The sequence below is a fragment of the Malus domestica genome, chromosome 12, assembly GCF_042453785.1.
Source record: "Malus domestica chromosome 12, GDT2T_hap1".
NCBI lineage: Eukaryota > Viridiplantae > Streptophyta > Magnoliopsida > Rosales > Rosaceae > Malus > Malus domestica.
This window is the reverse complement of record NC_091672.1, coordinates 16,331,025-16,400,867: the sequence shown is the minus strand read 5'-3', so window position 1 is coordinate 16,400,867 and position 69,843 is coordinate 16,331,025. Positions and strand designations below refer to the sequence as shown.

The 69,843-nt window shown below is 38.6% G+C and overlaps 1 protein-coding gene across 1 annotated transcript; it reads left to right on the top strand.

Moving 5' to 3' along the window:
* Nucleotides 1–10,972: 10,972 nt before the first annotated feature.
* Nucleotides 10,973–59,826, top strand: LOC103450022 (alpha carbonic anhydrase 4-like). The gene is made up of 9 exons (XM_070809779.1): nucleotides 10,973–11,419; nucleotides 11,508–11,614; nucleotides 12,006–12,067; nucleotides 57,603–57,823; nucleotides 58,444–58,550; nucleotides 58,645–58,750; nucleotides 58,835–58,996; nucleotides 59,104–59,157; nucleotides 59,440–59,826. The coding sequence occupies exons 6-9, from the start codon at nucleotides 58,664–58,666 to the stop codon at nucleotides 59,581–59,583; spliced, it is 447 nt and encodes a 148-aa protein (XP_070665880.1). The 5' UTR covers nucleotides 10,973–11,419; nucleotides 11,508–11,614; nucleotides 12,006–12,067; nucleotides 57,603–57,823; nucleotides 58,444–58,550; nucleotides 58,645–58,663; the 3' UTR covers nucleotides 59,584–59,826.
* Nucleotides 59,827–69,843: the final 10,017 nt, after the last annotated feature.

Here is a 69,843-nt window from a genome sequence, read left to right as displayed (position 1 = left end):
TTAGCTTGTCAATCTCAGCTTCAATTTATGGGATGAGCTCCGATCGATATCGCCTTTGAGTTTGCTTTATCGGTCGCATTCCAGGCTTGATTGCAAGATGATGCACAGCGTTGATAGGGTCAAGGCTGGGCATTTCCTAGTAGGTCCAAGCAAAGACGTCTTTGTACTCTAGTAGTAGTTGGTAATACTCTTCTGTCTCATCCGCACTTAGCAGCGCACTTACAAAGATAGGCTTCGACTCCCCTTTTGTGCCTAAGTTGAGCTCATTGAGATCATCAACCGTGGCTTGCCCCCCATCCTCCAGTTGTGGTGGTGCAGCAGTGACATCTTCCTTAGGGATTTCATCTTCTTTGCCTTCTTGGATCGTGATGTGGAAGACATCTTGGACTTCCTCTTCAGTGCCGTCTTTCCAGGCTTGTTGGCATAAAGATTGGCCGGTGTGAATGATGGTGCGCCTTCTCACTTTCGGTAATCCAATTGTGTCAACCTCCAAGATTGCTTGGCGTTTCATCCTTGAAGGAATAGAGTTTCGAACATCATCTTTTCTTGCCAGTCCGTCGAGCTTTTCTTCCTTTGGCATCATTTCCCTCTTTCTAGAAGGCTTCTTGTTGTCTTCAAGTTATTCTAAAGCTGACCATCGCGGAAGAGAGCTAGCCGTGTTGCTTCGTTGCTTGGGTTTTGACAACCTTTCAAAAACAGAGCTTTGGGATGTTGGTGTGTTAAGCCTCTTGACAACGGAGGTTTGGTCTTGACCACCAATACGATCAAGTGCCGAAATTTTAGGCCTTGAACGATTAATCCTATCGAAAACTGACGTCCGATGAGCGGACTTAGGCTTATCTTGATTTTGTTTAACGCTCACGCTGATGTGTTGAGTACCAGCATTTTTTGCTTTGCTTGAAATCTTCATGAGTGCATTTGGTGTGAAGCCGAGCCCAGCTTTGTTATTGTCAACTTCGTAATCATGCTCTTTCAACTTCTTTTGAGTCTTGGTGAGGTTATGTTCTTTGTCGTTAACGATGTTTGAAACCTTCTTTCCAGGATTCGAAGAGGAAGCGGAGTCATACCCAGCTTTCAACATGAGCTTGTAGGCGTTTGGATCAAAACCTTCTTCTGTTCTTTTGGTTGGAAGAAAGCTTGGTTCCACCCCCTTTGAAGCTTTGTGGTAGTCTTGTAACCTTAGCACCGCCTAGATGTGTCAGAGGCAAAACTGCATTCGTCTTGAGCAACTTCACATTATCTTTGTGCCACTGTGTGTTAGTTTTGCTTGCTTCGATTTCGAACGGGGATTGACCATTTTTTCTTATTGACATCGGGATGTATCGGAATATGGGTTTGTTCGATCCTTCTGAAGGCGCCCTACTCCCTTTGGTTGTTATAGGTTTAATAGGCTCGTCATCGTTTATGCCTAAAAATGGCACGGCTTGCCATTCTTGCTTTTTAGGTGCTGTTTTGCCTGTGGATTTGATCTCTTATGGAAGAGCCTCAGGCACTATATCTTCATCCATGTAGAACTTGGCGTTTGCAAAGTGTGATTCTGCTTCGGTGAATGGCTTGGTATCACCTTGGATCACTTTTACCCATTCCCGGTAGAATTTTAAGCATTGGTGGAGGGTGGATGACACTACTCCATTCCCGTGGATCCGAGGCCTTCCTAGGAGCAGGCTGTAGGAAGTTCTTGCATCAATCACATGGAATATCGTGCTTGATTTAAGTTCACCAATGGTCATCTCTACTCGAATCATGACAATCACTCTTTGTCCTCCTTGATTAAAACCTTGGATTAGTAGACAGCTTAGGGATAATTCATCCACCCTGATGCCAATTGTGGTTATTGTTGACTTCGGCATGATGTTTATGGCTGATCCACAATCCATATGCATGCAGTTGACTTTATGCTCCCTTACATACCCAGAGACAAAGAGAGGATGATTGTGAGTCTTAGATCCTAGCAGCAAGTCTTCATCGGTGAAGTGGATTGTGTCTTGGGTAACACAACAAGTGGCATACTTATGTGGTTGAAGTTTCAAGCCTTCGTCCTTGCTTTCTTGCACTTCATGGTCGTCGGGACTTGCCAAGACCGCTGCTAGTGCTCTTCGCATCTTCTTTGGCAATCGTAGCATTTCCTCGATGCTAAAGTGTGTCGGTAGACCTCCTTTGGGTGTGAGGGTAATTTCTCCCTCAATGGCATGACTTTGCCTTTTGAAAGTTCTTCAATTTTTATTTCGACCATTTGACATGCTGCGATAGTGCACTGTTGGAAGAAGTCCTTTGGGAAGTACTCGTTCAAGGAAACAAGAATACGTGGCTCTTGCTCCACAGGTTCCCCAACGTACGTTGGCTTAGCGGCTTTTACGTTTGTTTTGGGCTTCCTACTATTGCAGCGACAGTGCTTTCTCCCTTGTTCCACCTTTAGCCTTGTGCCTTGTGGTTTTGGTTTCCTTGTCTTTTTGTAGGTCACCAATGTCCATTCTTCTTCGTCATCGATATGTGCATCTTGGTCGCTTGCCTCTAGTGATGGTTGTGCAGAAGGTGTTGTGCAGCTTGAGCATTGACGGGAATGGTCGGGTGTTACTTAGAGGGGCACAGGATCGAAGGATCCAAAAGCAATTGTAGTACTATGTGTTGCGGTCGTTTCTTCAAGGTCGAGCTCGATTTGCCCTTGTTGTGCTAGCTTCATGATGAGTTCTTTGAAGATGAAGCATTTGCCAACAGGATGGCTCACGATACGATGGTACTTACAGTACTTAGGATCGTTTACGCGATTCATCTCTTCAGGGCGCTTGCATTCCGGTAACTCGATCACCTTCTTTTCCAGCAAGTCGTCTAACATTGCATACATGTCTGAGTTAGGAAAAAGGTATGTTTTTTGCTCCAGCTCCCTCAAGGTGTTTTTGTACTTGTCTTGGGTGCGAGGAGGCTCACTTCTCTTTATCTCCTTTGCTTTAGTCTTGAAGGAGATCTTGATAGGCACGGATGAGGTCTTGATGGGCACGGGGGATGTCTTGATGGGTGCGGTGTTGACAGTAAAAGCTTCATTTGAAGGCTTTTTTCCAGTCCTGTCTACATTTGGGGAAAACACTTTATCTTTCTTGAAGTCGGTGATCGGCTTATCCTTCCTATGATTGGCAATGCTTAGCTCCATGTCGTGGGATCGAGTTGCTAGCTTCTTAAATGTTCTCGGTTTTATACCTTGGAGGATGTAATTGAACGCACATCTCAATGACAGATGTTTCAGAAAGCCGATCTTTGCAATCCATACTTAATGAGTGCCATCTATTAATGTAGTCGACGGCAGGTTCATCATTCCACTGTTTCGTACTAGTTAGCTCCAACATGCTTACGGTGCAGTGAGTGTTATAGAAGCGGTTGAGGAATTCCCTTTCTAATAGATCTCAACTGTTGACAGACTTGGGCTCGAGGTCGGTGTACTAGTCAAAGGCGTTGCCTTTTAGCGAGCGTACGAACTGCTTGACGAGGTAGTCTCTCTCCGTTCCAGCATTGTTGCAGGTTTCAATGAAATAGGCAACATGTTGCTTTGGGTTTCCCTTTCCATCGAACTGCATGAACTTTGGCGGCTGATAACTTATCAGCATCTTCAAAGCGTCAATCTTCTTGGAGTAGGGTTTTGAGTATAGTATGGAATCATGCGAGCTTCCTTCGTACTACGCCTTGATGGTGATGGCGATCATCTCCTGCAGCTGCTGGATAGAAAGAGATCCCATGAATGGCATTGCTTGGTTTGGCTCCGGCTTTTCTTCGACTTTTTTCGCTAGAGGCTCATTTTCTTCATCGACTTCTTTCTTTAATGAATTAACCATTGGGTCGACTTTCACATTAGGCTTTGCATCTAGTTGGTTGACAAGTGCGGCGATTTGCAAGTCCTTTTCCTCCACAGTTCGTGTGAGTTTTGCGATCGCTTCATTCATTTGAGCCAGCTGTTCCTCAATTGAAGTTGCTCCAATAGCCATGACTTGCATGGCTGTGTTGTTGCTCGAGTCGGCATCGGAAAGTAAGGACTCGGAGTACTTCCTTGGGCTTTCCTCCCTTGGTGCCTTTAGAAAGGCCAATGTGATCACGGGCTCGTGCCTCGGGTGCTTTTGTTCCTTTGGCAAAGTTGATGCAGGGGTGGAAGAGATGGCAGAAAGAGCTCTTGCCTTGCTTCGAGTTGTGATGCCCGAAGTGACATCGCCTGCGGTAAGGACGCCCTTGTTCTTCGCGTTGGTTACGGGAACAGCTTGAGCTTTCCTTGATGCCATTTGTGCTTTTTATGGATTTGCAGATAGAGATGAGAGGTAGAGATTGTCCCACTGGGCGAGCCAAATTTGTAAACACTGAAATTCCTGCAATGAATGAGACAAGAACACGTGTACAAATAATATTTGTATTAATAATTTAGGGGTTACAATCTCTTCTACAAATTTAGCCACTGATTCGATCTTTGTAATGTGTAGATTTATGGATTGTGTTGTTGATCCAATGGCTGTTGGGGCTTGATCTTGAAGGTTGACGAACAGATTTTCAAGGGGCTTTTGGGCTTGATCTTGAAGAAATGGTTGTGCGGATTTCTTCAAGGGGCTTTTGGGCTTAATCTTGAAGGTTGATGGGTGAACAGATCTTCAAGGGCTTTTGGGCTTGATCTTGAAGAACGGTTGGATGTATGGATTTGTTGATGTTGTTGATCCAAAAGGCCGTTGGGGCTTGATCTTAGGATTAATGGACGATGAACGATGAACACTTTCTTCGAGGGGCCGTCGGGGCTTGATCTTGAATTGGTGGAAGTTCTTCAAGGGGCGTCGGGGCTTGATCTCGAAGGAGGATTTGATGAAGAACGAAGACAGCTTTCTTGATCGTTCGGGATTCGCTTGGGAGCTTTAAAGTTTCAAAGCTTCAAGGTTTTGGAGTAATGTGAATTGGTTATGAATTGGTCCTCCCAAAATGAATGAAATGGCCTTGTATTTTGTATAATTTTTCAAGGCCTAATTTTGAATATAATATTCAGCTGAAATAAATCATTTCTGCCAGGTGTTGACACGTGTCCTTATTTGATGACTTTTCTAATTTATTTTGATTTTTTCGTTTAGTCACACGCTACTGTAAAATTTATTTGACATGTGAGCGTTGAAATTGTAATTATTGGTCAACATTTATTTCACCGAAATTTCGATATCTAGAGATGGGTTTGCTTTGATTCTTCATTTTTCACACGTAAACGATGCAGAAGGTGTGGTAAGTGATCACATATCAGATAAAACGCGCAATTCTTTGTGATACGCTGTTCTTACAAAGGATTTTTTTATTGGTATATATAGACACATTGCAAATTTTATGGATAGTATTGGCATGAGACGTCTCAGTCTCCTGATACGAATAAAGAATGCCCTATAAACTTACATGGATGATTCACAATATTGAATTATTCACAACATCAGATCGCACACAATCAGTTCAGTTTTCTACCAAAACAACATTGAATTAATGACTCTTGTATTGCTGAATGAGGAAAAACCAGTATACAACATGATAAGTTGGGTAGAGTTTGGGATGATTTAGGTCTAAACCTCATCAAGCCACAAAGAGAAGAAAATGCATGTGGAAGATGTATATATGGTTGATTACACATGGAAAAGGAAAACTTTCACAAACTAATGACTCATTTTTGTTGTCACTTAGGCCATTTTTACACATCCGCAATTGGAATGAAAATAGGGAGTCCGATTTTGATTATGTTTCATTCTTATGTATACTAAGATATGGAGAAATTAAGACTGTGTGGGGCCCACAAGAAAAATGGAACTCAACTCCTCCTTGTGGAGGAATTGGATTCCTTGGTGGGAGGTGAGAATTGAATTCCAAGAGTTGGGGGTAATCTGGAATGCATGATTTTTATCCATTATACCCCACATATTTCATAAAAAGCCATGTTTGCCCAAGGTGTATATATAGTAGTTTGGAGAAATGCTTAATTAAGAGCAAGATTGCAACGCAAAAAAAAAAAAGGTTTTAAAGAGCTGGAAAAATGGTAAAAAGAATTATGGATGATATTATAAAGAGGTAGAAAGTTTCTAAAATTTATAAGTATATGTTGTTTTCGAAATTGAAGTCATAATCTAGCGCATATATAAATTTATTAAGAACATGGGCAGTTTAGTAATTATACTGGCTTTGATTCCAATTCAAGGGTAATTGGTAAACAACTTTTATGGAATCATAATCATTCTTACTCTGATTCTAGACAATTTAGTAAATAACTTCCATATGAATTTGATTATGATTCCTCCTCAATTCAACTCCTCATAAATTCAATTCCTCTTAACTTGATTACGACGCACATGTGAAGTTGTGAGTAATCGCAAGAAACACGCCGTAAAACTGTCAATGTTTTGCAATGAGTGTCTTGTGTTTTTATGTGGGATAATATTTTGCATCTGCAAAACTGTGTCAAATATTAATTTTCTGCAGACCTACTACTAAAAATGGACAATAATGAAATGTGATGATATCTATTGCATTTTGTTTTTTTATCCTATTACCAAAATCTGGGCTACAAGAGGTTGCATCTAAGCATAATTTGATAACATTTATATTTGAAATGGATATGAATTTAATGTAAGAAATAGGAGAGATATGAAGTAGAGATAATTCAACTTTTCCAGAGAGCAAAACGTTGCTGCTCCTCTTTGTATAGTCATTCATCAAAATCTGATTACTGATATTCACCTACCCTTCTCTAAGAAGAAGATAAGGTTGAAATGCCTCTAAGGCATGCACCTAAGACAAAGCCATCTAGGCCTTACACCTTACATCTAATCTTAGCTGTCCATCTGTCTAACTTAACTAACCTTCTATCTAGCCGTTGCACTCAAATAGCAACTAGTCTTTATATTCAAAACTCAGGTTTTTTTGGTAATGATTCAAAACTCAGTTTTTTTTGGTAATGATTCAAAACTCAATTAATTATCAAAACTGTAGAACAAAAACTGATAGAGAACAACATATGTTCCATCACTCCCCTTTAAGTGGTTTTCTGCTTTGACACCAAGTAATTCCATGAGATAGACATCATGTCCTTTGGCAATACTTTGGTAAAGATGTTTGCAATTAGTTTTGCATTATAATATATTCTTTGACTTGGAATACTGGTCCAAATTGAAAATTAGACACATTGCTGATCCCATGCATATTGAGAAGAAGTTTGCAATAACGTGGTGGGAACAACTCTGCCTATCAAGGGAAAATTGAAGGACACCATGAAAATTCGGATTGGCATGCAAGAAATGGAGATAAGGCCCAACCTGTGGCTGTAATTTGTTAATGGTAAATACAAGAAGAGACCTGCCAATAATACCTTTAAGCCGGATAGCAAGAAATGATTCTTGAAGTGGGATGCAAAGTGTGGAATTTTCAGACGGATAAGCTAGCAATATATTAAGACACGTTAAAATGGACAGTGGGACATTGTTGGGTTTGAAGAGTCATGACTACCATGTTTTACTGCAGCGGCTCCATCTGGTTGGTATTTAGCCCTACTTGGACGACGAAGTTGTTGAGACGATTATATATTTGTCTCGATTCTTCCAGCAACTATGTGCTAAAGCATTGCAAAAGTCGGATGTAGATGACATGATTGAAGATATTGTGTACATCCTATGCATGCTAGAGAAAATATATGTTGAAAAATATTAGTATTTATGGTTATTTGATTATTTGAGTTTGCTTGTTAGTTTAGTATATGGGCTTAGTCCATCCGAATTAGGGTTTCTAGGTTTTGCTCTCTATAAATATATCTTATAGTTTAGTATGAAGTTAAGTAAGTTAGTCACAATGTAGCCTATTGGGATTTTGTAGTCATTTCGGCATTCTCGTTTGTTTAATAATATTCTTATTATTTTGTAGCCTTGTTTGTCACACACTTTGATATTCAACTATATATCCACCAGCATTTTTTAGAAGTATGGTTCACGTAATGATACATCTGCCGAATGAGGCAAAGCTTGCAGGGCTAGTGTATAATCGTTGGATGACCCAATTGAGAGGTAATCCTGACAGTACATTTGTTAATATTCTTTATTTAGCAATTGAAAAGAAAAGTTCATAATATTGATATTTTTCAAACTGTTGGGCAGTAATAAACAGTTCTTTCGCAACAGGGCACGACCCGAAGGATACTTAGCAGATGCGTACATTGTAAAAAAATTGCGTACCTTTTGTGCGAGGTACTTGCTAAATGTTGAAACTTCTTTCAATAAGGCCTCATGCAATTTCAATGGGGGTGAGTGAGACGAAAAACTATGTTGCTCATCCTGCATGCTCATTCGGCTAAGGACCCTTGTTTGAACCATTCAAAGACGGTACTTGGAGGTGGCTCATTGGTCCATATTAAACAATTGCGACAAAATCTAGCTATTCCAAGAACAGTATGAGGCATTGATGAAGATCCAATATCCTTCAAATTGGGTTGAAATGGACAGACAATTCTTTCCGTGTTGGTTTGCCTAACATGCAAGTCAGTTTAGTTTTAAATTAATTTAATTTTGTTTGTTGAAAAAAAAAAACTTGCATATATAGTTGTATTTGGCTTTTACTAGATGAGGTAGTTGAGAGAAGCCAAATCGCCCTTGTTCGACTAAGAATTATTGAAATTGGTACGTGGTCCCGTTAAAGCAAAAACGTACTATGGTTTTCACGTGAATGGAGTTAAATTCTTGATGACAAAATGACGATAAATTGTGCATTCAAAACAGTGGAGTTTTTGTCTTAGGGAAAAATGCAAATAGTTTTTCCGTCGGCAAACTTATAGGTGTGGTTCAATTATTATACACAAATCATAAGGAAGTCATGATATTCAAGTGTCATTAGTATTATACAAACCCAAACAACGCAAGGATTATCATTCGAGATAATTACATGTTATATGTCAACATAAACACCCGGTGGTTAGAAGATGATTCCTATATCCTCGCTAATACGGCAAAAAAATATTCTACCTCGATGATCCAAAAGCAAGAGGTGGTTGAAAAATACTACATTTCATACAACATAGAAATACTTAGGACTTGCCAAAACCACAACAGGAGGACGATGAGGATACCGATTATGACCAAAATGTTTACCAAGAGAATTCATCCATAGCGACCCGAAACATTCCCAGAGTACAAAGCAACACATCGTACAACCACCATGCCAGATGTCATGTGTCCTCATAATTGAAATAGATGCAATATGTATTGGCATCGGGCCCCTCTCACCAATCCAGCCGAATATCTTGACAATAGCACCGATAACTCAAGTAATGAAAGGGCTTCAGAAGAGGATAATGAAATGGAAGATTATACTAACAGTGATTTAAGGTTTATTGTTGTAATATTATGTGCAATCCATTGTAATGAAACTTGTGTACTAAATAAAGCATTGGATTAATTTTATTTTTTACAATGGTCCATTCAATCTTCAATTTCTAAAAAAATATTTAAAGATTTCGCCCGATAGAAGGGCGAGAGTTTCATCGGATAAGGCGCCTTGCCCGACGAAAACATGGGAAATTTGGCAGGCAAAGATATATTTTATGATTGAGGGTTTAGGGCTTTTTGTTTGTCAGGCAAAGGTATAATATTTGTCTGGCAAGGTATATGACATTTTCGCATATTCAATTCCTTGAAGATTTTCGCAGTCGGCCAAATTAATTTGAACGATCCAACAGTTAGTGTAGTTTGGTATATACTCCGGGATTGCATAGCCAAAAATCGAAAAAAAAAAAAAAACTTTCATGGATTCGGCAACGAGACGAAATCCTTGGACGGTTAGAACTATATAATCATGATTTAACGATTATTTTAGCTCTAATTTTGATGAACTTTTACAACTACATTGCTCGATCCTATAAGAATACAATGAACGGACCCGATCATCAATTTATAATATTTGCAATAGTGGTTACTACAAAATTTTACATCCTTCTTAATAGAAGTATTAAATAAACTCTAAGTGTTCGTTGAATCCATTATTTTGACGAGATACGCTGTGTACGAAATTGATTTCAATGATCCAACTGTCAAACTTATTTGGATATTATACTAGATTGCATATACCAAAAATCACCAATAAAAAACTTTCATGGATTAGGAAATGGGACAAAAAGTTGGACGGTTACAAACGTAGAATCATGATTTAATGGCTATATCACCTTTGATTTTGTTTATTTTTTGCAAGGATACTAATTGAGGCTCAAACCACACATTGAATAGACCTGATCATCAAATTTGATGATTGAACTATTTGAAATTAAATAAAAGTATAGAGAAAAATTGATTTTTTGGAGTTTACCCGAGGAAATTTGTAAATTTAATTGGGCAAACTTACTCAATTTCGTCGAGCATTGTCACTATATTCATCAGGAAAACCTTAAAGTTTCCCCATATATTTTTCTCAAAAAATCCAATTTCCCTCATATTAAAGATTTGCCTGACCAAATCCTATGAATTTCGTTGGGCAAATGTTCTTGCCTACATTATTTTCGTCAAAATTTTCATTTAGCATACTTTTTTTATGGAGGGACTTGCCTGACGAAATGTGTAATAACCAATCCCCAATTTTACGGTTTTATGAATTTTAAAAGATGTGAATTGACCAAAATGCCCCTAAAGACGAGGATGTTGACTTTAGTTAACCAACGTATAGTGAGATGTACAAAACTTTTTTTTAGTGTATCCTTGTAGTACTCACTGCTACTAACGCGTAGGCGCAAGCGGAATCAAATTTTTGGAGCTACGATGAAGATTCTACAAACTTACAAAGTCCAAGGCATTTTAGTAAATTCACAATTTCAGATATTTTCTATTATATATCACATTTTTATTTTTTTTTACTTTTACTTTTAAAATTTTATTTGGTGAGACTCGCACCCCACTTCCTTCCCCCTTCCTCCATGTGGCAGTTCATCCTTTACATTTTTGGGGACTCTCTCGAACCCTCCCTGTCTCTCTCACTCGATCTCTATTCTCTTTCACCTCACTTCAGCTCTCATCTCAAAACTCTCTTGCCTTCTGTGTAAACTAGAGTAGCTGAGCACCATCACCACTCGCCGTCTTCTCCGGCAAGCTCCACAAGAACTACTAAACCACACTAGACCACCCATATATGTCCATCTCGGTCTCTCGCCCTGCACCTCTCTCCCTCAAACTCTTTGTTGTCTCTCTTTCATCTTTGTAAACATGGTATGGCCATGAGGCCGAGATTACCACCACCATTTTCCGTGGCGAATGACAATCGAACCACTACTTCCACATTATCTTCTCACCTGAAACCTAGCCTAGGCCTTAGGTTTAGCCCTATAAATTCAAACAATATAACTCTCGGATCATGGAGCTCCAGCACTGTGGAGATTTCCCGGCGTGGATCTCATCGATTTTAGTGAAGATGAGTGTCGAAAATACTTCAAATGATCTCTTCTCATCGTTTGAATTGACTTTTAGAGTTTATGAGTGAGTTTCGGACTGGTTTTATGGCAGAAACAGCGAGGGGAAGTTTCTCCCCAGATTTCAATGAGAATCGTGGCCATCAGGCCACATTCATGCCATTTTTTCTATCAACGCCGACCCGCCTCAGCCTTAAATTGGTATAGTTTTATTCATCACATTCCTAACTTTTAGTTGGTTCTTGAATCAATGATTTTGGTTGGGAAATGAGCTCAAACAGAGCTCTGAAAGTTGGATCAAAACTGCAAATATGTAGAGCTTCGCAAGGAAAATGAGTACTAACGTACTTGCAGGTGCGTGGGCGCGCGTGGGGAAGCCACCGGGAGTGGCACGTGGTTGCCAATACAGCCACCTTACGGTGGTGCATGGAGGGTCCCTCCCTTAGGTTTCTCGACATGCTGAACCCAAATCCCCCGTCCGCTTTCCGAAATTTGACCGTTTTAAAATAGTTCCTTTATTTGTCATACTTTGTACGAATACACGAATTTACATTAGTATGTTATATATTAATGTAAATGGTTTCATTTCTAGGTAAAACGCATCGCAAGGATATTCGATGCCCGCAAGGCGGTTTTGACTTAACAACACGATTTGTGAGTGGGTCTTTACTTTTAAATATTATATATTTATTTAGTTTCCTTTTATATATTTAATAAAAAAATTCTATGTTACGCCTATATTAAATTAACATTTATAAGAAATAGTGAAATGACGGAAATTACAAAATTATGAAATAATCCTATGGGATGTCTTAATTAGATTTGCGGCTATGAATAGTATTATGTTGACTAGAATTAACAAATTATTGTGGCCCACTCACCCTTATTTTTCGCCCCTCCATGTTTTAGTAGCAGAGTTTTCATGTTGACGAGGATTCTTGACAAATGTGGGTATAGGAGAGTACCTTTGATGGTATAAGTCTTATCCTACTTTTACTGTATTTTACTTATGCTTTGACATCACGTGTGAAATAAGTTCATTCTCGCTCATATGCGCACTCTTCTATTTCGGCACTTTTGGGTTTAAATTTACTCACATTTTCCACTTCACTACACTTTATGCCTTTGTCACCTTCTTGGTGTCGGCTGATGCGAAAATTAACTTAACACACAAATTAAACCCTCTTGTTGTCAAATTGTAGTATAAATGCAAGTAGGGATCGTTCTAAACCGGAGATTAGGAGGGCTTGCTAAAACCTCTAAACTGACTTAAAAACATATGAACAAAGTTAAAAACACTAAACTAGACTCAAAGAACTTAAAACAAACTCAAATGACTCAAAACAAGCTAAAAACGCTCAAATCTTCCTAAAAACACAAACTGGGCAGATTTGGACTCTAACACACTTTTGGGACACCTAAAAACACAAATCAAAACAGATTTTGACTAATAAAACACTTTAAAGTAAAGGGGGTTTTGGTTTTGACGAATTTGAAAACAAAACAAGTAAATTAAAGAACTAATGAAATCTGCATGAATTTGAGTAAATTGAATGGATAGAAGGCTAGCTAGGAGGTTCTTCTCCACACATGACATACTTGCACATAAACCAATTTTCAGTTGTTCTTTTGATCAATCATGAAACTCAACACCCCAAGTTAATTAAGTCCGCTTAAATTAACCTTCAAGTTCTCCTTAAGTTATTGAATTGGATGGGAAAACGTATACAAAAATTCAAGCATTCTTCAAAAGTTCTTTACGTGAACAGCACAATAAAGATACAATCAAAGATCATTAAGCATTATGAAAACTATAAGTATTGACGAGGCATTCGTTACTATGATGAGCATGAAACTCCTGCCAAGAATTTATTTAACGAGATCGTTTATAAGCGACCTCCACTACTTGTGAATATAAGTTTGTAACTATTAGGTGAAACTCCCTTATACTCTAGCATCATATTCATGCATGCAAACTAAGTGTGCACTCTTAATAAACATACACGAATAAGTTATCAATCAAGCAGTTAAACAAATTGAATTCACAACTTATGAAATCACAACTGAAGGTAATCAAATCATATTGCAAGCATGAACATGGTTTCGAATTCCCCCTAGCTAAGGGGGGTTTAGTTCCACATACTCACAAAGCAAAGATAAACAAATTTAGACATTGAAAACAAAAGAATGAAAACACCTAAAAATGCTCCAACAATCCAACTTGAATGGCAAGCACGTCCAAGGTTCCTCCTTCTTCTCTTTGTTGCGGCACAAGGTGTGGTTTGATGGATGAGTGGTAAATTATGGTGGTGGATGGATATAGGTGAGTTATGGTGAAGGGTGGATGGGTGGATTGTGTTCTATTTTTGGTTGGATGAGTGCCACGACAAGGGAATGGAATTGTATGTGTTTGTGGGATGTGGGAATATATGGATGAATGTAAGGTCTTTTTTTTAGATCCCTAGTTATGGTGAAGGGTGGATGTATTTATAGGATAGGGAGAGGAGTGTATGGAGTTGTAATGAGTGGATGTAATGGTAGCTAAATGTGTTGGGTGGTTGTAATGAGTGGATGTAGTGGTAGGTGAATGTGTTGGGTGGTTGTAATGAGTGGATGTGTTGGGTGAAATGAGTGGATATAGTGGTAGGTGAATGTGTTGGGTGAAATGAGTGGATGTAGTGGTAGGTGAATGGATGTGTTGGGTGAAATGAGTGTGCTAAAAATGGTTATTTATAGGGAGAGGATGATGCACAAACTTCAAATTTCGTCCATTCCCTTTGCTCCAAGCATATGCTATCCATTCCATGCCAAAAAATGCTCCAAAATCACGTGTGAAATAGGTTCATTCTCGCTCATATGCGCACTCTTCTATTTCGGCACTTTTAGGTTTAAATTTACTCACATTTTCCACATCACTACACTTTATGGCTTTGTCACCTTCTTGGTGTCGGCCAGCACAACTCGATTCCGAGTTCAGGTAGACATTCCAGGTCAGGTGTGTCAGTTTGGTATTAGAGCATAAGTTTAGGCAGTATTGCATTTATCACATGCATGATGTAAGCATTCTCGGTTGTTGAACTTAATTGAGAATCTTGCCACCTCGTCGAGCGCGAAAAATGTTTTAGCTTTTCCTAAGTTTTGAGTTACTTAGAAGAGTTATCAACCTTACGGAAGATCGTTTTGGTGAACGTCTTTATACTTTAAGTGAAGAAACTTCCTGCCGAGGAAAGATTTAGATCGGAGTCAAACAGATGACCCTAAAGTAGGCCTATTATGTCGATAACTGTGTACCACTGTAGATTCACCAATCAATCCAATTACTATTCTCTCGTCATCATTACCAAACCTTTCGAGATAGGAAACCACAATTCATTTTGATTCCTTGGTAGTATCTATTAGTATACCAATTATCAAAATCCCTATGAAGTTTTACTTTTTGTTGAAATCTTTGGAAATGTCTCCAGTGACGATGTGGTGCTAAAGTTGTAGCACTCGACGAAAGAACATCTAGGGAGACAATCACTTTTGGTCCCCGATAGCACTAATCTTCTTAAACGCACTGGTTATAATTCTGAATCTTCAAGAGGAAGATTATACTCCATTAAACCCCATCCCGAGTAGATTATTAGCAAATTCCTTTTCCCAACCTTAGAACACTTCGACTAACACTAATTACTAGAATTTCTTTCGATGTTGTACTCATTATTATGATGAGTATATGCATGAGAGTACGAGTTGTTATACCTTCGATTAGCAGAAATCCTAAAAGCAGTAAGTAATTTCCCTTAGAATCAACGAAACCAACTCACGGACCAATTCCTTACCAATCATCCAAAACCATCCACCCGAGCGGGCTCTAACCTGTAATCAGCCTATGGTGGCACTACTTATTGACGATGTTGTTCGATATCCATAAGTTATTAACCAGTATTTAGGCAGTATGATTTCTGATACCAGACACATGCTAGTATTTGGGAGTGATACCTTTATGCTAGAATGCTTATTCACAGTTTCAGGGTAACAAACAATATCAAAATATTTTAAGTGTTTTAATTAATGGCATGATTGATAGACTGATTAACAGTGAATACTTGAGTTGAAGAAATTAAATCGTGGAAACTTAGGACATATTACCCACATTTGTGTTAACCATATTACCCATTTAGGTAACCAAAACCTTTTCGACTAGCCATCTTTCCGATCACTTCCACATGCAAACCCGTTGTAAGAATGAGATGAGTATTAAGGAAGTTGTGAAGGCCTTTAGTATGTGGCGTTGTAAAATGAAGTAGTATGGTACGTTTCAAGGACATATACATTTGGCGTCATTTCTCAAAATTTTACCTACGATATCACCAAATTATGAAGTGAAGTACACCATCGATTCACCTTTCTATTATCACACTTATTCTCTTTGCATCTTATCGAACGACTTCTTTGACATTTAGAAAACTTAGTTGTAAAAGGTTATTGATTAGGACTTTACCCAACCAAATACTTTATCTAGGGAACCTCAAACCTATCCGTGAAGGCGAAAGACTGAACCTTAGGATCGTACCTAGATTTTAGCTACTCAATTGGGTGACGATTAAAAACCGTTAACCCCTACTTCAAGTTGATGGTCTCTCCTACCAACTTTTTGAACCAGAGTTTTCTTTTGTAGCCTAATGGAGTCGTAGTAGTCTTGCCAAAGACTTTCTCACCTACCCCAACAACGAGATCAAATCTTCTAAACACTGACAGTCAACTTTATACCAAATTCCTTAAATGTTAGCTTGTTTAGATTGGTACTTTTCTTGGGATACGTGATCTCAGCAGACGACATTCTTTTCATTTCCCCAAAAAGTTGTAGATGAAGAAAATGTTACATTCCCACAAATTATTGTGAAATGCGAGATATCATTGGCCTTGTCGATTTTTATCAGCAGTTTGTTAGCGATTTTTCAACTATAGTGTTTTTCCTCACTTGTGGACCAAGGAAAGTTAGTTTAGTTTGTGATGTTGAATATGAATAAATTTTCTGACAACCGAGTTGTTATCTCACTTCACCTTTGTCTCACACCTTTTGATGACTTTGATAATTTTGAAATCTACTATGATGTTCCACTGAATATTTTGATTGCGTACCAATGTAGCGTCATAGAGTATCACTTATGCTTCCCGACGGTCGGAAATGTAGGAAATGAAACATCTTATTCATGACCTAGAATCAACAATTACCATCTTTAATTGAAAACCGGATGACACTTTTCTATGGAGAAACGTGTCCAAAATCTTTACCAACCTTAAACTTCTCAAATAATCTTTATTTCAAATGAGCTAAATTTCTGACAATGACGATAGAAAAACCAAATCAAAGCCTACAATTGCACCATCGTGTATCACCTCGGTTGTGCAAACATAATTATTGTTTCAACAACAACAACAACAACAAAGCCTTTTCCCACTAAGTGGGGTCGGCTATATGAATCCCAATCTTATCCTTTCTCGTGTGCCCACACATCCCACGAAGCATCCTCATCTCCGCTACACCCATTTTGTGTACGTGTTGATGCTTCACCACCCAACATTCTCTGCCATACAACATCGCTGGCCTTATTGCCGTCCTATAAAATTTTCCCTTGAGCTTCAGTGGCCTACGACGGTCACACAACACGCCGGATGCACTCTTTCCATCCAGCTCGTATTCTATGGTTGAGATCTCCATCTAATTCTCCGTTCTCTTGCAAGATAGATCCTAGGTAATGAAAACGGTCGCTTTTTGTGATCTTCGCTAGATTGCTCCGGTCATTAGTGTGGATAAGTATATAAATGGATAGAGATAGGAAAGCAAACACAAGATGTACGTGGTTCACCCAGATTGGCTACGTCCACGGAATAGAAGAGTTCTCATTAATTGTGAAGGGTTTACACAAGTACATAGGTTCAAGCTCTCCTTTAGTGAGTTCGAGTGAATGATTTAGTACAAATGACATTAGGAAATATTGTGGGAGAATGATCTCGTAATCACGAAACTTCTAAGTATCGGAGTGTGGTGTCGTCTTGACTTGCCTTATCTGTCTCATAGGTAGATGTGACATCTTCTCTGGAAGTACTCTTCCTCCATCCAGGGGTGGTATCTTTAACTGGTGGAGATGCACAAGGTAATGTATCAATTTCACTTGAAGCTTACTTGTAGTTTCAGGCTTGGTCAAGCGCGATACAAACCATGTAGTAGGAGTCCCCCAAGTCGCCGAGCTAGGGGGTCTGCTGAAAGAGGTGACAGACAAGGTAAGCAATCAGAGCTCCGACTGATTGTTCACCTTCTCCCCATCTTCCAGCAGCATGAAGGATAAAGAGAAGAAAGATGAGAAGAGATGATATGAGATACTTTTGCTTTTGAAGAAGTAACTTTCCACAGGCTTATTCTTGAACTGAGCTGGAGGGTTTTCTGGTTTCCTCCAGAGTATAAGGCCGACTGAAGAATTTGAGGGTCAAAACAAGTCCATCAAATCTAGAGTACGTTCCACCCTGCTGATATGGGATACTTTTGCTTTTGACAGAGTAATGGATGTATCGGCACGTGTGCTGTTACGCTTGTCTCCACATGCTTCCTTGTATCCTTCGCACTTGCCCTATCTGTTCCTCAAGCAGATGCGGAATCTTCCCTGGAAACATAAGATGATGAAGATGAGTACTCGAGAGCAATGCCAGGTAAGTAATCAGGTAAGGGGTTCCAGGCAGTCAGTTCCTGGCTGGAAGCTTGATTCCAAGTGCTGACTGATTGCTCTCTTTCTCCTTGTCTTGCAGGTAAAAACAAGGCCAAAAGAAAAAACAGGGAAAAAGCATGATATGGGATACTCTTGCTTTTAACCCTGATGATATGAGATATTCTTGCTCTAGTATAGCTTGTTTGCAGAGGTATTATCGGGGGGAAAGAAAGCTGAATATTTCGAAAGGCTTTGTTGGGAGTGCCCTCTCAGATATGATGAAGGGTTGAGCATTTTTGCAGGTCTGCCTGTCCGTTGGGGATGGAGGTCGACATATATAGGAGTCTCCCTAACAACAAGTAGTAATGCTATTCCTTTACCCTGCTTGGTCATAGCACGGTAGTGGGAGCTGCCAGTTTCACATGTTTTAACTCTGTCAGAGCACTTTGAAAAAGTGGTCTGTGGTATCTGGCTCTCGAGATTCGGAGAACGATGCCTCTTCGATTTTTGAGAAAGCAATCATGCTGGGGGTCTGACTCTCGAGATTCGGAGAGCAGTGTCTCTTCGATTTTTGAGGAAGTAATCATGTTGGGAGTCTGGCTCTCGAGATTCGGAAGGCGGTGCCTCTTCGATTTTGGAGCAAGCAATCTTGTTGGGAGTGTTGTCTCGAATGTGAGTAAAGGTTGGACATGTTTGCTAGTCTACCTTGCCACGAAGCACAAAGGTTGACACACAGGGACTTTCCAATTATCCAGCAATGGTACTGTTCCTTTACCCTCTCTTCGATTTTGAGAAAGTAGTCATGTTGGGAGTCTGGCTCTCGAGATTCGGAGGAAGGTGCCTCTTCGATTTTGGAGCAAGCAATCTTGTTGGGACTGTTTTCTCGAATGTGAGTAAAGGTTGGGCATGTTTGCTAGTCTACCTTGCCACGAAGCACAGAGGTTGACACACAGGGACTTTCCAATTATCCAGCAGTGGTACTGTTCCTTTACCCTTGTGGGTAATAATATGGTAGCTAGACCTTCAAAATTTATGTGTCTAAACTTTGTTAGTGCTGTTTCTTTGCTATTCTTTTACCTTTCTTGGTCAGAGCGATGTAGTGGGAGCTGCAAGCTTCACGTGCTCAACTTTGGCAGAGAACTTTGGCAAAGTGATATGTGGTACCCATGAGTTATTGTTGCGTGTGGGAAGTGGGTGATTGAACAGTAAGATTCATGTGCTTTCTACTTCACCAGAAGTCTTCGACAGAATGCCCATAATTTCTGCAAAGCTGAGTGTGCGTGTGACAGGTGCTGACAAGGCTAGAAAAGTAGGTGCCTCTTCGATTTCTGAGATCGGCCCTCGTTGTCTCTGAGCAGCCCAGCTTTTGAGAAAGCGAGCGCCTCTTCGATTGATTCGGAGAATGGTGCCTCACCGATTTTTGAGAAAGCAATCATGCTGGGGGTCTGGCTCTCGAGATTCGGGGAGCAGTGTCTCTTCGATTTTTGAGAAAGTAATCATGTTGGGAGAGTGGCTCTCGAGATTCGGAGGGCGGTGCCTCTTCGATTTTGGAGCAAGCAATCTTGTTGGGAGTGTTTTCTCGAATGTGAGTAAAGGTTGGGCATGTTTGCTAGTCTACCTTGCCACGAAGCACAGAGGTTGACACACAGGGACTTTCCAATTATCCAGCAATGGTACTGTTCCTTTACCCTCTCTTCGATTTTTAAGAAAGTAGTCATGTTGGGAGTCTGGCTCTTTAGATTCGGAGGGCGGTGCCTCTTCGATTTTGGAGCAAGCAATCTTATTGGGAGTGTTTTCTCGAATGTGAGTAAAGGTTGGGCATGTTTGCTAGTCTACCTTGCCACGAAGCACAGAGGTTGACATACATGGACTTTCCAATTATCCAGCAGTGGTACTGTTCCTTTACCCTTGTGGGTAATAATATGGTAGCTAGACCTTCAAAATTTATGGGTCTAAACTTTGTTAGTGCTGTTTCTTTACTATTCTTTTACCCTTCTTGGTCAGAGCGATGTAGTGGGAGCTGCAAGCTTCACGTGCTCAACTTTGGCAGAGAACTTTGGCAAAGTTATCTGTGGTACCCATGAGCTATTGTTGCGTGTGGGAAGTGGGTGATTGAACAGTAAGATTCATGTGTTTTCTACTTCCCCAGAAGTCTTTGACAGAATGCCCATAATTTCCGCAAAGCTGAGTGTGCGTGTGACAGGTGCTGACAAGGCTGGAAAAGTAGGTGCCTCTTCGATTTCTGAGATCGGCCCTCGTGGTCTCTAGGGAGCCCAGCTTTTGAGAAAGCGAGCGCCTCTTCGATTTCTGAGATCGGCCTTCGTGGTCTTTGAGCAGCCCAACTTTTGAGAAAGCAAACGGCTCTTCGATTTCTGAGATCAACCCTCGTGATCTCTAAGCAGCCCAACTTTTGAGAAAGCAAACGCCTCTTCGATTTCTGAGCAGGCGCCTCTTTGATTTCTGAAGCTCCGTCGAGTGCAGATTTTTATAGAGGCTGGCATTAAGTTCCAAAGCACACTTGAATCTCCACCAGTAGAAGCTTCATTCTTGCACTTCTAAGATCTTGATTTGTCCGACCTCTTCTCTCTTCAACACCTTTGAAAATGTCTGGCCCCTCCGACCGTCGTTTTGACTTGAACCTTGTTGAAGAGGCAACCCCGCCTTCTCCAGACAACATATGGCGCCCATCCTTCGTCTCCCCAACTGGTCCTCTTACCGTTGGGGATTCCGTGATGAAGAATGATATGACCGCTGCGGTGGTGGCCAGGAACCTTCTCACTCCCAAAGATAACAGACTACTTTCCAAACGGTCTGATGAGTTAGCTGTTAAGGATTCGCTGGCTCTCAGTGTTCAGTGTGCAGGTTCTGTGTCTAATATGGCCCAACGCCTATTTGCTCGAACCCGCCAAGTTGAATCATTGGCGGCTGAAGTGATGAGTCTCAAACAGGAGATTAGAGGGCTCAAGCATGAGAATAAACAGTTGCACCGGCTCGCACATGACTATGCTACAAACATGAAGAGGAAGCTTGACCAGATGAAGGAAACTGATGGTCAGGTTTTACTTGATCATCAAAGATTTGTGGGTTTGTTCCAAAGGCATTTATTGCCTTCGTCTTCTGGGGCTGTACCGCGTAATGAAGCTCCAAATGATCAACCTCTGATGCCTCCTCCTTCTAGGGTTCTGTCCAGTACTGAGGCTCCAAATGATCCCCCTCCGGTGCCTTCTCTTTCTGGGGCTCTACCGACTGCTGAGACTTCTCCTAAGCAACCTTTGTGAAGGCTCCCTCTTGTGTGTTTATTTTGACTCATGTATATGTACATATTTGTAGCTTATCGGGGATATCAATAAATAAGCTTTCCTTCATTTCAACGTATTGTGTTAAATACACCAAAGCCTTCTTCGCTAAGTTCTTTGAATTTTCTTTTGTTCAAGCTTGTATGTTGAAGCTTTCTGAGTGGAGCATGTAGGTTGGGGTAGTGTTCCCTTAATTTCCCGAGTGAGGAAAACTTCTTGGTTGGAGACTTGGAAAATCCAAGTCACTGAGTGGGATCGGCTATATGAATCTTAGAACGCCATTGTGCTCGATCCTGTGTCATGTCCTTCGTTAGATCCAAGTACTCTAAGTCTTTTCTTAGAGTCTCTTCCAAAGTTTTCCTAGGTCTTCCTCTACCCCTTCGGCCCTGAACCTCTGTCCCATAGTCGCATCTTCTAATCGGAGCGTCAGTAGGCCTTCTTTGCACATGTCCAAACCACCGTAACCGATTTTCTCTCATCTTTCCTTCAATTTCGGCTACTCCTACTTTACCCCGGATATCCTCATTCCTAATCTTATCCTTTCTCGTGTGCCCACACATCCAACGAAGCATCCTCATCTCCGCTACACCCATTTTGTGTACGTGTTGATGTTTCACCGCCCAACATTCTGTGCCATACAGCATCGCCGGCCTTATTGCCGTCCTATAAAATTTTCCCTTGAGCTTCAGTGGCATACGGCGGTCACACAACACGCCGGATGCACTCTTCCACTTCATCCATCCAGCTTGTATTCTATGGTTGAGATCTCCATCTAATTCTCCGTTCTTTTGCAAGATAGATCCTAGGTAACGAAAACGGTCGCTCTTTGGTATTTCTTGATCTCCGATCCTCACCCCTAACTCGTTTTGGCCTCCATTTGCACTGAACTTGCACTCCATATATTCTGTCTTTGATCGGCTTAGGCGAAGACCTTTAGATTCCAACACTTCTCTCCAAAGGTTAAGCTTTGCATTTACCCCTTCCTGAGTTTCATCTATCAACACTATATCGTCTGCGAAAAGCATACACCAAGGAATATCATCTTGAATATGTCCTGTTAACTCATCCATTACCAACGCAAAAAGGTAAGGACTTAAGGATGAGCCTTGATGTAATCCTACAGTTATGGGAAAGCTTTCGGTTTGTCCTTCATGAGTTCTTACGGCAGTCTTTGCTCCTTCATACATATCCTTTATAGCTTGGATATATGCTACTCGTACTCCTTTCTTCTCTAAAATCCTCCAAAGAATGTCTCTTGGGACCCTATCATACGCTTTTTCCAAATCTATAAAGACCATGTGTAAATCCTTTTTCCCATCTCTATATCTTTCCATCAATCTTCGTAAGAGATAGATTGCCTCCATGGTTGAGCGCCCTGGCATGAACCCGAATTGGTTGTCCGAAACCCGTGTCTCTTGCCTCAATCTATGCTCAATGACTCTCTCCCAGAGCTTCATTGTATGACTCATTAGCTTAATACCCCTATAGTTCATGCAATTTTGTACGTCGCCCTTATTCTTGTAGATAGGCACCAAAGTGCTCGTTCGCCACTCATTTGGCATCTTCTTCGTTTTCAAAATCCTATTGAAAAGGTCAGTGAGCCATGTTATACCTGTCTCTCCCAAAACTTTCCACACTTCGATTGGTATATCGTCTGGGCCTATTGCTTTTCTATGCTTCATCTTCTTCAAAGCTACAACCACTTCTTCCTTCCGGATTCGACGATAAAAGGAGTAGTTTCTACACTCTTCTGAGTTACTCAACTCCCCTAAAGAAGCACTCCTTTCATGTCCTTCATTGAAAAGATTATGAAAATAACCTCTCCATCTGTCTTTAACCGCGTTCTCTGTAGCAAGAACCTTTCCATCCTCATCCTTGATGCACCTCACTTGGTTTAGGTCCCTTGTCTTCTTTTCCCTTGCTCTAGCTAGTTTATAGATATCCAACTCTCCTTCTTTGGTATCTAGTCGTTTATACATATCGTCGTAAGCCGCTAACTTAGCTTCTCTGACAGCTTTCTTCGCCTCTTGCTTCGCTTTTCTATACCTTTCACCATTTTCATCGGTCCTCTCCTTGTATAAGGCTTTACAACATTCCTTCTTAGCCTTCACCTTTGTTTGTACCTCCTCATTCCACCACCAAGATTCCTTTTGGTGTGGGGCAAAGCCCTTGGACTCTCCTAATACCTCTTTTGCTACTTTTCGGATACAACTAGCCATGGAATCCCACATTTGGCTAGCTTCCCCCTCTCTATCCCACACACATTGGGTGATTACCTTCTCTTTGAAAATGGCTTGTTTTTCTTCTTTTAGATTCCACCATCTAGTTCTTGGGCACTTCCAAGTCTTGTTCTTTTGTCTTACTCTTTTGATATGTACATCCATCACCAACAAGCGATGTTGATTAGCCACGCTCTCTCCTGGTATAACTTTGCAATCCTTACAAGTTATACGATCCCCTTTCCTCATTAGAAGAAAATCTATTTGTGTTTTTGACGACCCACTCTTGTAGGTGATCACATGTTCTTCTCTCTTCTTAAAGAAGGTGTTGGCTAAGAAGAGATCATATGCCATTGCAAAATCCAAGATAGCTTCCCCATCCTCGTTTCTCTCCCCAAAACCATGGCCACCATGAAAACCTCCATAGTTGCCTGTCTCCCTGCCCACGTGTCCATTTAAATCTCCTCCTATAAATAACTTCTCCGTCTGAGCAATTCCTTGCACCAAGTCTCCAAGATCTTCCCAAAATTTCTCCTTCGAACTCGTATCCAACCCTACTTGAGGTGCGTACGCACTAATCACATTGATAAGTTCTTGTCCTATTAGAATCTTGATTGCCATGATTCTATCTCCTACCCTCTTGACATCTACAACATCTTGTACCAAGGTCTTGTCCACGATGATGCCAACACCGTTTCTCGTTCTATTTGTGCCCGAATACCAAAGTTTAAACCCTGAGTTTTCTAGATCCTTTGCCTTACTACCAACCCACTTAGTTTCTTGTAGGCACATAATATTTATCCTTCTCCTCACCATAACTTCCACTACTTCCATAGATTTTCCCGTTAAGGTTCCTATATTCCACGTTCCTAAACGCATTTTGCTCTCTTGAACTCTACCCTTCTGTCCTAGCTTCTTCACCCTCCCCCGTCTAATAGGATCAAAGTACTTCTTTTGTGTGTCCCGGGTAAAGTTGATAGGAGCATATGCTCCCAAACAACTTTGAGTGGAGTCGTTCGAAAAGAAGTTTCTATGGCCCCCTTGCTCATTTAACACTGCATCCGGGTGCCGATGGAGATACAGCGACCCTTGCTCACTTATCACTGTGCTCGGGCCACACAGCGCGCCACTTACGGGTGACGCCCTAGCTTTAGCGCGATTTTGTTCTGGATTCATTTTCATAAGGATTCGACGTGATCATGGAGTGCCGGCTGTCGACTACCTGACGCCCTCCCCCTCCTCCTTTATCCGGGCTTGGGACCGGCCATGTAAGACATAGGCGGAGTTCATAATTATTGTTTACCACAACAAAAAGATATATCTACCCTTGAACACCTTCAGCCTATCATATCCCATTTTAATTGGAATTCACGAGTATTGATTTGACTTTACTTACGAATCACCAAGAAATCATTTGAGTGGTTATAATCACTTCATGTATCTGAATAAAGATAGGAAATATCACCATAAGCTCTCAGTACGAGGTATCTTGTACATGTGGAGATTATGATGATGTTTCAGTGATTATAGACCAACTTGATAAGTCAACTCACTTTATGTTGGTCCAGAAAGACTACATTTTAGATCACTCGGTAAAATTACTCATTCTTGATTTTGTCGGATTTTCTAGCGTTTCGATCAGCATTTACTATGACTATGATTCCATATTCACCTCGTGTATTGGAAGACTTTCCAATCAACTTTAGGCACGACACTTCATATTATTTTTTAGGCAGATAGACTGTCTAAGCGAACCCGTTAGACATTTAAATTTATTTGTGACCATAATTCTTCAATCACCTACCAAATATTCTGCTAAACGAATCCTTATCGTTGGTGATTGAATATCCTGGAAGCTACCATTGTAGTGGGATGTCATGCATTCAATCTAGTTACCTTGTATTCTAGATTTGATGGACTTGTTTTGACCCTCATATTCTTTAGTGTTCTTTTAGCCTTCTCGACATAGTTTTTCGCTTAATCCGTGAAAAATTCACTATGAATCTGCTCGCTAAGGCGTTGTGAATTACATTGTTCGATTACAGGGTATGCCTATCACTATTGTATCTACCCGTGATGCACATTTTACTTCCAAGTCTTAGGAAGCCGTATTGAAGGCAAAAGTACAAATTTTTGTCTAGTACCACTTTTCACCCTCAGACTAATGACCAGTCTGAACGAACTATCCAAACCTTAGTGGACATGTTGCATTTGTTCATCCTACAGTTTGAACATGGTTATGATAGACACCTATCTTCGTTGAGTTGTGTGCAACTGCTGTTATTATTTTGATTTTGGTATGGTACCATTTATGGCACTCTATGTAGATTCTAAAAACAGTACATGATAGACAAAAGAGTTGCGAACAAGTACTTGAAGGATCGAGATTACGATGTAGGAAATTGTGTGCTATTGACGATGTCGACTGAGAGGGTAATGCATAAGCGCGATCAAGACCTTAATCGGATGATTTATGTGTATTTCCCAATGAGGGTCAAGGTGGTAATATTGCAACATTGATAATATATTACTTGCTTATCGAGACAACGGTGAGTTGTCGGTATTGCGGGCTGCAGATCATAATATCGATAACTTATTTGTTGGGTTCGTTAAGCAAATGGGCAAGTAAGCCCGTCTACATTAGTATTTTTATTTATTGTTTTGGCTTGACCCAAAGATACTACATACATATTTTCGGAGTACATGACGATACGAATGCGTAGGTAAAATTTTTTCTATTTTCAGTTTTAATTTCAGTACCATTATTTTAAGTTTATATTATTATATATGTATTTTGTCATGATGTTATTAGACACACACGTGCGCGCACACACACACACATATATGTATTTTAACTCTATGTTTTTATAAAGGTATTATATTATAGTACTATATTGAAGGAGAAGGAAAGTTTGAGTTTGGAGGCATGAAAGAGGAATCTTTGCAATTCAATGGCGATGGAATGACATTCTCTTTTATGCAACTATTCTAGCTGGATATCTTCATTACATAAATTTTTCTTCTATCTTTTCACTATTTTATGTACAGCAAATTAATTCAAATTTTGGTTACAAAATTTTTTAAGGTGGATAGATTGTAATAACCCATCCATAATTTTACAGTTTTATTAATTTTAAAAGGTGTGAATTGACCAAAATGCCCCTAGAGACGAGGATGTTGACTTTCGTTGACCAACGTATAGTAAGACGTACAAAACATTCTTTTAGCGTATCCTTATAGTACTTGTCGCTACGAACACATAGGCGTAAGCGTAATCAAATTTAGAGCTACGATGGAGATTCTACAAACTTACAAAGTCCATGGGCATTTTAGTATATTCACAATTTCAGATATTTTCTATTATATATCTTTTTTTTTTCTTTTTTCTTTGTCTTTTAAAATTTTATTTGGTGGGACCCCCACCCCACTTCATTCCCTTTCTTCCATGTGGCAATTCCTTCCCTACATTTTTGGGGACTCTCTCGAACCGTCCCCATCTTTCTCACTCGATCTCTCTTCTCTCTCACCTCACTTCAGCTCTCATCTCAAAACTCTTCGCCCTCTGTGTAAACCAAAGCAGCTGAGCACCACCTAACACACCCTAATCCCGAAATTCTCAAATATCAGGATAGGTACATGTTGGCCGGCACCCGAGGGTGACGAAGCCATTTTAAACATGCATATAAATAAAATATGTAATTAGAAAGAGATACACCAATGCAAAATCATGTTCAGAGCGTACAACTAATCAAGAATAATGTGAAATAATTATTATAGAAAGGTATGAACTGGGGAATGGAACCTACATAAAGGAAGCTCGAAGATGCCTAAGTGGAAGTGCCTTGACGTTAGGATCATGTGCCTCGAATTTAAAACCTGAAGGGGGTGCAAAACCAAAAAAGTGAGTGGACCAAAGTTTGTAATAATAGTACTAATAAGAAGAAAACCATTTTATTTATGAACATACTAACCCCCTGTTTTGAAAACACATATAATACTACATAATAGGTTTTTGGAAAACTCTTGCATACAATGAAAAACGTTCGTAAAACATGTACGTGTAAAAGAATGCTCAATAATGGTGTTGTCGCCGCCCGAAGGTAAATCCATAATCTCATCAATGTTGTACTCACTAGGAGTATCATAGTGGCCTAAAGACATAACCATCACCAAAGGTGAAGCTATATGACACTGGGTTACGCTAGTGAAGAAACCATGGTCCATCACCCAAAGGTGAAGTTGTAGGACTCTGGGTTAGGCCAGAGAAAAGGATATAACATATATGTATATGCAGTGGGTCCATAACGCAAAGAAGAAGCTGTACAACTCAAATTTATGCCAGAGAAGAAAAAGGGGGTCCATTACCCGATGGTAAAGCTATATGACTCTGGGTTACACTAAAGAAGAAACATATACACATAGCATATCACACAAACACTAGCCCCGGGCTAGTGAAGCTGGGGGGTATGTCATAAATATCCTCAACTGTGTCCTATGGCCATAGACGTCTGCATACCTGATTGTGTGTATGTGTTATATGATAACCCTTTTGATAAGCACTGAAAACATACCTCAACACTCATATTAAATATGGAGCTCAAAAGCTCAAAGCCTTGTCTCATAATTCCATGATTCATAAATCTGTAAAATAAATTATATTCGTAATCCATAGAATTTCATATATGAAAAACCAATAATTCATAACCTTTCGTAAAACCTAAATTAGATAAATAATCAATAATGCATAAAACGTAAAATCATGAAGTCATGCTTTTCGTGAATGCAATCCTAATATTTTATGAAAACATGCAATTTAAGAAGGGGTTCACTCATAAATATTTTGTTGCCCAAAAGCTGCTCGAACTAGTGAGGATGGAGTCACTTCCCACTGATTCACCTAAACAAATATAGAGGCCATTTAGTAAAACTCTACTAAAACAGTCGAATCTGGGAAAATGGACAACGGATTCAGATTCGACACGTCGAAAAGCATAAGGAGGGACCTTGGGTTCCCTCACACGTCTTTGCATGTGTAGCCATAAGGCGGTGGCCAAAAGGCCACTCGTCACTGCACACACCGCCACGCACCGAGATAGGTCGTCAGAAAAGTCACCAGCATTACTGTAGATGATGGCGGAGCATAATACCTCCAACAAAGGCGCGTGTGCTCCATGCGCCGGCCATATCAATTAGGGGTGGGCAAACGGGCCTTGGGTCCAAGTGGTTTAGGGCAGGTCCAAAAATTCCAAATAGAAAACGAGGCAGGGCGGGTTCATGAAATTAGTGAGGCGGGGCGGGTCTAAAAAACAGGCCCCTGGCCTGAACCGTTTCCACATTGGATTTAATATCCCTCAAATCAAGACCATTGATTCCCAACCTTATCACAAGTCACAACACTCTCTTTCTCTCTGAATCTCAATCTTAGAAACTCAAACTTGTAGTGGCGCAACCAGTCAAGCTCATCCTTTGTCCATATCTCTCTCGCTCATCTTTCCCAATCTTATTTGATCCACGCTTCATGTCATAACACAGCAAAAAGTTACTTGCAACTTTTTTCCTTGACACCTGAGATAAGCCCCCATTTGATCTCCTAGTTGTCCAATTTATCAAGAAGTTTCTACTCCCACAACTCACCAAACCCAAATCCCAAAACCACGTAACTTCGATTTAACCCCCAGCAATGTCCACCATCGTTGACTGATTAACGACGATGGTTTGGACCAATTGATTCCCAACTCTATCAAAAGTCACAACACACATTCTCTTTCTCTAAATCTCAATCTCAGATACTCAAACTTGTAGTGGCGCAACTAGTCAAGCTCGATAATCCCTCAGCAAAGCCTCTACAACCACAACTATTTTCATGCCAAGATCCTGCAAAATTGAAACAAAATAGGAGAAATTTTCCATTTTCAAAACCAGATCTAACCCTAAAATTCAAACCAAAATCCCAAAAAACCCAAAAAAAAAATCTGCAGTGGGATGAGTTTGAAATTTTCAAGTACATATGCATCCAGAAACCCGAACCAGATCTAATCCTCATCTCTTACCTTTGAACCTATCACGCATGCAACCCACTCCCAACTCTTAAATTTTCAATCTCTTTCTTGCTCTGTGGTTTGATTTTGAAGATTTGCAGTCAATGAAGTTGTGGAAGGAATAGGGAGGTGTTGTAAAAAAGGAAACACTTTGAGCTTAATTGTGGAGAGAGACCTGTCTCGAAAAAAAGGCCACTGGCTTCAACGACGTCGTTCCCATCTGTAGACCCGTGGACCCGCCTCGAATTGACCTGTTTTAAACTGGTCGGGTTAAGTTTGGTTCCAAAACTCAGAATTCTTATACTCACCCCACTCCGTTCGATTTTTAAACGAGTTCAATTTGGTCCCTCCAAATTTGGGCCCAGCTCGACTCATGGCAACCCCTAATAGCAGTCCTCCCATGCACGGCCCACGCATCGATCATGGAACTTGGGTTCAAGCTCTAGTCAGATTTGGGATTTGGTCTGAGAAGTAGGATCGGGTTTGTTGGGTTGGGCTGAGTTAGGGTTAATGGGCCAAGGGTTTTGGGCCTGGTTTACTAGTTTAAAGGATTGGGCCTGGATAATGGGTTGGGTTTAGATTAGGTTGCGGGTTGGGTCGACCTGATTTTAGGTCAGAATCCACAAAGAAGAAAGCCAGAGTTTCCCAAGTTCCGATCAACCTCAAATCTTAACTAAAAATAGCAATCTAATATATCAAATTGAATCCCGAGAAACAATGAGTTGGAATATACCTTTGGTTTCCTTGATTGTGGCTGGAGTTGGCCGGAATATGGCCTGGAAGTGTTTTCCCGAAGTGTTTTCTGCATCCACACGTGTGATTAACTCCTAAACTATCCTAATCCAATACTAAACACTATATATGGGGTTCCAAGGGTTTACCTTGGTCAGAGATTCAAGAAGCTCTCCGGAGTATGGCGAGATGATGTCGATGTGCTTCCTTGTACATGGAAAAGTCAGATGCAGAGAGAGAAATGAAGGAATTTGAGGGAAAAAAGTGATACTGGTGAGGTCGTTGTTGTTGTTGTCTGTTTATATGTATATGTGTGTGTGTGGTGCTTGGGAATGGAGAGGGAAAGAGTTGCGGAGAAGAGGGGTGAGGGAGAGTGTTTCCCGAGGAAAGACAAAGATGAAGAGAGGGAAAAAAAGAGAAAGTTCTAGAAAGAGAAAACTCAGGGAAGGGAACACATGGTAGAAAAAGAAGTGGTGTGTGGGCCCCATGTGATAGATTTTTATTAAATAATAAAATATCTAATCCTAATATCTCGAATAGTGAAGTGATTATTTTGCCCCTTGACATCGTAGTTTCTTAAAATGTTCATCGTAACTCCAAATCTAATTCTGCTTGCTCCAACATGCTTGTAGCGAAGACTACTACAAGGATACGCCAAGAAAAAAAATCTTACATGACACGAAGAAATGGTCAACAAAAGTCAACATTTTTTCTCCTCAAAGGGCATTTTCATAAATTCACACTTTAAAATTTATAACCCGTAAACTTTAGGGACTGGTTGTTACACCACCACCACTCGCCATCTTCTCTAGCAAGCACCACAAGAACTACTAAACCACACAAGGCCATCCATATTCGTCCCCATCTATCTCTTCATGCATCTTTCTCTTTCAACCTCTCTATCGTCTCTCTTTCATCTCTGTAAACATGGTACGGCTGTGAGGCCAATTTTACCAACACCATTTTCGGGTGAATGATGACCGACCCACCACTTCAATGTTATCCTCTCACCTGAAACCTAGCCTAGGCCTTAGGTTTAGCCCTAGAAATTTAAACAACATAACTCTCGGATCATGGAGCTCCAACACAGTGGAGATTTCCTGGCGTGGATCTCATCGTTTTCAGTGAAGGTGAGTGTCGAAAATGCTTCGAATGATCTCCTATCATCAAGGTTCTAAAAAACGCTACGCCTTTGTCGAGCGGTGGATTGGGGCCTAGTGCCTAGGCAACTAGGCGGGAGCCTAGGTGGATTAGGTGGATTTAAGTAAATTTATTATATTTGAGTGTATTGGGTAAGATTAAACTAAGAGAAATTAATTCGGTTCAAAATTATCATAAAAATTAATTAGATTTGCTATATAGAATACATAAATATAATGTTTTTACTTTTAAAATAATATATATATATATGTGTGTGTGTGTGTGTGTGTGTGTGTGTGTGTGTGTGTGTGTAATGTTAGGATTTAAATACAATGTACTATGATCTTAAAAATAAGTAAAAGAATAATAAAACATTTAAAAAGATAGAAAAATAAAAAGTGAAGATGGATTTAAGTGAGAGAAAAAAAATACTACTATAAAATTAGTAAAAAGGTTAGTGAGGACTAAGAAACCTTGTAACTAAAATAAAGCTGGTGAGTGGGACAAAAAACAACACGTTCGTTTAAATTGCAAAAAAAAAAAGATGGTGGGGACCACTAGCCCATCATCTTCCTCGCGCATTCATAGCTCTGCAACAATTTTTCCAGATTCAATTTCAAATTATGGCGGATTCACAGACACTCACCTAATCTCCGCCCAGGCCGGTATAGCTCCGCCTAGCCCCACCTAATCCTGCCCAGGCGTCTGCCTAATCATTTTTTGAGTTAATCGCGGCAGTCGGTCATCGTCGAGTGCCTAAGTGCCGCCTAGGCTGATGATAAGCTCATATTTATATATATTTCACATCAAATTCACTTGTCTTTTCTTAGTTAGTTCCTTATATTTTTGAGCTATTTACGTTGTTTTTGTGTTTTGTGAGATTTGTCAAGCAAAGAAAAGAAAAATAGCACAAGTGGGATTTTAAGTAACAAATTCGTCAAAACTGCCTGTGCAGATCAGCTAATTGTGGAAGCAAGTTATGAATAGCTCAGAATGAATTACAGAATGAGCCTTATATTCTTGGAAAGCTACGGATGTCTATTTTCTGGAGCATTTCACGGATTGTTAATATCATTTGTCTAGAAGAAGTTATGGCCATTTTAACACTGAAAGGTTTCCAAGATGCTGAACAGTTCGTAACTGACAAGACTGCAATGAAAGCAATAAACCTAATAAATCTAACAGCCAAAACTGATGCAGCCAAGAACAAGTCAGCTGACACTTATTCAAATATAAAAGGGAATGGAATTAAAGATGAGGATTAAGAGGGAGTAAGTGGCATAAAGGCTACCTAAAGAGTTACAATTGTTTTACCATTTCCTCTCACTAATTGTCATCATTAAATTGCTATTAGTGGGTGAGTTAAGGAGAAGCAGCAAGAATTGGTTTAAAAGCAGCATTGGGGAAGGAAGGAAAGGGGAGGAGGCCTCTGTCGATTTCTTTCGGTTCTATCTTCTCAAACTCATGTCTATCATTTGTTTTAACTTAAGGATTGTGTGTTACTAAATTTTTAGTAGTTAGGGGCTGTTTTTTAAGCCCCGAATATGATTGCAAGTTTGTTATGACATTTCGTTTGAAATACTTGTATGAATGGATGAAAATTGGTTCACTACTTGTCTCATTGATGAATTTTTTATTTGTTTTCTATGGATGCATACACAGTAAGCATAACTAGAATTCTAACGCTATGAATATGTGTGTGTCTGCCCTTGTCGAATGAGGACCTACATATGTTCTAGAGTAGTACTTGTTAATTGCGATTAACATGTGAACCAATTTCTATGATAAGTAAGACAACGCCAGTACTTACGATACCTTGTGATGACTCAAACTCTTTTCGTTCTTAATGATTTCTACTTGTTAAATCTATGAACACGCCATTCTAGATTGCATGCTAGGGACTAAGTTAAGTTGAAAACGCCATTCTCTTAACATACTACATAAGAAAGAGTAATAGGTTGAGTTCTAACATTGAACCAACTTGAGCATCTTCATCCGGAAATAAAAGGAATTTCAATGAAACATAACATGTTTGCATGATTATATGGTGGTGGATAGCAATTCCCCTAACTCGTTTTTCTTAATTTGTGAACTACTTAAAATTTGTTTCTATCTTGTTTTTATTCAATTTAATTTAAATAGCAATTCAACTCCAAAAATCCCAAAAATTTGTGTGAGTGTAGCTCTGTGTGTCTAGTGTGTTCATATAAAATTTGGTCGACTTTAGATAAGTGTTAGTCGGTCTAATAATTATTTTTTTGTGGCTGGTCAGTAGGGACAGTAGCCCAGTTTTTGTGACATTTTAAGTAGTTAGATAAAACAATCTTCTGCGGGAAGGATCCTTATTTTCATATGCTACAATTGACAAATCTTGGTGTTAATAAGGAAAATCAATAGGACATTTGTGTGCTACTTTGTGGTGTGCTTTTAATCCTATAAGTTGATATTTAGAACACTACCTCTCATCATTTGAATTGACTTTTAGAGTTGATGATTGAGTTTTGGACTGGTTTTAATGACAGAAACAGCGAGGGGGAAATTTCTCCCCAAATTTCGACCAGAACCGTGGCCATTAAGCCACATTCATGCCATTTTTTCAATCAACACCGACCCCATCTTAGCCTTAAATTGGTATAGTTATGTTCATCACATTCCTAACTTTATTTGGTTCTTGATTTTGGCTGGAAATGAGCTCAAACGGAGATCTGAAAGTTGTATGAAAGCCTGTAAATATACAGACCTTGACGGGGAAGACGAGTACTAACGTACTCGCAGAAGCATGGGTGCCCATAGAGAAGCCACCGCGAGTGGCGTGTGCGGCGCGTGGCTGCCAGTGCAGTCACCTTGTGGCGGGCATGTGGTAGTGTGATCGGATCATATTTATATATATTTTTACTTCGAATTCACTCGTCTTTTCTTAGTTAGTTCCTTATATTTTTGAGCTATTTACGTTATTTTTGTGAAACATCATCATATTTATGTTTTGTAGAAAGAATAAAGAAAAGAAATAAAAAAAAATAAAAATAAAGAAAGCTAAAGAAAAGGGAATCCAAGAGAGGACTGACGTGGGAGAGAAGTGAGTCCACACGGGAGGGTGAAAAGAATAAAAGAAAGAAGGAGCTGGACACGTGAAGGAGTTAGAGCAAAAAAAAGAACGGTGAAAGAATCCAAGGGCAGCTGAAAAAAAAAAGGGAATAAAAGAATGGAAAGCAAAAGCATACGGGGGAGAAATAATCAGGAAAGGAGGGATCCAAAGAAAGATATACGAAAGAAGAAGAAAAAGGAGAATCCAAGGCGTGAAAGGGATAGAGGCGGGAGACAGAAAAGACTAGGAAAAGTGGGAAATAAAATAATAAGATAGGAGGAGAAAGCTGCCGGGGAGCAGCGGGGTGGAGAGAGGGGCTGCCCTTTGGGCAGCTCGCAGAGACGCAGGAACGAAGAGACGTGAGGAGAGGCTGACACGGCAGGAGTGAGAAAGGCAGAGAGAAGCAGCAAGGCTGCAGAGAAGAACAAAAACAAAGGCAGAAAATAAAGAAGAGAGACATCTGCCTTGCGGCAGCAGAAAACGGAAAGCAGAGAGAGGGTAGGTCAACAGGCGGAAAAAGAGGAAGCTGCCTTTGGCAGCGTGCTGGCAGAGCACATACTGGGCAGAGAAAGAAGGACTGACAGCAGCGGGCAGGTGGAAGGCTGACGGGGCAAGTGAGGCTCGGGAGGTCAGGAAGAAGGAGAGGACGTGCAGGAGAGAGGAGAGACACGGGCAGGGCAGTACAGTGCAGGGAGACCAGCAGACGCATGTGAGGAGGGACTGACAGAGCACGTACTGACGACGCAGTGAAGCTGCACAGCAACAGATCACCTTCTTTCGGTTTAATCTTTCCAAACTTCTATTTTATTTCTGTTTTAATAATGTGTAATTAAATTTATGTTGGCTAGAGGTTAATTCAAAGCCATGATTTATATTTGTAATATGAATTGATTACCTTCGGTTGTGATTTCATAAGTCGTGATTTCAATTTACTTATCCGTTCGTATAAAAACTGATTTGTGTATGTTGGTTGAGAGTGCACGCTTAATTTACATGCATGAATTTGATGCTAGAATATAAGTGAATTTCACCTAATCGTTATGAACTTATTTTCACAAGTAGTAAAGGTTGCTAGTCACAATCACGTTAAGTAAATTCTTGGCAAGAGTATCATGCTTTTCATAGTTACGAATGCCTCGTCAATGCTTATAGTTTTCACAAAGTTTAATGATCTTTGATTGTATCTCTATTGTGCTTTTCACGTAGGGGACTTTTGAAGAATGTTTTGAATTGTTGTATGCGTTTTCCCGTCCAATTCAATAACTTAAGGAAAACTTGAAGATTAAAAAAGTGCTATTCACGGTTAATCTGAAGTGTTGAAATTCACAACTTATTGAAAGAACAACTGAAAATCAATTTAGGTTGCATATGTGTCATGTGTGGAGAAAAACCCTCTAGCTAGTCCGTCATTTATCCTTTCACCTTAATTTCATGTTTTTGTCAATTCTGTAATTTATTTAAGTTTAATTTACTTCTAGTCAAAACCAAACACCCTTCCATTATTAAATTATATTATTTAGTTAGTTTTCATTATTGTTAGTCTTTCAATTCGATTTCCGTCCATTTCAGTCCTAGTGTTTAATTTGATTATTTTCATTATTTTGAGTCATCCTAAGTGTGTTTCGAGTTATTAGAGTTTTTAGCCTAGTTTTGTGTCCTTGAGTCTTGTTTAATATTTTTAAATTAATTTAGAATAGATTAGCAATCCCTCCTAATCCCCGGCCTAGAACGATACCCTACTTACATCTATACTACAATTGTCAAAAAGAGGGTTTAATTTGTGTGTCAAGTAATTCTCACATCAAATTTTGGCGCCGTTGCCGGGGATTAGCAACTTTGCTAATCCTTTTATTTTTGTTTTTGTTTATGTTTATATTGGTGTTTGTGTATTTTACTTTTGATATTTGATTTATTTTTCTTTCTTTGATTTTAGGTTCAAATGGAGCCGAGGGAAATTTAAAGGAAAGATGCGTCCGGCTAAAGACGTTAAATCAAGCGCTTCTTGGGAGGCAACCCAAGCATTCAACGAAGGGAGACTTTGGAATCACTAACCCAATCAGCTTTGCATTCTTCCACCCTTATCTTTACTGCTTTCATTTTGTTTTGTTTAGTTAGTTGTGTTATTTGGTTGATTTCTGTGAGTTTGTGTTATTTAGTTTAAGTGTGGGGGAAGGTTAACCAAAGTCTCTTTACATTAATTTACATATAAAAAAAAATAAAAATAAAAAAAAAAAGATAAAATTTAAAATTAATGAAAAAAAAAAACATAAAAATAAAAAAATTAAAAAAAAAATTAAAAAAAAATTAAAAAAAAAATAAAAAAAAAAAAAAATAAAAAAAAAAATTTAAAAAAAAAATAAAAAAAAAAGTACAAATATTTTACAATGATGTAAACTAATAGTTTTCATTGGTCGGGTGGTGCTTCAGTAGTAGGCGGGGCTTCAGCAGTCGGCGGGGCCACAGAAGGAGGAGGCAGCAGAGGTGCTACACTGGTGTTTATACTCGCTCGGTTAGAGCCAGGCTTCACGTGTATGTTCTCATTGCAGCGCACACTCACTTTAGATCCATTATGGGTACCGGTCCTATCCTAGATTGCTATAGGCAATTAGGACTCGTATGTGATGCACATAGCGCTAGTCTTCACGTGATTGTAGTACCAGAGAGTAAATCATTATTACACCCAGTCATATTCATGTCAGAATATCCCTACATGAACTTGTGTGTCAGCATATGTCGATGAGCACTCGTTATGATATGTTTATTTATGCAAATAATATTGTGATTACCATAAGTTATGTGTTTATTTACGAATTATTATGAAGTATTGCATTTTTGAGGTATTGCTGACTACGATAAGTATTTTCATACACGTAGTATGTTATATTTGGAAACTATACTTGCTTTACATCGAGGGGTTATTACATTTTTTGGAAAGGTTTTACAAAGCTTTATTTTTAGGCCCACTCACCCTTGTTTTTTGCCCTTCCAGTTTTTAGTAGCAGAGCTTTCGTGTCGACCAGAATTATTGGCAAATGTGGGTATAGAAGATTACCTTTGATGGTATAAATCTTATCTTACTTTTACTGTATTTTACTTATGCTGACATCACGTGTGAAATGGGTTCATTCCCACTTACAAGCGCACTTTTCTATTTAGGCACTTTTAGGTTTAAATTTACTCACGTTTTCCACATCACTACACTTTATGGCTTCATCACCTTCCTGGTGTCAGCCAGCATAGCTCGATTCTGAGTTCAAGTGGACATTCAGGGTCGGATTGTGTCAAAATGGTTCGTTGGGCAAAGGTCTGTTTTTTATATTAAGCCTAGAGCTTCTCTTCTTCTTCCTATAGCTTTCATTCTCTCTCTCTCTCTCTCCCTCTAAAATCACCTCTCACTGCAAACTCCTATCTCCCCTTCCCCTTAGCTCCCACACTTGCCATCTCTCTCACTCTCTTTCCAACTCTCAAACTTTGACAATGGTATGATATCCCCACTTATTTCGAATTAAATTTCTTTATATTAAATTTTTTGTATGTCTAAATTTGTGAATTAGTTGTGAATTTGTATGGGGAATGTGGTGGAGAAAATTGGGGAGGTGGGGGAAGGTAGGTGAGAGATGGGGTGAGAGGGGTGCTGAGGGGGGTAGTGGAAGACGGGATTGGGAGGGTGGGTGAAGGATAGGTTGGGAGGGGAGGGGCGGGGGAGGTGGGAAGGGTGGGGCGCGGACGGTTGTGGGGGAAGGTTCAGAGACGAGGTAGAGAAAGTGAGGGACAAAATAAGCACTGTTGTCTTAGGAAATATTATAATTTTTTTTAGAAGTATTAGAAGCTTGTACAAAATATTATAAATTTAAGGAAATATTAGAAAATTTTAGGAAATATTAACTATAATTTTTTATATATTATAAATTCGTACAAAATATAAGAAAATTTTACAAAAAAAAAATATAATTCTTTCAAGAAATATTAGAAATTTTTAGGAAATATTGGATTTTCTAGAAATTTTTTGTAATTTTTTCCATAGATATCAAGATCACTCACTATCCGCATAAGGCAAGGAAAATCAAAGTCATTTACAACCCTAAACATATGTGTGCCACCCCAAGCTTTAAATGTGGCTGACTCACGAGAAGAGAGCCATCATCCACATGAGGTGCCCCATGAAAGCCTTTAAATGGAAGAATATATCCCCTGAGATGAAGGAGGATGATGATAACGCTCTCAGAGAGTGTTTATTTATTTATTTTAAATTTATTATTTTTAATAATTTTAATTATTCGAGATAATTACTTATTTAGTAAAAATTTAAAACTAACATTTGTTCTTGTCAATTTTAGAACAATTTCAAGATCGACCTACAAGTGCTAGGTTTGTCTAGCTACATAACTCGACTGTGGACTCAGCGGTTCAAGGAGTGGATGTATGAGTTATGCAGGCACTACAAGACTTTTGAAACTCATGATGAAGTTGTAGACATCAAAAATTTGAAATTCACATTTATAGAAGCTCTGACCTATCCAACCAGGATTTTGAGCATAGTATGGACAAGTTGACGTATTTCAGAATGAAGCAGTAGGACGTCTTAGAGACAATGCGCCACTAAGGATGAAGCAAAATGAAGCAGTTGAACTTATAATTTATTTTTTTAACTTACACAGGCCTTTTATCCAAATAGATCCCCATTTTTGGGTAAAAATGAGGACTAGTTGTAGGTAGTGTTCTAAAAACCGGCCTAGGCGCTAGTTGGTGAGGTGCCGTTCCGATTAGGTGCCAATTAATGGAGAAAAGTAAGGAACTGTTAAGCACCCACCTGGGCACTTTTAGGAAGCCTAGATGATGGTGCTAGGCTGTATTTTCATTTTCTTGCCTTCTTTCAAACTCGTAGTCGTTGTTTTCCTAATTGTCGTCCACCTCCAGTTGCACCCACATACCTTAGATCTCCAATTAAATCTGACGAGGAAGGAATGAAAAAGAGTGAGGGAGAGAGAAAATGAAGGAGTGAATGTGAAAGAGAGAAAGGGAGAAAGAGAGAGAGAGAGAGAGAGAGAGAGAGAGAGAGAGAGAGAGGGGGAGGGAGGGAGGGAGGGAGAGAAACGATCTGTTATGGAGAGGGATGGAAGGAGAGAGAGCGTGGCAGAGAGTGAGATCAAAGAGATAAAGGCAGTCTGCAGATGAGATAGAGAGAAAGGTGGGATGGGTGCGGCTATATTTTCTAGGGTTAGTAGGTTTTTTTTTAATAAATAGTTTGACTTCTTTTTTTCCAGATATGTAGCCAGCCCGATTTTAATTTTTTTTAAAAAGAAAATAAGGCTCAATAATAATTACGATCTTTAAAAAAACTCTAAAATTTTATACAATACTTATATTTTATAGCAAATATTTATTTTTGTATGTTTTGTATTTTATTTGCTTCAACAAGTATGATTTTTTTTTTTTGGTGTAAACATGGACTTATTTATATATTATATTATAAATTTATTTAAAAAATAAAAATTCGCCTAGTCCGCCTAGGCGCCTGGCTAGCTCCCCAACCCGCTACCCGACTAGCACCTCGCATATTTTAAAACCATGGTTATAAGGCTCATTCATGTCGAACTTCAACAATCCGAACCATCTATTTTGTAAGTCTCGATTTGTAGATCATCCTTACAAAATGGAATTTAATCCAAAATCATTTGCCTATTTAATTATCACGATGAATTTTCATTGTTTCTTATAGAACAAAGTGTTCATCAATTTCTTTTAACTCAATTAGATGTCTCAAATATTTCCGAAATGGCTAATATTTTGCAAGGATGAATAACGAGGTGCAACTTGAAAAGTAGACTGTTCAGATCGTTAAAGTTCGATGTGGTGTGGGCCTTATAACTAATCCTCATTTCTATAAAAAATAAAAAATATATATGGGGATCCTTTCTCTTAAAGGCCTCCTTAACTTATAATTTAATATATGTATATTAAGTTACAATCCTATTAGATTAGGAATGTGATTGTGTAAATCCTAACATATCTAGGATATCCTTATGGGATTCTACCATATCTCTTAGACTATATATTATCCTATTAGAGTTGTAATCTTAAAAGGGTAAGAAATTAACCTTCCTTACTACTATAAATAAAGGCACAATGGGGTGAGATAACACACACCTCGCAATTACACATCTCTCTCTTCTCTCTCTATGCCGCACCCCCTCTCTCTGTGGCCTCCATAATTGTTCAGTAAATTATGCCTACAACACGTTATCAGCACATCCTTGACGCTGCGCTAAAGAAAGTTTGATCTTTGATCAGGGGAGTATTCCGTTTTAATCATTCTTTTTATGATTAATCTATTATTTTATTGAACTGATCTACATGCTATTGATTCATTTAAATTTTTCTGTGTTGAACGTGATACAACGCATTGGAGATGCAATTCTTGTTTTCCGAGAAGGATCTTCTACAAATTCAAAGGTTTTTGCTGTTTTCTGCCAATCAGGTACGCTTAAAATAAAGGAAGATATTTGGAACGACCATGAAGCATGAAAACATTCCCCATGATGCATGAACGCCTTACATTTATATTTACCTTCCGATGTATATATTGTATATGTTTCATATATTTGTCAATATATATATATCCACGTTTCATGCATTGTGTAATTTTTGCTATGTGGAATTTGTGAGTCAAAGCATCGAAATAAATTAGAAGCAATTAGGGTTTTTCAAACCCTAGATGTCAAAAAAAAAAAATTAAAAATTAGGGAAACTTCAACTGAGCCGCTACTTGCAGCTGCTCTGCCAAGCCAAGCTTTCGCTAGAGCCACACGCTTATGCCAAGTTGCCAACCGAGCCATGCCAGGTAGCCAAGCCGTGAGCTGCCAAGCCACTAAGTTGTTACCCAACCCAACCCGAGGTCATAAAAAATGATAGCATTCTCGCGTCGTCTCCTCCACCAAACTGGACTGCCACCATTGACGAGTTGTGGACCTCCCTGATGTTGAGAATGCTCTTCGTAGTGAACTTAAGGGTTTTTGCTTACACCCTGCCTCGACCTCTCCTGAGAACACCACAAACATGGCAGCGTCATTTAACTATTCCAATGATTACATGCACCCAACAAAGGTGGGGTGCCCCGAATCAAGCCCATACCCTTTTGGGCCTTGTCCAGACTCAGCCCACTTAGGCTTCAATTTCTTTTTCTTTTTCTAGGCCTATTGCCCTTTCGACCCATAACTAGCCTGGAGCTGGGCTATTTTTTCACAAACCAAGCTACTTGGGTTTCCTTTTGTTTTAGCCCGCATACCAGCCCGCCTTAGGTCATACAGCCAGCAGCCCAATTGTAACATCCCACATCGCCTAGGGAAGTGGATCATGTATGCCTTATATGTACATGCCTATCTCTTCCTAGCACGAGGTCTTTTGAGAGCTCACTGGTTTCGAGTTCCGTAGGAACTCCGAAGTTAAGCGAGTTCACGGGAAAGCAATCCCAAGATGGGTGACCCACTGAGAAGATCTCGTGTGAGTTTCCAGAAACAAAACTGTGAGGGCGTGGTCGAGGCCCGAAACGGACAATATCGTGCTACGGTGGAGTCGAGCCCGGGATGTGGTAGGGGCCTGATTCGGGATGTGACAATTTGGTATCAGAGCCAATCCCTAGCCGGAAGTGTGCCGACGAGGACGTTAGACCCCTAAGAGGGGTGGATTGTAACATTTCACATCGCCTAAAGGAGTGGATTCTGTAAGCCTTATATGTATATGCCCATCTCTTCCTAGCACAAGGCCTTTTGGGAGCTTACTGACCTCGGGTTTCGTAGGAACTCCGAAGTTAAGCAAGTTCACACGAGAGCAATCCCAGAATGGGTTACCCACTGGGAAGTTCTCATGTGAGTTCCCAGAAACAAAACCATGAGGGCGTGGTCGGGGCCCAAAATGAACAATATTGTGTTACAGTGGAGTCGAGCCAGGGATGTGGTGGGGGCCCGGGCCGAGATGTGACACCAATGCTGCAAGGCTACTCATTTTCTCAGCCTGTAACATTGTAACAAGCAAACAGCTTGTTTTCCATGTTACTAGGCTGCCAATTACAGCCTACCCAAGCTTAATTTAGGCCTAATTTCTTGTGTGGCCTGCAACCAACATTAAATAATAAATGGACCTAGACAAATATTATTTTTGCTTCTACGATCGACCATGAATGGTTCAGATCTATTGAATTAATTAAAAGTGACTAGCAGTCCATTAATCTGATGTGAAATCCAAAATTATTAGCCTGAAGGTCACTTTTGGACATTAACAATTCAATATTTTAATTCCATTCTTTGAACTGTTGACATCTTTTCATAGTCCCGAAGCACTCACACTTAAGTTCCCGAAGCAACTTAAATCCTCTACACTAAAATCAGCATATTGTATTATGTGTTCTTGCAGGAACCTCTTTTTTATGAACTAAACGTTCATAAATTAAATTGAACTTGCAGTTTCAAATTTAGTGCCTTTGAAACCCAAAGTTTTAATAAAACAAATAAACCCATGAAAATCCGACGTTTTTCATGAAAACATGTCTTAGAACTCAAATGCTCTAGCTTTAATGCTTATGGATGATTCATTCTTATAGCACCAATCACAATCTTGTTCCTTCCAATTCAGTGGATTGTCAAACTATCACAAGTTCGATTTCCCTTATTTAGATGTTTCAATCAGAAACCACTTTATATGGGTACAAGACGTGAATCTCCACTTGAGTATCAAGTAGCTGAGAAACCATTATAGCTAACAATGGCATGGAAGAGCTAAATAAGTCTCCGCCATGATCTTCATTTGAAGACTTATGCCCAAAGCATTATAAATGGAAATACCTCCTGAACTAGGATTCCATGGCTCTTTGGCTCACTTCGATGACCCGCTTAATCATAAACGATATTGCCTGAAGCACACTATAATTATGTCCATGAATGAGTACAATTTTGAAGTTTATAAATCTGATCGAACTTTGACTGGAGAATATTTTTCTCGTCCTTCTAAGTTTCTAACTCACTCCTGAAGCAGCAATGTAGAAAGTTGAAGTTAACCAAATTCTCGAATCTGATTACTACCACAAATGTGAGAAAAAAGGTATAGACCCAGCTTCGGCTGGAGTTTACCGAAAGGTACAGACCCAATTCAATCAAAGCCTACCAAATGATGGTGCCTTGCTTTGGCAGGGATACACCGAGGGGTATGCTCTACTTCGTAGAAATACATTGAATGGTACTGCTCTGCTTTGGTAGAGGCCTACTGAACAAACCCCTCCAGCTTAGGCTGGAGTCTACCGAACTCAAGTATGGTTTATCTTTTTCACAATCCAATTTCGAGTTTGTTTTTGCAACATATGGTAGAATCAAGGCTTGAAAGGTGTGGCATCATGCCCGAAGCGTGATCCTTGGCACCTAAAACCTACAACTTCAAGAATAAGGGATAATATTTCCAAACCTTAACCTTGCAGAATCTACTTCCGTCTCGATGGAATAAATCATTGGTTATGCACTTGTTCGTGCCCATACCAATCTCTTTAAGGAGTACCATTCTTGTAGTCAATATGTGAGATTAATTTTGCTCCACCGAACATCGTTGGAAGAGCAGAATTTTGACATGAATGGCCTTGTTAGTCGAATCCACCCTAGTAACTTTGGTTTACTTTGTGGACATTTTTCCTTTTTTTTTTATTTAAGTTTGGTGTATGTTTTATTTATGGATAATCTTATTGATTTGTCCTCGAATATGAGTTAATTGAATCATGTTTCTTAATACATGTGACCAAATTCAATTAAACACATGATTAGTTAGTTGTCTGGATGAATGCGATACTTCGCACACTAACTTTATGCCTAAACCACATCTATAGTAATGACTTCAAGTTTATCCAACCTGATTAAGAGCATTGGCACGTTCCTCGTTGTATGAATGGTACTGAATTAGCATGTTAGAAACCTTATATTCTCCCTATTCTGGAATAACATCGTTGAGTTTTAAAGATATTCGAGAGAACAATGATCATGAATGAAAGCAGTGTAAAAAATAGAGTGGAATATCTTTACACCACCTCCAAAAATGAGCCTGAAGCTTTGATTTGGGTCCAATAGGCTACCTCCCAACTAGGAACACGCCACATGTGGCCAGCCTAAAGCTGGGTAATTGAGCAGTTTACTTGCTTTGGCATGACCTTTTGGGACACTTAGGTCAAACAATGATGCCACGACATATCTCCTAACTCGAAGTAAGGATCTTGTGTCTACAAGCACACTTTGCCAAGCCTGCTCATTAAGGAAATTGATTTTCTAAATCATTCCTCACAAAGATACGAGATCACCCTTGTTTACAGTGGATTCAAAGGAATATATGTGGACTAATCCAACCAAAATGTAGACCATATAAATATTTATGGTTTTGGTTGATGAATCGACAAACTAGTCACATGCTTGTCTACACGCATTGCTGCTAAACCTCCTGGCCGATATTAAAGGTCCACCACCCTACTTATCCCTTAAAGTCTAGGAGACTGGATAATGCCAGAGAGTTTATATCGACGATTTTCGATAAAGGATTACATGTCTTTTGGGTTTATAATTGAACATCGAATTCCCATGTTCACCATAAATAACCTCACATAGTGATCATAAAGTGCAATTTAAATGATCGCCCAAACCTTAGTGAACATACCACGTTTTTGGTTTCTGCCTAGGGCTATGCAATTTTGTACGCAGCTATGTTGGTCCACCTTGAGGCTCATTGCCACTCAACCTATTTGGCATTATAGTTGGTTACTGGGTACGAACTTGACGTTTTTCATATTTACGTGATTTGGGTGTGCATTCCATGTGCCAAGTTGCGCCCTCGCAACATACCAATATGGGTCCTCAACGAAGAACATGAATCTTTGTCGATTATGATTCTCCTTCACACTAGCTTTCTTATAGCCCTTGCACGTGATCTCTTTACCGCTCATTTGTGGGTTGTCACTTCAATAAGACAATCTTACCGCCGTTAGGAGAAGATAAAAACATCAACGTTCCTGTAGAATGATGCGAATTTGCGTGAACGTTGCCCACTATGTCTCATCGCGATCTCCGTACCACACAAGTAAGTACGATGAATTCTAGCTTTCAAAATGTTGCTACAGACATATTCCTCTGATCCAGCTAAAGTGACGAGATCATATGCCAGCTGCAAACATGCCTACAAGGATAGACGTACTTAACGGACATTGAGTCAACATCCCTGGAGGGTGTGCCGCCCCTGTTGGATGGTCCGGTAAACCGGCAGATAACCAATCAATCTGTCTTGGATTGGAGCATGACAGACCACTCGGTTTATAGGATTCACTTCCCTAGAAGAGGAAGGTCATGGCACAACAATGAATATATACTCGATCGCTGTCTCAAATCATTTTCATTTTATGAGATTAATCCGGATTACTCTTGAGACTTGAAGTTCTTGGTCCAGTATATTAGTTTGGATGAGTTAATGTAATTGAAATGAGATTACCATCGATGATGTTTTTACTTATATGGTAGCTACCGACATAAATGAAAAGCGATGATAACGAACCATGTTTCGTTGATTAAGTGACAACGTATAACTGATTGGACAACCAAAATTACAATCCAAGTCAAATTTCTTACCAAAGTGTGTTTTGAACCTATTGTTCCTACACTGCCCAAGGTAACCATGTTATGTTACAAGTGGAAAAGGAAGCATTATAAGATGAATGAAATAGTGCAATATGATGCATGCCTTACAGCGCAAGGTTTCTCTCCAACATCCTGTGATTGATAGCAACATCCTGTGGTTAGTCTTTTCTCCATAGGGATATTGATACGGAGATTTACATGTAAATTCCCGAAGAATTACATGGACTGGTTTAAATATTTCTAAACCACAGAACACCCTTTTAACTTGTTTGAGGCGTTCACTTACGGATTGAAATAATCTGACGGATGTGGTATACCCGTCTAAATGATTATTTGATCAGTCAGGAATATGAATGAATGCTCTTTCGTGTTAAACTATGAAGTTTTATTCCGAATTGCTAGAGTTACATTTTATGTTGTTGACACGAATCTCACTAAGACTTTAGAAACGCTTGAGAAAACTACCTCGCACCTAAAGATGGAATTTGAGATAAAGGATCTTAGGAAAACTTGTTTATGCCTTGACATGAAGTTGAATCATTGTTCTGACGGTATTTTGGTCTACTAGTCAAACTACACCCTGAAGGTGTTACTTTTGAGTATACCTATGATCGTCCATACATTATAAGCAAATGAGACCCTTGAAGAAGTTATGGAATTTGAAATTCCATATCTAAGTTCAACTTTGCGCTTCATTGTACCTAGCTCATTGTATTAAACATGACATCTCTTTCGATGTTGATCTATTAGTAAAGATACAACACCGCACCTACACGTAACCACTGAATTGGTATTAAAGAAGTACCCTGAAGGTACTAAAAATTTGGGCAAATCCCAATGCATCTCGAGTGGATCCAACCCCCTAATCCTCCAAATGATGCTTGCCTTGTTTGTTAAGCAATGTTGGTTACTTATCAAACCCGCACAAGGCAAAATCCCCGAATGATTATGTCTTTACCGTAAGGGATATCACAATATCTTGGAGGTCCACGATATGACCTTAGTTGCAAAACCTTCGAATCATTCCAAGACTCACCTCACTTAACTACGCCATAAGTGAGACATGATTAGGAGTCATTGTTTAGCATATTTGAAGTACTTGTTGTATTAATCCATCTCTGAGTCTCAACGACGATCCATAAAGACTATGCCGCATGTATTAACCCGACTAAGACATGATACATCAACGAAGTCAACACCAAGACATATTGCGTCTACATCATATCAGCAAAGCATCAGGAGATTGAAGTCATGCAAACCGATCCCAGACAACCTTGCCGACCTCTACACGACGTCATTACTGAAGTCAACTTTCCAGAAGCTTGTTCGAGAATTTGGTATGCCTAACTATTCATATGCAATGCTTGTAGTTCTTATTTGGAAGTTCTATCAAACTTAGGGGAAGTATCCAAAAATATATCACTTGATCTTAATGTACTATTTATCCCTACGATTAGGAGCATTATTCCCACTGGATTTTCGTTACCTAACTAGGTTTTGACGAGACACCCATCTTGGGCTAATCATACCCGTGTGAGCTCTTCTACTTGTGTCCAGAAGACGTATTGTTTTGACTTAATGCAACTTCTCACTTTTCTCCTTAGTCTATGGGTTTTTCTCCCACCTTGGGTTTTACCATAGCAATGTTTTGTGAGTTTTACCTTTTTATGCATTCTTCTGTTGATTTGAGACTCGCGTTCACTTATTGTGCCGACAACTTCATCAACTGTAGTTACTTCATTGCTGAAGACCTGATGCACCATTTGTTTGAGTATTTACACACTCAGGGGGGAGTGTTGCAATCCAATTAGATTAGGAATGTGATTGTGTAAATCCTAACATATCTAAGATATCCTTATGGGATTCTACCATATCTCTTATATTAGATATTATCCTATTAGAGTTGTAATCCCAAAAAGGTAAGGAATTAACTTTCTCTACTACTATAAATAAAGGCACAATAGGATAAGATAACACACACCTCACAATAACACATTTCTCTTTTCTCTCTATGCCGCACCCCATCTCTCTCTAGCCTCCATAATTGTTCAGTAAATCATGCCTACAACATATTATTAATTTTAAAATATTTGAAAATGTTTGCCCAGTGAAAGATGTTGTCGAGCAAGCTTTTTAATTTTTTTTTTATTAATCTTACTCGACGACAATTTCATTGATTTTGTATTTTACTATTTTTTTTTGAAAAAAAAAATAAAAAAAACTTTGCCCAACGAAAATGTTTGTCGGACATGCTATATTCGTTGAGCATAGCTAGTCAACACAATTTTGCTCGATGAAATTGATGTCAGAGGATTAGTCGGGCAAATTACTTTTGCCTGATTGTTTTGCTATTTTCGTCGGGCTAGAGTGTGTGCAATGAGCTTTGATGACAAAGTCTACCCGACGAAGTGTTGTCAGACAAATTATAAGGCGAGGAATAGTTATTTTGCCGGACTAATATTTTTCGGCTGAAAATTGTGTTGTTTTTTTTTTGTACTATCGGTTTTTCGGCTGAAAATAGTGTTTTTTTTTTAGTACTATCGGTAAGAAACAAATATGTGATGATTACAAAACAAATATGTGATGATCACAAAACAAATATCCGATGATTGAAACAAATCGCTTGATTTGATTTGGCTGCTTTTGTCCGTTTTGTTTAATGAAAGTGATTAAATTAGAATGAGAATCCTCTTCGGATTCTCTTTGTGGGGATCCCAAAGATCTTTCAATCACTTCCGTTCATCGTGCATCGTACAGTCAGAAATCATTGTAAATTTATTTATGTAAAATGAATATAAATAGTACATGACGAAGACTGGCTGCACGACGTACGATGAACAGAAGTGATTAGAGGATCCTATGAATCCTCACAAAGAGAATCCAAAGAGGATCCTCATTCATTAAATTACAAAAAGTGGTCACGTCTCATTTTTTCAATTTTTGTAACAAACTTGGAAATAAATAGAAAACTACCATAGTAACCTTAAAAAGTAAACATGTGATAATCTTTCAAGTTTTGTGTATGTTAGAAAACCAATATTTAGATTGGAATATATTATGTAATTGATTTTGTATTTGATATTGTATTCCCGGATTGTAGGGTTCCTTATTGTAAGATTTGTTATAAACTTCTTATTTAAATGTGATTGTGTAAATCCTAGATTAGATTTAATACTAGTTATTCTTTCCTATTAGAACTTGTATTCCTTGGAGAGGAAAGATTCTTCCCTCCTTTATTACTATGAATAAAGGCACTGCGTAGGAAAAATAACACATCATCTACACAACCCTACAAACACATCTATCTCTATTCTCTCTCTGTGTTGCTGGCCCTCTCTCTTCCTGTCAGATAAAATAGACCACAACACGTTATCAGCACGCTCCTACCGATACGCTTAGGAATCAGACGTGGAAGTTTTTTGCATCAAACCAGCTTATCAATATCATCAGGCAATCAAGTTCTTCCAAAACAACGATTTTTCTCTCAATATATTTGCAGCCCTAATAGCATGAACATTCACCATAATGCATGACCAAACTTTACGTTTTTCAAATTTTAGATTCTACATAAATTGTACTTGCATTATATTCATAATTGTTGAATTATGTGAATTGATATTGCCATGAATTGTACCATATATCTGTCCATGCATTCAATTATTTGATTAAATATGCATTGAATAAATTGAAAAAAAAAATAGAAAATTCATTTAGGGTTCTTCGAACCCATGACCCGATCCACTCACAAAGCCATCGAGCTCCACTGGAAAACCCAATGCCTATGGTGTCTAACCCATAAACTCTAACTACCCTATGGCGAGACCACGACCTTGCCATGCACTTTTTTGGCAAAATCCGACATAGTGTCGTGATTTTTGAACCAAAATCATTGAAATTCCAAATGAATTTCATCGAATTTGGGTGAAATTCAAGTTTAAATTTCATAGGTTTCCCTTTTTCCTTTCCCCAACGTCGAGGTACTCCCTTCATCACTAGGAATTGGCTCGCCATTGAACCCACGACCCTGCACCAAGAACTATGTGTTAAAACCCAGCCGCCTGAAGCAACGGCGCCGGTTTCTTTCCCTAGCAACATAACCCAGTTCTAACCTGGGGTGTTTTTGACTTGACCCAAGCCCACTTGGGCTTTATTTCTCTCACCCACATTACAGAGCCCAATTGGGCCTCTGTTGGACTCAACCTGCGACACCAGCCCATGGTTATAGTGTCCCCGTGTCCTGCGATGCACTGGATTGTGTCTCCCTAGGTTTATACATTTGCGTCGCACCAGATTCCAACCTGAAGCTGGAACATCGGTGCACTACACAGCGAAGCACCGGAGCACGCCTTCAAGTGAACCTACATCCATAGCCTACTTCTTGCCGTACCTGATCAGTGCCCATATGGGCGTCCCCTTTATTTTTGGACCTATTGCTACAACCCATTTGCTGCTAATAGGCTAGCAGCCCAATTCTTTTAAGGCCTAATCAGCTCGTGCATATTGCAGCCTACTTTCAAATTACTTAGCCCATCCGTGGGCTTTGGCCCATTATTTTGGGCCCCGAGTTTAAACGCCTATTTTTTTTTTAGGCCTTATGGGTTTACAATTTTTCACCCACATTTTAATTTTGGCCTAAAGTCCAAATAATTAATTCAATTATAATAATAGACCTGAAAATCTATTTGCATATTTTCTTGTTGCATATTTATATATATTTGCGTTTGTCTGCAAGAACATATGAACCTGAAGTTCATATTATATTGAAACCTGAAGTTTCTAGAAACATACCTCGTTTCAAAACCTGAAGTTTTCCTTAAAACCATCACTTATGAAAACCCGAAGTTTTTTCATGTAAATTTAAACCAATAAATGTCTATTAGAACCTGAATGTTCTACTCCTATATGAATGGATTGATTTTTTTTCTCCATTACACTAACCATATTCTTGTCTATTTATTTTATGATAAGGACATGTCAAATTTGAAAAAACTCGACTTCACCGCTTTAGAGGTCTCTAGAAGGAACTACCCCAAGTGGGTCCAATATGTGAAGTTCTACCTTACTGCAAAGAATTTGAGTCTCACCATTGAAGATGAGACAGACAACCTGATTAGGGAAGCTGAGAAAGCCATTGTCATGATCATCAGCTGAAGACATATTCATAACGCAATGCAAATCGAGTACCTTGCTGAGGAAGATCCACTAGCACTTTGGGTCGCTTTGGCTAATCACTTTGATCACCAAAATGACATCTTCTTACCTGAAGCAAGACATGACTAGCAGCATCTGCGCTTCCAAGACTTTAAGTTTGTGAATGAATATAATTCTAAAGTTTGTTGAATTCGATCACTTCTCAAGTTCTGTAACGAGAATTTGACCGAAAAAAAAAATCTTTTAGAGAATAACTATACGACCTTCTCTGCTACCAATATTGTCCTGCAGTGACAATATAGGGCTCAGAAGTTCACTAATTTTTCAGATTTGATCTCTGTTTTACTTATCGCTGAAAAACATAATCAGTTGTTGATGAAAAATCATCAAACTCGACCTACTGGTGCGACTGATGTGCCTGAAACATATTATAGCACAAACCAACGTCCAAAGCGTTAACATGGGCGTCGTCAGGGTGGCCATAAGCCACCTTGTCAAGGTCAACAAAGCCAAGGCCCACCTAAGGGAGGAAACCGAGCCCAAAAGTGCCCTAACCTTGATCCCAAGGTCCCAAACTTCAAGAAAAAGGTCAAAGCACCTAAAACCATAGATGTGAACATATGCTACCACTGTAGTTCAAAGGACTATTTATCTTGTGTCTGCCGTGCTCCCCAAAAGGTTGTAGCTAAATATCATTCTCGTCATAAAAAGTTTGAATTAAACTTTGTGCAAGTGGCTGAACCAGAGAGTACCAAGATGGAGGTTTCTGACTTTTAGGAAGATACCATCCCTATAGAAGATTAGAATTTTAGACATGAACTATTTTTAGTTTTTATTTGAAATAATAGGGCCAAATTCCACCTAGTGGCCGAAGCCCCTAGTTTTTTGGTTTAATTTTGAACAATTTCCTTTATGTTTGGATTATTTGTTGGTGGTTTATTTTTTGGATATTAAGTTTTTCAATTACCATCCTTGCATACTTAAATTATTTTGAATGGATATTTGTTTTTCTTTATAACTTTTATGCATGTGACCAATTCAAATTAATTTTTATTTCTAGGTATGACTAGTCGGATAGTTAGTTGTCTGGTAGATAGTGCAACCACCCACACCATTTTGCGTGAACGTATCTATTTCACTAACTTCATACCTAAGAATGCACCTCTTACAACCCTCTCAAGACCATCCAACCTGATTGAAGGATACGGTAAGGCACATATAATGTTGTCCAATGGTACAATCTCAACCATTGAAGAGGCAGCCTATTCTCCACATTTCGGAAGAACGTTGTTGAGTTTCAAGGACAATAGAGATAATAATTACCACACTGAAACCTATGTAGAAAACAAAGTTGAATTTATATGCATCACTTCCTATGAATATGGCCAGAAGCGTATTCTAGAGAAGATGTAACGTATCCCAAGTGGTTTGTATACTACGACCATACGCCCTATAGAGAGCCACTATGCAGCCAGCCCTACCGTTGGGACCGCGCACATAATTACACTTTGGCATGATCATTTGGGACACCCTAGATGAACAACGATGCGCCGTATCCTCAAATCATCACATGGGCATCCACTAACCCAAAGTTTATGTTTGATTCAAGGAATCGCATGTCAAACATGTTATATGGGAAAACTTATTATTAAGCCTTCTTATGACAAGATTTGCTCAAATCCTCCAATTTTTCTACAAATGATTCATGGGGGACATTTATGGACCGATTCACCCTCACTATGGACCATTTAGATATTTTATTGTTTTGGTTGATGCTTCCACACATTGGTCACACGTGTGCTAGTTATCTACAAGGAATGCTACATTCTCCAAATTATTGGCTCATGCTATCAAGCTCAGGGCTCACTACCTTGATTATCCGATCAAATATATTTAATTGGATAATATTGCAGACTTCACATCTAAAACTTTTGATGACTATTGCATGTCAGTTGGTGTTGAAGTTGAACATCTAGTACCCCATGTTCACTCCTAGAACAACATGGCAAAGACATTTATTAAGCAATTACAAATGATTAATCTATCATTGGTCGTACGTACCAAGCTCCTGATCGCTACTTAAGGCCATGCAATATTGCACGCAACCATGTTGGTCCACCTGAGGCCTATTGCAATCCAACCATATAGCGCCCTTAAGTTGGTTTCCAGATACATTCTTGACATATCGCATCTGAATGTTTTTTGTTATACAGTCTATATACCGATTTCGCCGCCCTTATGTACAAAAATGGGGTCTCAGCAAATGATGGAAATCTATGTTAGATATGATTCTCCTTCAATCATTCGTTACTTAGAACCTTTGACAGGCGATCTGTTTACAACTCATTTTGCGGATTGTCACTTCTATGAGACAGTCTTCCCATCGTTAGGGAGAGATAAGAATGTTAACATTCCTAAAGAACAGCGTGAATTATTATGGACGACTCCCACTTTGTATCATTTAGATCATTGCACCACTTAGTTTGAAACTAAAGTGCAACGCATATTAGATCTTCAGAGTAAAACTTAGAGCATGCCAAATGTTTTCACCAATCTAGCATGAGTGACAAGATCACATATTCCAGCTGCAAATGTGCCTATAAAGATGGATTACCAAATGTACGACAAACTTCCTTCTTGGAGGCCCGAGATGCCACTTTGGCCAATCCATGTACATTAGCGACTAGCCAATCATCTACCCCTACACAAGTGTGATAGACCACTTGGTTCAAAGGATTCACACCCCTAGAAGAGGAAACCCACGGCACAGGCCTTTGAAGAGCATACCGTGAATCCGACTGTAACCTACTCATTCTATCCAACTCATAAGAAAATTCTAGATTACAGAAACATCCTTGAAAAGACAAATCCACCTCCCGAGAATCGTAAGATTTCAGTCCATTATGCTAGCTTGGATGATGTTTGGTGTAGAAATGTGATGATCGTTAACGATGCATTAGCATATGCAGTAGCAACTGAAATCATGTTGAGCGATGACATTGAACGTCGTTCCATTGATGAATGTCGACGTATAACTGATTAGTCAAACTGGAAACAAGCAATCCAAGTTGAATTCAATTCGCTTGCGAAACGTAAGGTGTTTGGACCTATAACTTCTACTTCTCCACATGTGAAGCCTGTTGGCTACAAGTGGGTTTTCATTCGGAAGCATAATGAGAAGAACAAAATTGTGTGTTACAAAGCTCACCTTGTTACGCAAGGCTTCTCACAACGCCCCGGGATTGACTATGAAGAAACTTATTCACCCTTTATTGATGTGATTACTTTTTACTACCTTATTAGTTTAGTCGTTCCGAAAAACTGAGTATACAACTAATGGACGTAGTAACTGCGTATCTCTATGGGGATCTTGATATGGAAATTTATAGTTCCCAAAAGACTTACATTGACTGAATCAAATATTTCCAAACCCCGGAACACGGTTTTAATTTGGTTGAGGCGTTCACTTTACGGTTTGATGCAATCCAGAAGAGTATGATATAACCGTTTGAGTGAGTATTTGACTAGTCAGGGATATGTGAACAACAAACTATGCCTTTGTGTGTTCATTGAGAGGTCACATTCCGGTTTTATAATCGTTGCAGTATATGTCAATGACATGAACCTCATCTGAACTCCTGAAGAGCTCCAGAGAACAGCACACCTAAAGTCGGAATTTGAGATGAAAGATCTAGGAAAGACTCAATACTGTCTTGGTCTCGAGATAGAGCACTGTTTGGATGGAATCTTAGTACATCAATCGAACTACACCTAGAAGGTGTTGCGCTGCTTTAACGAGGATAAAGTGAAGCCTTCAAGTACTCTTATGGTCGTTTAATCGCTAGATGCAAAACAAGATCCCTTCCATCCAAATGAGGATGATGAAGAAATTTTGGAACCTGAAGTTCCTTATCTAAGTATGATAGGCGCTTTATTATCCTTAGCTCAATGCACTAGACCCGACATCTCATTTGCTATTAATTTTTTGGCAAGATACAGTAGTGCACCAACACACAGACACTGGATTGGTGTTAAAGACATATTCCATTACCTTAAGGGTACTACGGATCTGGACTTGTTTTATCCCTACGAATCCTCGAGTAATGCCGCACCCCCTTATCTCAAGTCGATTCTCGCCTTGTTGGTTATGCCGACCCAGGATACTTATCTGATCTACACAAGGCACGCTCTTAAATGGGTTATGTCTTTACCATTGGAGACACCGCAATCTTTTGAAGGTCAACTAAAAAAACCTTCGTTGCCACTTCGTCTAACCATGCTGAAATTCTCGCCTTACATGAAGCAACTTAGGAATGCTTTTGGTTAAGAACAGTTGTGAGCCATATTTGAAGCTTCTACTATCTTTACTCCGTCGTTGACGTCCCAACGACAATCTATGAAGACAACACAGCATGCATCGAACAACTCAAGAAGGGTTACATCAAATGGGACAACACCAAGCACATTGGGCCGAACTTCTTCTTCTCACATCAACAACGAGAGCATCAGAAGATGGAAGTCATGCAAATTCGTTCACAAGACAATCTGGCCAACCTCTTCACCAAATCAATTCCGATGGCGACGTTTTAGGAGCTTGTTCAAGGAATTGGTATATGTAAACTTTCTGTTGTAGCATTTTTAGTTTTCTTTGGAATTATGTCAAACTCAGGGGGAGTATCCTGAAGTATACTTGCTTGATCTTAATGTACTCTTTTTCCCTAAGATTAGGAGCATTTTTTCCACTGGGTTTTTGCTACCTAATGAGGTTTTAACGAGGCACTCACCTTGGGTTGATCATATCCCTGATGACGTCTCGTAAACGTTTCATTTGACTTTGCATTTCTCATTCATTTTTCCTTAGACTAGGGATTTTGTCCCTACTCGAGTTTTTACCATAGCCATAGGGTTTTTTGTGAGACTTATAGTTCCATATGCAAGTTCCTACCTTATTTGAGACTAGCGTGTTCCCAAAATCAATGTCAACGAGTCGATTTCCTCAACTCTACATGATGCCGAATCTACTTGAGTGTTTACACACTCAAGGAGGAGTGTTATAAGCTTCTTATTTAAGTGTGATTTTGTAAATCCTAGATTAGATTTGATACTAATTATTCTTCCCTCCCTTGTTACCATAAATAAAGGCATTGCGTAGGGGGAATAACACATCCTCTACACAACCCTACAAACACATCTCTCTCTATTATCTCTTTGTGCAGCCGGTCCTCCCTCTCCTTGTCAGATAAAATGGACCACAACATGATTCCTATTTTCTCTACATATAAAAAAGTACAGAGAGCCACGATTCGAATGGCATTTGTCCTTTTCAATTGCAAATATCTGGTTTTTTTTTTTTACCATAATAATTAATTATTAAAAGGAAAATAATAAAGAACCCAATGGTACTCGGCCATTGAATCTTTCCCCTATACTTGGATGATCCAAATGGTACTTGGCGATGGCAGGTGACCAAAGATGGTAAAATAAATTTATAGTATCGCTAAACTTTGAATCTATTTGAATGGTCAAGATCGAAACTCCATGTAGACAGAAAATCTGTAGAGGATCCAAATTAAATTGTCGTCCAATGTTGTCTATATATAGTAATGAACCAGAAAAATGAAGAATAGGTGAAGGCATATTATTAATTTGAATTTTGCATTTAATATAGGTGATGTGAATTACAAAACCGATATAGGTATTAGTAAACGGAATGATTTCTTTCCCCATCTAGATCCTGAAACTTCTTCTACAGTGGTTAACCCTACCTTGTGCTCTATAAATTTCAGTATTCGTCATAGCCTCATAGTGCATTGTTGTCTAAATCGGATTACAACTGAGGCTTCTTTTTCTTGACATTTGCATGATCGATCTTAGTGATTTTTGTGAATGATGCTTCAATCAAAGCAAACCCATAATCAGTTCTTTGCTTTGACAATTTTTCTTTTGTATTGGAACCAAGTACCAGTTACAGCTAAACCACTCGGTAATGCCAAGTATATAGACTTGCATTGTGAATTGATTTCTGCAAGCTTCTTTTCTCCCGTTGCACACCCGTATTTATTTCTAATCTATGAATTGAATAAATCAAAGGAAAAATGTGTGCAGAAAAAGAAACTCTGCAGAAATCATTTCGCTCTCCTTATCATGATCATTATTATTACATTCATCTTGAATTTAGGTTTTTGGTGCAGACCAAGAAATAGCATTTGATTATAGGGAAGGGAGTGAGAAGGGCCCAGAACACTGGGGAGAGCTTAAACAAGAATGGGCGGCATGTAAAGATGGACGATCTCAATCACCAATAGGTTTAGACGAGAGTCGTGCCACCAAAGTGATCCAAAGTTCAAGGGATCTTACAGTGAGCTATAAGCCTTCCGATGCAACTCTCAAGAACGAAGGTCACTATATCGCGGTGAGAGTATCACATTAGAGTTTTGTTATGCTTTAACTTAAATTGTGGAGTTTGCATGGTCTTATCAATTTGTACCACCTATGTTGTATGGAGGTGCTATTTATGTATATATTTAATTGTCAAACAATTATTGTCCATAAGATCTGAAATTTGGAGGTGATTGACAGAGCCATTTGATCATAGTGTCCTTAATTCATTTTTCATACATTATTTTCCATGTATATATTTAGGATAGTGCTATTGACACACACATCTTTACTTCCCACACACCTTCATTAATTTTTTGTCATTGATATTTTTTAATTCATTTAATCCAACGTCTGAAAATTGAAAAGGGTGTCAGAAGTAAAATGGGTGTGTGGATAGTACTACCCTATATTTAATACTGCATTTCTTATTTTCTTACAATACCTTCATTCATTTTCCCAATATGTTGGAGTGAATTATAGAAACACGTTCTTCTAATGAAAACCAAAGTTGCTTATTAGTAGTAAAAAATATTCAGGGTGCTGCTTTCCATTTTTACAAAATGACTTTGGTTTTGTAGAACTCTTTTTTTCTAAGAAAAAATTCTTCCTCTTATCAATTTCTTGATTCTGTATTGTTTTAAATTGGTTCAGCTTGAATGGGAAGGCGATGCTGGATCTATCCAAATCGACGACTCAGATTACTTCCTCAAAAGATGTCATTGGCACACCCCATCTGAGCACACCGTTAATGGTGCAAGGTCTCTTTCTTTCTCTCTCCCCTCTCCCTCAGCTCCTGTCTTAAAAATCCAAAATGTTTCTTCCATGTCTAAACTTAAGAGTTCTCTTCATTAGGTATGATTTGGAACTGCACATGGTGCATCAAAGTGCAGACCAGAACAATATAGCTGTAGTTGCATTTCTATACGAAGTCGGGCAGCCCAATGCTTTTTTATCAAAGGTAATTAAAATCCACAAAACACATGTAAATGAATTATAAGAGATTCATTTCAGGGTATTCTGACACGTACTGTTCCCTTTTCAGATAAACCAGGATATATCTTTTGTGACTAGTACAAAGGAGAAAAAGTTGGGAGTGATTGATCCAAGGGAAATAAAATGGGACAGCTCAAGATTTTACAGATACATGGGATCACTCACAACTCCTCCCTGTACAGAAGGAGTTATTTGGACCGTAAACGAAAAGGTACATCCACTTCATCAACCCAAAACCCTAAAGTATTCATCATTAGCTTGATATACAGCCAATAATTAATGAGAACCTTTCGCTAATCATAAACTTCATGCCCTCAGGTAGATATTGTTTCAAGAGAACAACTGGACTTACTTAAAGAAGCTGTTTATGATGTAAGTCTTCGTATCTTTGTTTAATAATTCCTTATGTCTTTCTTGTTTTAAATTTAACAATTAAAGTCTATTAAATCTGAATTCTTGGCAAAAACTATTAATAGAATAAAACATTACTACAGTACTGTTAGCTGCCTTCATTTGGAACAAATATGGTTTTTGTGTTTGGTATTGTTATATCAGTCATATAAAGGCACAATTTTTCTGGGAATCAAATATGATATGTTTTTCTTCAAATTTAATAAGATACTTAACGATATAGCACGATTCTTGAATGTGCAGTATGCAGCGGCGAATGCAAGGCCATTGCAACGTGATGAAGGCCGAGATATTAAGCTCTATGGCCCGTCGTCATCGTTAAGTGACTTGAATGCAGAATTACCTCACAGGGGGAGACTTAATTCCGCAGCAATCCCTCGGGAGTGAATCAAAGCAGCAAGTCCCTAAGAGATAGAGTCCCCAACAATTTGTCAGATTATTTCCACAAGTTAACGGCATGTCTCTTCGCGTATCTTCTCTAATTGGTTATCAATTAAGATAAATATTTTCCTTTACTGTTCTTTCATGCTTTCCTAGTAGCCTTGTAATCCCTATGTGGTTTGTTGAATTTGTCAAATAAGAGAAAATAGCATGAATCTGCTGCACCAATTGTGAGTTTGCGTTGTCCTATTTCTCGTGTCGTAATAGCATGCACACAATGTCTTCATTTTCTACCTTAGACTCAAAGCAGAACATTCATTACAAGCATGTTTACTTACAAGAGAAGGGAACGAAGCATTCTCATCTCTGCTACACTCATTTTATGTACGTGTTGACGTTTCACTGCCCAACATTCCATGCCATAAAGCATTGCTGGCCTTATTGTCGTCCTATAACATTTTCCCTTGAGCTTAAGTAGCATACGACGATCACACAACATGCCGGATGAACTCTTCCACTTCATCCATCCAGCTTGTATTCTATGGTTGAAGTCTCCATCCAACTCTCCGTTCTTTTGCAAAACAAATCCTAGGTAGCGAAAGCGGTCGCTATTTGGTGCTTCCTAATCTCTAATCCTCACCCCTAACTCATTTAAACCTCTGTTTGCACTGAACTTGCCTTCCATAGACTTTGTCTTTGACAAACTTAGGCGAAGACCTTTAGATTCCAACACTTCTCTCCAAAGGTTAAGCTTCGCATTTACTCATTCCTGAGTGTCATCTATCAACACTATATCATCTGCAAAAAGCATATACCAAGAAATATCATCTTGAATATGTCTTGTTAACTCATCAATTACCAATGCAAAAAGGTAATGACTTAAAGGTGAGCCTTGATGTAACCCTACAGTTATGGGGAAGCTTTCAGTTTGTCTTTCATGAGTTCTTACTGCCGTCATTGCTCCATCATACATATCCTTTATAACTTGGATATATGCTACTCATACTTCTTTCTTCTCCAAAATCCTCCAAAGAATGTCTCTTGGGACCCTATCATATGCTTTTTCCAAATCTATAAAGACCATGTGCAAATCCTTTTTCATATCTCTATATCTTTCTATCGATCTTTGTAAGAGATAGATTACCTCAATGGTTGAGCGCCCTAGCATGAACTCAAATTGGTTGTCCAAGACCCGTGTCTTTTGCCTCAATCAATTGCTTAATTACTCTCTCACAGAGCTTCATTGTATGACTCATTAACTTAATACCCCTATAATTCATGCAATTTTGTACGTCGCCCTCATTCTTGTATTCTTGTAGATAGGTACCAAAGTGCTCTTTCGCCACTCATTTGGCATATTCTTCGTTTTCAAAGTCCTATTGAAAAGATCTGTGGGCCAAGCTATACCCGACTCTGCCAAGACTTTACACACTTCGATCAATATATCATCTAGGCCCACTGCTTTTCTATGCTTCATCTTTTTCAAAGCTACAACCACTTCTTCCTTCCTAATTCGGCTGTAAAATGAGTAGTTTTTACACTCTTCTAAGTTACTCAACTCCCCCAAAGAAGTACTCATTTCATGTCCTTCATTGAAAAGATTATGGAAATAACTTCTCCATCTGTCTTTGATTGCATTCTCTATAGCAAGAACCTTTCCATTCTCATCATTGATGCACCTCATTTGATTTAGGTCTCTTGTCTTATTTTTCCTTGCTCTAGCTAGTTTATAGATATCTAACTCTCCTTCTTTGGTATCTAGTCGCTTAAACATATCGTCAAAAGACGGTAGCTTAGTTTCTCTCACAACTTTCTTTGCCTCCTTCTTCGCTATTCTATACCTTTCACTGCTTTCATAGGTTACGTCGTTGTATAAGGCTTTACAACATTCTTTCTTAGCCTTAAACCTTGTATGTACCTCCTCCTTCTACCACCAAGATTCCTTTTGGTGTTGAGCAAAGCCCTTGGACTCTCTTAATAACCCTTTTTTGCTACTTTTCGGATACAACTAGCCATGGAATCACACATTTGGCTAGTTTCTCCTTCTCTATCCCAAATGCATTAGGTGATTACTTTCTCTTTGAAAATTGCTTGTTTTTCTCCTTTTCAATTCCACCATCTAGTCATTAGGCACTTCAAGGTCTTGTTCTTTTTTCTCACTCTTTTGATTTGTACATCCATCACCAACAAGCGATGTTGATTAGACAAGTTCTCTCCTAGTATAACTTTGCAATCCTTACGAGTTATACGATACCCCTTCCTCATTAGAAGAAAATCTATTTGTGTTTTTGAAGACCCATTCTTGTAGGTTATCACTTGTTCTTCTTTCTTCTTAAAGTAGGTGTTGTCTAAGAAGAGATCGTATGCCATTACAAAATCTAAGATGGCTTCCCCGTCCTTGTTTCTCTCCCCAAAACCATGGCCACCATGAAAACCTCCATAGTTGCATGCCTCCTTGCCCACATGTCCATTTAAATCTCCTCTTATAAATACTTTCTCCGTTTGAGTGATTCCTTACACCAAGTCTTCAAGGTCTTCTTAAAATTTCTTCTTCAAACTCGTATCCAACCCAACTTGAGGTGCCCACGCACGAATTACTTTGATCAATTCTTGTCCTGTTACAATCTTGATTGTCATAATTCTATCTCCTACCCTATTGACATCTACAACATCTTGTGTCAGGGTCTTGGCCACAATGATGCCAACACCATTTCTCATTCTATTTGTGCCTGAATACCAAAGTTTAAAACCTGAGTTTTCAAGATCCTTTGCCTTATGACCAACCCACTTAGTTTCTTAGAGGTAGGCCTGGTAATTCATGACACGACTTGATTAACCCGACATGACACTAAATTAACAGGTGTTCGGGTCGACACGATAACGAATCAGGTCATTATCGGGTAACCCGATAAGCATCTGTTAAATTAATGAGTTGGTTTGGGTATATACGTGGGTAACACGATACACAATAAGCAAAATATTAATTTATAATTTTATAACCCTAAAAAATAATATAATAATTGTATATATTAATTTAACAATTTTATACCCTAAAACTATAATAATTATATATATATATATATATATATATATATATATATATTAAATATTAAAAATTGGTGACCATTGGATCAGCTTAAATATACAGACCATTCAATTTCTTAAGTGTTATATGTACAAAATAAATAAATTTAAATCTACTTAATAAATATATATACCATTAAACTTGATGGGATACGAATTCTACGAAACTAATTTCAACGATCCAACCGTCAAACTTGTTTGTATATGCTTCGAGATTGCATTAACAAAAAATTGCAAAAAAACAAACATTCAGAGATCAAGTAACGGGACAAAACTTTTTTACGGTTATCAACGAAAAATCACGATTTAACGATTATTTAACTCCAATTTTGATGATTTTTTACAGCTACACTCCTTGACTCTATACGAATACAATGAATGAACTCGATCTTCAATTTAAAATATTTACACTAGTGGATACCACAAAATTTTATGTTATACTTAATGAAAATATAACTCCGATTTAACGATTATTTAACTCTGATTTTGATGATTTTTTACAGCTACACTCCTTGACCCTATACGAATACAATGAATGAAATCGATCTTCAATTTAAAATATTTACACTAGTGGATACCACAAAATTTTATGTTATACTTAATGAAAATATAAATAAACTCTAACTGTTAGTGAATCTATCGTTTTGATGGGATACGCATTCTACGAAACTAATTTTAATGATCCAACCGTCAAACTTGTTTGTATATGCTTTAAGACCGCATACGCCAAAAATCGCAAAAAACAAACATTTAAAGGTCACGGGATAGAACTTTTTGACGGTTATCAACGAAAAATCACGATTTAACTGTTATTTTAACTCCGATTTTGATGATTTTTTACAGCTACACTCCTTGACCCTATATGAATACAATGAATGAATTCGATCTTCAATTTAAAATATTTACACTAGTGGATACTACAAAATCTTATGTTATACTTAATGAAAGTATAAATAAACTCTAACTGTTAGTGAATCTATCATTTTCATGGGATACACATTCTACGAAACTAATTTCAATGATCCAACCGTCAAACTTGTTTGTATATGCTTTAAGATCGCATACACCAAAAATCGCAAAAAAAAAAACATTCAAAGGTCAAGTAACGGGTCAAAACTTTTCGACGGTCATCAATGAAAAATCACAATTTAACGGTTATTTTAATTCCGATTTCGATGATTTTTTACAACTACACTCCTTGACCCTATACAAATACAATGAATGAACTCAATCTACAATTTAAAATATTTACACTAGTGGATACCACTAAATTTTATGTTATACTTAATGAAAATATAAATAAACTCTAAGTGTTAGTTAATCTATCGTTTTGATGGGATACGCATTCTACTAAACTAATTTCAACGATCCAACCGTCAAACTTGTTTGTATATGCTTTAAGACCGCATACGCCAAAAATTGCAGAAATCAAACATTCAAAGGTCAAGTAACGGGACAGAACTTTTCGACGGTTATCAACGAAAAATCACGATTTAACGGTTACTTTAACTCCGATTTTGATAATTTTTTACAGCTACACTCCTTGACCCTATATGAATACAATGAATGAATTCGATCTTCAATTTAAAATATTTACACTAGTGGATACCACAAAATCTTATGTTATACTTAATGAAAGTATGAATAAACTCTTAAGTGTTAGTGAATCTATTGTTTTGATAGGATACGCATTCTACGAAACTAGTTTCAATAATCAAACCGTCAAATATGTTTGTATATACTTCGAGATTGCATATGCCAAAAATTGCAAAAAAAAAACATTCAAAGATCAAGTAACGGGACAAAACGTTTTGACCTGTTATCAACGAAAAATCACGATTTAACGGTTATTTTAATTCCGATTTCGATGATTTTTTACAGCTACACTCCTTGACCCTATACGAATACAATGAATGAACTCAATCTTCAATTTAAAATATTTACACTAGTGGATACCACAAAATCTTATGTTATACTTAATAAAAATATAAATAAACTCTAAGTGTTAGTTAATCTATCGTTTTGATTGGATACGCATTCTACGAAACTAATTTCAACGATCCAACCGTCAAACTTGTTTGTATATGCTTTAAGACCGCATACGCCAAAAATCGCAGAAATCAAACATTCAAGGGTCAAGTAACGGGACAACACTTTTCGACAGTTGTCAACGAAAAATCACAATTTAACAGTTATTTTAACTCTGATTTTGATGATTTTTTATAGCTACATTTCTTGACCCTATATGAATACAATGAATGAATTCGATCTTCAATTTAAAATATTTACACTAGTGGATAACACAAAATCTTATGTCATGATGATCGATGAAAATTGAGGATTTTGTAAAAGGAATAACATGCAAGCTTTGAGTTCCATTGGCAAGGTTTAAACTTTTGAGAAAAGCTTCACAACCTTGAAAACAGAAACTCTTTCATTTTGCATATCTTTGCACATTTAATATTTTGTAATAGACTAGTAGTGTATGGATGTTTGTTTATTAGGCTCTTATTTTCGAGTGTAGATGTAGTACTTAAATGACAAATGTGTTTTAATGTTTTGAAGTAATATTTATGTGGCAATGTGTGGTATGTGCAAATTTAAGAAAAAAAATATATTTTTCTTAACAAGCAGACATGATTCGTTTGCCAGGCCTACTTGGAGGCACATAATACTTATCCTTCTCCACACCATAACTTTCACTACTTCCATAGACTTTCCCATTAAGGTTCCTATATTCCATGTTCCTAAACACATTCTGCTCTCTTGAACTCTACCTTTCTGTCCTAACTTCTTCACCATCCCCCGTCTAATAAAGTCAAAGTACTTCTTTTGTTTGTCATGTGCAAAGTTGATGAGAGCAGATGCTACCAAACAACTTTGAGTAGAGTCATTCAAAAAGAAGTTTTTATGGCCCTCTTACTCATTTAACACTGCATCCGAGCGCCAATGGAGATACAGCAACCCTTACTCATTTATCATTGTGCTCAGGCCATATAGCGCACCACTTACTGGTGACGACCTAGATTTAGTGCAATTTCATTCAAGATTCATTATCATAAGGATTTGACGTAAGATAAGAATGTCGGTTGTCGACTACCTGACACCGTTCCCCTCTTCCTTTATCCTAGATTGGGACTGGCAATGTAAGATAAACTTACACGGGCGGAGTCTAAGTAGGATTATCAACATAATAAAAAAAATTCTTTTTTTTTCTTTCTCTTTTTACTAGAACTCTTCGTCATGTCTCTCTCGAAAGCTCTCTCTTTTCCCTTTCCCTTAATTCTCGTCCAACTCACCAAACACAAAATACAAATTCCCCTCCCTTTCCCAAAATTCCACAGCTTACTCCCAAATCACAAAGCATAAACTACCACAAAATTCATTTGAAATCGAAATCGCCAGTCAAAATTGAAATTTTCGAATAACTTCTGAGAAGCGAAAGAATGAGGCTTTGGAAATGTACCGAACGACTTCAAATTCAAGACCCCAATCTCGACATCTTTCTCGTCTTCAATGTTGGCAATGGAGATGCTGAAGGGAAGAAAATTAACAGTGTAAGTACAGGTGAAAGCATTTCTATATACAAGATTTGGATATGGCCTTTGAAGGGTAAATTTCCAATTTCTGCAAAATCCAATGTGGGTAATTCCTTTGTTACTATAGGTTTGCCATGGAGTGATAAATGTCAACCCAAGAAGGTTGTACATTTACAAAACTCCACGAAATGGGTTTATCAAAGAACAAGTTTTTGAACAGAAAATGAGTTTGTTGGGAAATGGGTTTTTGACCACAAATCCATGGCTGCCTCGCTAGAAAAAGAGTTTTTTGGGAAGAAAAAAATAGGAGTCGAAAGGGGTGAAGTGCAGAACTTGAGAAAGGGCGAAGCAAGGAGGGGTGAAGCAGAGCTGTTCTTAGCAATTTGCTCAATTTCAAGGGATTTTGGCATTTAGTGTAGGCGAGTCCCCCTTAGTCTCATTAAACCTAGTCCTTGCTACTACAAACACAAGATTCCACTGACTAGTAATCCTGGCCAGTCTAGTGAAACTTAACGAGGTCAAACAAACACGCCCTAAGATTCCAAAATAACAACCACATGACCTTTTAACTCTTAATTAGTTGCAAACAATAACTAATCAATATTACAATTGCCCCATTATGATGATGCCAAGTGGCATCATATTAGGAGGAGAATGATAAAAAGATGATGAATGAGAATTTTGGCCTATGACTATGTCAACGAATAGTCGCAAGAGTTAGATTAGGTTCTGAAAAAGATAAAGGGTTTTTGGTGTTGCTGCCGACAACTGCCTCTACCCTATCCACCTTCCGCTGTCATCATGCTCTCTCAATCAGGGTTCTAAAGGGCACTAGCCGCTAGTCGGGCGGCAGGTAGAAGCCTAAGGCTTAGGCACCTAAGCAAGGACTAGGTGGGGACCTAAGAGGCTTTTTTAATTTTAATTAAATTCATTATATAACATATAAATAAGTGATTACTGATACTTAATAAACACATAATTGCCTTCGTCTACAAATAAATTGCAAAATAGAATGATATGTAAATTTTATAGTACTTGACATCTAATGAGTGTTCCTCTAAGTATCCAACAAGTCTCTTGCAATTTATTGAAAAGATAAAATGTAAAATGAAAGGTATCTATTTTCTATCTAAGTGAGAGTCGTGACCTAAATCATTTTCTTAAACAAAAGCAAAAAAAGTTACAAAATTTCCTAGCTCACCTAGACAATCTAGGAGAATTTGGCGGGGCCCTAAGCGGGTTTGGGGGTGCTGGGCGGGCACCTAGGCGATCTAGGCACCCTTTCTTATTTTCCAAATGCCCATAGATTAATCTAGTCAGTGGCTAGCCACCAAACTCCTAGGCAAGGCCTAGGTGACGTTAAGTGAGGCCTTTTAGAACACTGCTCTCAATTATTGGCAAGGTTCTAAAAAACACTAGGCGCTAGTAGGGCGGCAGGCTGGCGCCTAGCGCCTAGGTGGCTAGGCAGGGTCTAGGTGGGCACCTAGGCGGATTTAGGTAAATTTCTTGTATATCTTGTAAATAAGTGCATATTGACACTTACAAAAAATTATTCTTGTATATCTTGGAATAAATATATTATGTACCATATAAATTAGTTAAATTTATTTTATAGTAGATGATTAAATATTGAGGAAGACGTTATTTAAAAAAAAATATACATATCTAACATAAAAGTATAATATAAGCTGATCTTATTCTGATCATAAAAGGAAAAATAATATAATAATATAATGCAAGAGTGTAATATAGTGTTGTTTTAAAAAGAACAAATAATAAAATATTATCTAAATAATTTATATAATTTATTTATTAGGGGATAGTGGGTAATTATTATTTGTCCCTTTATTTTGTGATAAGGCTGGTGGTCTTCACGCCAAACTAGGCATCTTTTCAGACTTTTCCACTTTCCTAGTTTCCCAGCTGCCTGTTCTCTCTCTATCTTCTTCTATCCATCTTCTTCTTCTTCTTTCCATCTTGTTTTTCCTGAGAAACCACAAATCAAACATCAAAAATATCTCCCTCTATCCTTCTAAATTAAAACAACTCCATCAATCCCTTCATCTCTCCACCGCACATCTCCCTCTATCCATCACCTCGCTTCTCCGTTTTCATGGACAAAAGTCTTGGGTTCGCAATACTGGTCAAATCTGAGGTACAACATGACAAGAGACATCTAGATGTTCTGGGTTTGCAGTTTGCACAGTCACAGATCAAAGAGACGAGGAACTGCTTACCATGCCGTTTAGCACTGCCTAACGCCGCCTAGTCGGCTGCCTAAACCCTCTCTGTTTTATTGAACGTTTTGCCCAAAATCACCACGGAAGCCCACCGCTCACCGCCTAGGCTGATTTTTAGAACACTGATTATTGGTTTCTCTCGTTATAACCAAAAAAGAAAAGAGAAATTCAATTTTGAATCAATTTTCTTTTCATCCAATCTACATTGTGCTCGTTGCACTCCTTCTTTCCCTCACTCCCTCCTTCAGGATTACATATTCAATGGTTTGGGAAACCCGAACCGAACTGGAAATATATATTTATAATTAATTTGAATAGTTGGATTGTTTCCAATTAATCAGGGTCGTTTGTTCTAAGTTAGGGTCTCTGCCTCGCTCAAACTCTCTCATTTGATTCTTCGAACCTTAGCAACTCAAAGCCTCAGCCAGCCACCCCTCTCTCTCTTGAATTCAAACTGACAAACCCATTCTCAATTCCGACTAAAATCTCCCATCTCCGCTCTAATGAACCATCTCAAGTTTCAACTCCCTCCACCACACATAGCCATCTCTCTCTCTCTCTCTCTCTCGATGTAGCACAAAGGTTCCGCCCCCCCCCCCCCCCCCAAAAAAAAAAAGGTCACTGCTTTTTCATGTTTCAAATCCACAGAGAAATGAGAGATTTTCAAGTACTATGAACCTCATTGATTAGGTTTGTCAATGAGGTTCACAGCTCCGTAACATAGAAGAACAAGGAATGGCACAACAAAAGATCAAATCGCGTACATTTTCACAAAAGCATTTCCGAAGCTAAGATTCAATTACGTGAGAAGTTTGCTTGGCGTGACAACCAAAACCAATTTAGAAGGGAGTGTTGGAACCTAAATTGATTCTGGTTCCAAGGATTGAAGGCAACAAGTGAAGCTCCAAGTGAAGGGTTGCTGCATAATTGAAGAAGCAAGAGGAAGAACAAGGGTTTGTATCCTAACAGCTTGTTTTGTATAAAACTTTTGGTTACGTAATCAAGTGACAAGTGTACATTCTAGATTAGATCACTTAAAACCCTAATGAAGGGCTAAGATTAAATCTAAAGAATGCTAGGTGTATTTCATAGCACAATTTTGTCTCCTAGCATATTTAGAGATAAGTTTGTGAGTTGGGAATGTACCAAAGCCTACAAACATTCTTTATATAAATCAAAATATGGTTGATGCACTTGCATAGCCTTGGAGCTGTCACAAACCTGCAACATTTTTTATTCCTCTGTTCATTTCAAATCCCTAGAAATCAATGAAACAGTGAATCAAAATACACTAAAGTAACAAACTTTATCAGAACGTATCTTGGAACACAACTGGACTTTTTCGCGAAGTCTGGGTTCGGTAGAGTTCATGTTTGTATCCAGAGAATGTAATCGTGCAACAC

What these genes read in the sequence shown, in the direction of transcription:
- LOC103450022 (XM_070809779.1), top strand. Translation starts at nt 58,664, where the DNA reads ATGGTGCATCAAAGTGCAGACCAGAACAATATAGCTGTAGTTGCATTT. An exon ending in CCAATGCTTTTTTATCAAAG is followed by an intron (nt 58,751 to 58,834) that starts GTAATTAAAATC and finishes TTCCCTTTTCAG; the next exon opens with ATAAACCAGGATATATCTTT. An exon ending in TTAAAGAAGCTGTTTATGAT is followed by an intron (nt 59,158 to 59,439) that starts GTAAGTCTTCGT and finishes TTGAATGTGCAG; the next exon opens with TATGCAGCGGCGAATGCAAG.